This window comes from the organism of the source record quoted next, unplaced genomic scaffold (assembly GCF_019419815.1).
Source record: "Pyrus x bretschneideri cultivar Hongxiangsu unplaced genomic scaffold, Pyrus_bretschneideri_v1 Contig21, whole genome shotgun sequence".
In the NCBI taxonomy this organism is placed as follows: domain Eukaryota; kingdom Viridiplantae; phylum Streptophyta; class Magnoliopsida; order Rosales; family Rosaceae; genus Pyrus; species Pyrus x bretschneideri.
The window spans coordinates 5,611,354-5,683,011 of NW_025999513.1; the positions used below are offsets into that span (position 1 = coordinate 5,611,354).

General features: G+C 37.5%; 5 protein-coding genes across 6 annotated transcripts; all 5 read right to left on the reverse strand.

Annotated features, from left to right (window-relative positions):
* Window positions 1-14,211: 14,211 nt before the first annotated feature.
* Window positions 14,212-19,135, reverse strand: LOC103942338 (condensin-2 complex subunit H2-like). The gene is made up of 11 exons (XM_048584335.1): window positions 18,624-19,135; window positions 18,440-18,539; window positions 17,441-17,550; window positions 17,215-17,357; window positions 16,688-17,123; window positions 16,419-16,594; window positions 16,183-16,347; window positions 16,002-16,097; window positions 15,321-15,422; window positions 15,015-15,173; window positions 14,212-14,869 (listed from the first exon to the last, which is right to left on the reverse strand). Exons 1-11 carry the CDS (start codon window positions 18,823-18,825, stop codon window positions 14,486-14,488), a joined length of 2,073 nt encoding a protein of 690 aa, XP_048440292.1. The 5' UTR covers window positions 18,826-19,135; the 3' UTR covers window positions 14,212-14,485.
* A 5,169-nt stretch (window positions 19,136-24,304) lies between these two features.
* LOC103943728 (putative pectinesterase/pectinesterase inhibitor 28) lies at window positions 24,305-26,691 on the reverse strand. The gene is made up of 2 exons (XM_009354067.3): window positions 25,511-26,691; window positions 24,305-25,267 (listed from the first exon to the last, which is right to left on the reverse strand). The coding sequence occupies exons 1-2, from the start codon at window positions 26,535-26,537 to the stop codon at window positions 24,573-24,575; spliced, it is 1,722 nt and encodes a 573-aa protein (XP_009352342.2). The 5' UTR covers window positions 26,538-26,691; the 3' UTR covers window positions 24,305-24,572.
* Window positions 26,692-35,600: 8,909 nt separating this feature from the next.
* LOC103943729 (putative pectinesterase/pectinesterase inhibitor 28) lies at window positions 35,601-38,618 on the reverse strand. Its single transcript, XM_009354068.3, has 2 exons — window positions 37,367-38,618; window positions 35,601-36,457 (listed from the first exon to the last, which is right to left on the reverse strand). Exons 1-2 carry the CDS (start codon window positions 38,379-38,381, stop codon window positions 35,760-35,762), a joined length of 1,713 nt encoding a protein of 570 aa, XP_009352343.2. The 5' UTR covers window positions 38,382-38,618; the 3' UTR covers window positions 35,601-35,759.
* Window positions 38,619-39,242: 624 nt separating this feature from the next.
* Window positions 39,243-46,047, reverse strand: LOC103943694 (probable acyl-CoA dehydrogenase IBR3). Of its 2 annotated transcripts, none has more exons than XM_048584559.1 (17): window positions 45,655-46,047; window positions 45,393-45,527; window positions 43,935-44,075; window positions 43,661-43,792; window positions 43,315-43,500; window positions 42,993-43,097; window positions 42,797-42,907; window positions 42,486-42,584; window positions 42,261-42,378; window positions 41,864-42,132; window positions 41,557-41,751; window positions 41,123-41,265; window positions 40,807-40,891; window positions 40,518-40,727; window positions 40,157-40,309; window positions 39,836-39,940; window positions 39,243-39,702 (listed from the first exon to the last, which is right to left on the reverse strand). In XM_048584559.1, the coding sequence occupies exons 1-17, from the start codon at window positions 45,763-45,765 to the stop codon at window positions 39,511-39,513; spliced, it is 2,490 nt and encodes an 829-aa protein (XP_048440516.1). In that variant the 5' UTR covers window positions 45,766-46,047; the 3' UTR covers window positions 39,243-39,510. The 2 variants fall into 2 exon arrangements, with proteins under 2 accessions (XP_048440516.1, XP_048440517.1); XM_048584560.1 differs by having other exon boundaries at window positions 43,020-43,097; window positions 45,655-46,045.
* An 842-nt stretch (window positions 46,048-46,889) lies between these two features.
* LOC125477361 (sucrose synthase 2-like) lies at window positions 46,890-52,219 on the reverse strand. The gene is given in 16 exon segments (XM_048584374.1): window positions 46,890-47,152; window positions 47,407-47,545; window positions 47,625-47,869; window positions 47,948-48,269; window positions 48,426-48,543; window positions 48,546-48,649; window positions 48,929-49,095; window positions 49,202-49,318; window positions 49,505-49,678; window positions 49,775-49,870; window positions 50,029-50,245; window positions 50,348-50,466; window positions 50,712-50,904; window positions 51,079-51,230; window positions 51,574-51,706; window positions 51,841-52,219. Coding segments are annotated over 16 exon segments (2,400 nt in total). The 5' UTR covers window positions 51,906-52,219; the 3' UTR covers window positions 46,890-47,113.
* Window positions 52,220-71,658: the final 19,439 nt, after the last annotated feature.

A 71,658-nucleotide genomic window follows, 5' to 3' on the forward strand; every position in this document is an offset into this window, starting at 1 on the left:
TTAATTGAATTAATATGGTTACTTAAATCAAACTACCTCAATAATTTTACGTGATGGATTGTCAATAATTTTACGTCTTAGATTTCGAGTGCCACGTGTCGATGTGTGAGTAATTTTACATCTTGGATATTCTTTAATGTTGTTTAATATTATTTAATGTTGTTTCATGTTACTTATTGTTATTTAATGTTGTTTAATGGCCTAGGTGTAACATCCCACATCACCCAGGGGAGGGAATCCTGTAAGCCTTATATGTATATTCTCATCTCTACCTAGCACGAGACCTTTTGGAAGCTTACTGGCTTCGGAGTTCATTAAGCGAGTTCGCGCGAGAGCAATCCCATGATGGGTGACCAGGAAGTTCTTGTGTGAGTTCCCAAAAACAAAACCGTAAGGGCATGGTCGGGATCCAAAGCGGACAATATCGTTCTACGGTGGAGTCGAACTCAAGTTGTGGTGAGAGCTAGGGTCGCGATGTGACATTAAGAAGTTATAGGAAAAAAAATAGAAATAAAAAAAATTTAAAAGAATTTTGAAAAATAAAAATTCAAATATAATGCTTAGTTGACGTTAGCAAATAGCCCTTGGAACTAATCTCTAAAAGGGCTAAAAGCATTTAATCGATTATCCAACCCCAATCAATCTTAGTTATTACTATTAGCGGGGTTTCAATTCGTTAGCTGGTATTTGTTACCCATTCGAATGGTAGCTGGCATCTTTTCAAATATGCATCACATTTTTAACAACCAAAAATGTTTTTTAATGCGTTAGAAAAACACGTTTTTAATAACAGCTATTCCAGCGAAAACTTTTGTACATTAATGTTTTATATAAAAATTAAGGTACATTATACAAAACTATCTCAATGATACGTCGAATGATAATCTCATACCTCATGTTTTAAAAATAACAAAATTATATTTCAATTTATGAATTCGCCTCAATATTAAACTTTTGTTAAATTTTATGTCAAATTAACTGTTAAATACTGACTTAGCAGAAACGGAGCCCACTTTTTCGCCAACTAGAGTAAGAAACTAATTAAATATTAATAAATTAAGAATTTCTAATTTAACAATTAAAAATGTATTGAATAGTGTCCTAGCTTAGCAACTCATCCCCCATCACCATCGTGCATTCTCCTTAACTGTCCCCGAGAACCAGTGATTCCAGCCCCCTCTGCTCCCACACCACCCTCACCTTCATAACTTAGGTGAAGACCGCTTCTTCTTCGGTCATTGGATTGTCCCCGCTGACGATGGCTCGCTTGATTATTTCTTTTTTTTTTTTTTCTGGGTTGGTTTATTCTGCTCCTTGTACTAATTATTTCAAGGAATTTTTTATTTGAAAATTTTCTTCTGCCTCTACTGACGAAGATGAGTTGAGGGAAGTGAAGATGATTCCAAGGATTTCGTCCGGAAAAAAAAAAAAAAAAAAACATCTGAGAAAGTGTACAACAAAACCTAATCTCTCTTGCGGATCTGGATTTGGTCCTGGCGCCGATTCGTTGGGATTTCGTCCATCCCGCCGTCAACTCGCTGGGATTCATGTTCCCACCACCCCAACACTCCCCCCCAATTCCCAGATGCAAGTTTGTGATTGGTTGCAACTTGCAAACCGAGATGCGGGTGCGACGGAGAGGATTTGATGAGTTTGATTGCTGCTTTGTTGCTCGAATTGAAAAAGCCCCGGAGGAAGGGAAGAAGGGAAGAAAGAGAAGGAGAGAGTGGGCACAACAGTCCCTTTCTCCACCGAGTCTGTTTCTGCAGATGTTGAGCTTCTCCTGGGAAAAATCAAGTTTCACTGCAAGTGGAGGAAGAAGAGTGCATATGAGTTGAGGGAAGAAAGTACGATGAGTTGAAGGAAAAAAAGCAGAGAACTGAGTGAAGATGAGTTGGAGGAAGGAGAAGTGTTAGGGTAAAATTGGCAATCCCTGACATAATGACTGAGTCTGTAATAGTTTAGACTTGTTATACATTTTCAATTGTAATAGTTTAAGTCTAGGAAGGGTTCTCACACTTTCGATGCAAAGATGTTACCTACACGCGATAAATATTCAGGTACGTTTGCATGCATACATCCAACTACATTCATCTATATCTCATGTTATTGTTTTTGATATAGGACTCTTAACCATTGTGTGATTTATCTCTTTAAAATATCTTATTCCTTTATATTCGAGATTTTAAAGCATGCAAAATAGTCTAATTGCATTGGGACTTATCTGTTGGATGTTGATAAGAGCCATCTGGTTATATGGCTTGGATTCTTATCGGTTTGAGTCGGTTAGGCATTAAGCTCATATAAGAGTTGTCAAACCCTTGGAAAAAGGGGGCGGCATATATGCATGTTTTTATTAAAAGATTCAAGGGCAGCAGCTTTGTGTTTTGAAAAGCATATAACATTATTTTTTTAAGTGGCTGCCAGATAGTGGTTTTGATTAGAATGTGTTTTTAAAGGAAGCCGCATATGCATGTTTTTGTGGGGAACAAGATTGGCAGCAACTTTGGTTTTTAAAAGAGAAAACATTACCTTCAGTGCATGAATCTAAAATTAACTTTTCAGTGGCTGCCATCTTGTGGTTTGAATAACATGTGTTTTTAACGGGAAAATATTATTTTTCATGCTGATTTTCATTTGGTTTTTGTTGAATATCAATTATGAAAATGTGCCTTGTGATTTTCGTAATTGATTGATTTTTCAACCACACACTTCATCATATAAACATTCTGCATGATCGAGTTAGCATCATGCAAAGTTTGAGGGAAAGGTGATTGACGGTTGCGTTAGTACCGTGCCACTTCAACTCGAGGACTGAAGAAAGATCGAGTAGCAAAGCGCGAAGACAAAGCTGCCAACTGGTATGAGTGTCTAGTTGATGAGGTTTGTAAGTCTTTATGTATTCTTTCTTTCTTAGTGCTTCCTGGCTTGGTAGCCCGAGGATTTTCCCAGTGGTGGGTTTTGCCTCGTTAAATCCTACATCATGTGTGTGCTTTTTATATTCATGTTGAATATTTGTGTAGGATTAATTTTGCATAACTGATTAATTGAAACCATAATTTGCTTTAGCGTTAAGTTGTCATTTATAGATTAAGTTAGTACCCATCCTAGGACTTTCAATTGGCACCAGAGCAGGTCACTAAACATATCTAGTGAGATCCGTGGGTAGTCTAGGATGAATCGGTCTATGGGTTCAGTTTCTCATCCGCCACATTTTGATGGCGACAACTACGCTGCATGGAAGGCAAAGATGAAATCATTTCTCTGGGCGCTTGACGATAGAGTGTGGCTTGCGGTTGAAGAAGGCTGGGAACCTCCAACAGTTGAAGAAACCAAAGGTGAAGGACAGTCTTCTGTCACTATTTCTATGCTTAAGCCTAGAAAGGTATGGAGTGAAGATGAACGCAACTCTAGCACATTCAATCAAAGAGCATTGAATGCGTTGTTCACTGCCGTTTCGCCTGAGCAATTTAACTACATCAGTAAATGCTCAACGGCGAAAGAAGCTTGGGATATTCTTGAAGTTACTCATGAAGGTAACTCCACTGTCAAAGAATCCAAGCTTCAAAATCTCATCACACAATTTGAAAATATCAAAATGCTAGATGATGAGAGTTTTTCTGACTTTTATGCTAAACTTAGTGTAATTGTCAATGGTTGTCACAATCTTGGTGACAGCATCCCAGAACATAGAGTTGTTAAGAAAATTCTAAGGTCTCTTCCTTCTAGGTTTCATGCGAAAAGGACAGCTATAGAAGAATCGAAAGATTTAAACACCTACAAGTTGGAACAATTGATTGGGTCATTACAAACATATGAGTCTGACTTTACTGAAGTCAAGAAAGGAAAAAATGTAGCCTTCAAAGTCAATAATGAAAAAGTGAATGAGGATTCATTTGAAAACCTGACTCAAGATGAATTTGCTCTTCTCACCAAACAAGCTAGAAAATTTTTGAAACTTAGAAGTTCTAGAGGACGTGAAAATCGAAATAATTTTGATTCAAATTCCAAAGTTCCTCGTTCTCGAGATTTGTCTCATGGAAATTCTTCTAAGTTTGTCAAACTTGGTGAAAAGAAAAGTTCAAATGACAGAGACAAGTGTTTTGAATGTCAAGGGTATGGACATCATGCTCATGAATGTGCCAATACTCTTAAAAAGCTGAAGGATGAAAAGAACAAGGCGTTAACCTCCACTTGGAGTGACAGCGATTCAGAGAAGGACACGGCATCTGAAGATGATGATGAAGTGGTTGCGTTTGTTGGAATCTTGGATGGATATGAGACTGATGACTCGGTAGTTGAAGAACCTGATTCTATAGAAGTCTTACAAAAGTATACTGCACTTTATGATATCACCATGAAAGTGAAGAAAGAAAATGATGAACTGAAAAATAAACTTGTGCAGCTTGAAAGCGAGAAGAAGGAAGTAGAGATTGAGCATCAATCTCAAATGGAGCATGCAGAGAAGCTACGAGAGTCAATGTTGGAAAAACTACATATGCTCGTATCTGACAATGAAATTCTTGAAAATGAATTAAGAGACATGAAAAAGAAGGTCGAAGAGTTTAGTATTGGATCAAGAAAAATTGACAAAATGTTAAGCTATGGAAAAAATTCAGGTGATAGAAGTGGTTTAGGTTTTGATGTGACTGGAAGTTCTTCCTCCTCTGTTACTAAATTTGTCAAAGCTTTACAAGAACCAAGCAGAAAAGAAAGTAGTGATGAACCCTTTGGAAATTCGTGTACCACTACAAATAAGCCAAATTCTGTGAGCACTTTTGTTGATCCAAGAAATTTCATTAGGTCAAAAACCTTCATTCCTACTTGCCACTTCTGTGGAAAAATAGGACATATCAGACCTAGATGTAACAAACTTCGAAAGGAAGATCGAACTAAGCACACCACCCATTGGATGTCTAGAAAATCAAATCTCAAAATGAGATTTGTTGCTAATCCGAAGCGAATGAATAGGATTTCAAAAAGAATGCTAAATTCCATCACTCCAAACTTAAAACAAGTATGGAGAAGAAAGGAGACTCAAGTTTGCCTATTGGATAAGATGTCACCATCATCTGATGAAGACAATCTTACATGTTTGGTGGCTTTTATTGCCCTCTCAACTTGTCAGTCTGATACTTGGTATCTCGACAGTGGCTGCTCGAGGCATATGACTGGAGACAAAAGATGGTTCACAACCTTCACCGAGGATTGTAAAAATGGAGCAGTCACTTTCGGAGATGGAAAAAGAGCAAGGATTGTTGGAAAAGGAGAAATCAAAACTCTAGGAATTCCATGCTTAAAAGATGTCATGTTAGTTGATGGACTTAAAGCTAACCTAATTAGCATCAGTCAAATTTGTGATGATGATGATGCTGAAGTATTGTTCAATAAATTGAAATGTTGTGTGAAAGTTGCTAGCGGGATAGACATTTTTGAAGGAAAAAGGTCTAAAGACAATTGTTATTGTGTGAATGCAAATGAATCACATGTGCCAAATATATGCAACAAAGCAACTGATGATGTTCTAGATTTATGGCACAAAAGATTAGGCCATATGAATTGTAAGGATATGATCAAGCTTTCCAAGAAGGAATATGTGAGAGGATTACCAATGTTGGCTGGAGAACTTGGAATTTGTGGAGAATGTCAAGTGGGAAAGCAAACAAAGAGTTCACACAAGTCAACAAACTACATCTCAACCTCACGACCTTTGGAGCTGATGCACATGGACTTGGTTGGACCGGTACAAACCGAAAGTATTGGGGGAAAGAAATATATTCTTGTCTTGGTGGATGATTTCTCACGTTTTACTTGGGTTGCATTCTTGCGTGAGAAATCTGATGCGTTCAAAGCATTTTGTGGCTTGTTGAATAGAATTCAAAATGATAGAGTTGCTTCAAATGATCGTGTGATAAAACTCAGAACCGATCACGGAACTGAATTTGAAAACACATCATTTTCTGAGTTTTGTGATGAAAAAGGAATTGCTCATAATTTTTCTGCTCCAATCACTCCTCAACAAAACGGAGTTGTTGAACGGAAAAATTGTGTGTTGCTTGACATGAGTCGTGTCATGCTGACTAGCGCTCGTTTGACAAGTCATTTTTGGGCTGAAGCAGTCAGCACCGCTTGCTATACTGCAAATAGAGTCTATCTTCGACCTGGTACAAAGTGCACACCATATGAGATTTGGAAAGGAAAGAAACCAAACGTGAAGCATTTGAGAGTGTTTGGAAGTATATGCTACATTTATAGAGATAGAGAAATGTTAGCAAAATTCGATTCACGAAGTGATATTGGAATTTTTCTAGGATACTCTCTCACTAGTAGAGCATATAGAGTGTTCAACAAAAGAACTAAAAATGTCATGGAGTCCATTAATGTTGTTGTGAATGACTCCTCCTTAAGTATTGAACAACCTGCTTCAGATGAAGAATTTCTTCAAAGTAAATTAATCGATGAGCCATCCACTACTCAGGTTGAAGTGCACCAAAATGTTGACTCAACAAAATCGTTGAGAAAAGGACACAAGCAAGTGCAAAAAGATCACTCCAAGTCCGACATTATTGGCAACGTGGAAGATACCATACTAACAAGAAGCAAAACTACTGCTGTAGTAAACTTCACGTGCTACATATCAAAGATTGAGCCAAAAAATGCCAAGGAAGCTCTTTTAGATGATGACTGGATTATGGCCATGCAAGAGGAACTCAATCAATTTGTTCGCAATGATGTATGGTATCTTGTTCCCCGACCCCAAGAAACAAATGTTATAGGAACAAAGTGGGTGTTTCGGAACAAAACTGATGAACATGGCATCATCACGAGAAATAAAGCTCGTCTCGTGGCTCAAGGATACACTCAGGTAGAAGGTTTGGATTTTGATGAGACGTTTGCACCCGTTGCGAGATTGGAGTCCATTCAGTTGTTACTGGCTTTTGCATGTCATCTGCGTTTTAAATTATATCAAATGGATGTCAAGAGTGCCTTTTTAAACGGAGTACTTCAAGAAGAAGTATACGTGGAACAACCAAAGGGGTTTGTTGATCCAAAACATCCTGATCATGTGTATCGATTGAAGAAAGCTTTGTACGGTTTAAAACAAGCTCCAAGAGCATGGTACGACAAACTCTCATCGTACTTGTTAAGAAAAGGTTATACACGTGGAGCTGTTGACAAGACTTTGTTTGTCAAAAGAATCAAGAAGGACGTGGTGATAGCACAAGTATATGTGGATGATATAGTATTTGGGTCCACATCTGCCACACTTGTAAAAGAATTTACTGAGGTCATGCAGAGTGAATTCGAAATGAGCATGTGTGGAGAACTAAATTTTTTCTTGGGATTACAAGTCAAACAAAGTGAAGATGGTATTTTTGTCTTTCAGACAAAATATGCTAGTGAACTAGTTAAAAAATTTGGCTTGCATTCAGCAAAACCCGTCTCAAATCCCATGGCAACAACCACAAAACTTCACAAGGATCCAAATGGAAAAAGTGTTGATCAAACACTTTACAGGAGCATGATTGGAAGCTTGTTGTATCTTACTGCTAGTAGGCCTGATATCTCTTTCAGCGTTGGTGCTTGTGCACGTTATCAAGCTGATCCAAAAGAATCGCATCTGGAAACTGTCAAAAGAATCATCAGGTATGTGAGTGGTACAATTGATTATGGTCTTCATTATTCCTTTGAAACTAATTATGAAATTGCTGGATTTTCCGATGCCGATTGGGCAGGAAATGTTGATGACCGGAAAAGTACTTCTGGAGGTTGTTTCTATGTTGGAAATAATCTTGTTGCTTGGCATAGTAAGAAACAAAACTGTGTTTCTTTATCCACTGCCGAAGCCGAATATATAGCTGCTGGTAGTTGTTGTACGCAATTGCTTTGGATGAAGCAAATGCTTAATGATTATGGCATTCATCAAAGTTCCTTTTCTGTTTTCTGTGACAACACTAGTGCCATAAACATTTCCAAGAATCCTGTTCAACATTCTCGTACCAAACATATTGACATTCGTCATCACTTTATTCGTGTTTTGGTAGAAGAGAAGGTTTTAGTACTGGAATATATTGCCACTGAACATCAACTTGCAGACTTGTTTACTAAGCCTTTAGACACTCATCGTTTTGAAACCCTTCGCAAGGCTTTAGGAATATGTCGTGTGTCTTAACTTCTGTTTGTTTTCATTTTTTACTCCTTGTTTCTATCTTTTCATTTTTCTAGCTTCATAAAAAAAAAAAAAATAAAATAAAAAATAAACAAAAAAAAAAAGGGATTTTCCATATCTTTTTATGCACAACTTTTGTCCACAAAATTCTTTGCTTTGTGCTCAACATGATATATTTTGCCTTGGTGGTTGATACTATACGTATGTTTTCTGATTAAACATGACTACTTGCCAGAAACTCTGCACCCTGTGAGCTTTTGAGCCTCCATTAGTGTATGCTTTTTTCATACACTCTTAATTGTTTCTGTGTGCTATATCTTATGTGATTTGACTTTCTAGAACTTGCTTTGAGATCTCTCAAGGCTTTGTATCACTTCTTACTCTCCTTTTGAGATGAAATTAGGACTTACGTTCTACATCATTATCCTATAAAGCCAGTGCCTTATCATTTTTCCTATCTGCATTATTGAGCCTCTCCGTAAGTGTATCTTACCCTCTTCCATTTTTATACACTGATTCTCACCTCCGTTGCAACATCAAAGACAGTTGCATCAAATATTTTTTTAGAAAGGTCCACGGTTGGTTCACTACTGAAGACCACAATATTGTGATGATAGCACCCTCCCCAGTTAAGAAAAGATTCGAAAGAAAGAAAGAAGAAAACAAAAAAAAAAAAAAAAAAAAAAAAAAAAAAAAAAAAAAAAAAAAAAAAAAAAAAAAAAAAAAAAAAAAAAAAAAAAACGAAAAAGGGAATAAAAAAGGTGTATGTCTGACATACGCATAACAAGGGAATCAAAAGGTGTTTTTCTCTGAAAATCCTCAAAGGTCTAGTTATACTTGAAGACCACGCATATATCCACTGTGCATACCACTTTACATTGCTCTAGTGTTTCTCTCTGCATCAAACTCTCTCCAGTTTTGAGTCTCACGGACTCTATAGCTTCTCAAACTTCTGTTCCCCTTATTCCTTTCTAACTTCATCCAGTGCCTAAGCCCTATTCCAATCCTTCGTAAGAACTTACTTCATCTCTTGAGGGTAGGTTGTTGATGTGTGGAGATGAGATTGATCTGCAAGCCTATGGTAAAGCATTCACATAATGATTCTTTTTGAGTGTAAACACTTCACCCCAAACACTTTGAGTGATATTTCATAATATTCCCTGTAAGTTTCGGAGTTGATGTTGAGATGGCTTGTTTAATCATATTGCATGTATATGGTTTCGACTATTTTAGCAATCTCCTGGTTGTATTACGTTTCTGTGGCCATTACATTGATTATTTTGTTTTATTTCTTATCTTTTTGGTATTTTTATTTCTTATCTTTTTGGTATTTTATTTCTTATCTTTTTGGGTGTTTTAGTTGCTTTGCAATTGGAGTCAATTGGGTTTCTTTCTTATTTATAGTCGTCGTTTTTTTTTCATTGCATGTTGATCACAAAACCATTTTTTTTTCATGGCATCCTCACGCAAGTCTGCATGTCCTCCTGTTCTGAAAGGCAAGACTCCTGCTATTACTCCTTCCTTCTCTCCTCCCCGTACACGTTCTGCGAAACGTAAATTGTTTTCTTCCCCATCTGATTGTTCAGCTTCGCCTGATATTAATTTTTCCCAAGCGGTCTTCCAGCAAATGCTTGATCTGAACAAAAAATTTTCTTTGCTCGAACGTTTCATTAAGTCCTCCACAAATGATCTCAGTCATCGTATTTCTAATTTGGAGCAATGTTTTCATCGCCTTCCCAACCACTTGTTTGCTCCTCTCATTCATCTTTCTTCCTCTGATGATGAGGATGACTTCCACCCTGATTGTGTTCCATCGTCTCCTCGTCCTCCTTGCCCACCTATTCCGGACCACTCACCGCTGCCTACTCTTACTCCAGAAGATGATCCAGAAGAGGATCCCGAAGACGATCAGGACTATGATCTCTACTGGGTTTCGGCTGACGATGGTGTTGCCAAGCATGATTGAGTATTGGCTTTGGCGTTTCCCTGTGACAAAAAGGGGGAGAGACTAGAGTTAGGGGGAGAGATTTTAGCTAGAAGAGTTCTTTTTGTTTTTAGCTAGGAGAGTATTTTCGTTTGTGAGTTTTTTGGTTAGACGAGCTTGTTTGATGTTACATGATGTCTGGATGATTATTTCTTAATAAAGTTTTTTTAATTGCTGCACGATGAAAGATGTTGATATGCTTGAATCATCTTTAAGTCTTAAGTTTCTTGCAACATCTATTTTTTGTACGTCACGGGTGTTTTGTTTAATGTGTGCAGATTACAGACTTCAGTACATTAGTTTAAGGTTTCTACAATGTTGTTAATTGAGGGTTTTGTCAAGGAAATGCCAAAGGGGGAGATTGTTAGGGTAAAATTGGCAATCCCTGACATAATGACTGAGTCTGTAATAGTTTAGACTTGTTATACATTTTCAATTGTAATAGTTTAAGTCTAGGAAGGGTTCTCACACTTTCGATGCAAAGATGTTACCTACACGCGATAAATATTCAGGTACGTTTGCATGCATACATCCAACTACATTCATCTATATCTCATGTTATTGTTTTTGATATAGGACTCTTAACCATTGTGTGATTTATCTCTTTAAAATATCTTATTCCTTTATATTCGAGATTTTAAAGCATGCAAAATAGTCTAATTGCATTGGGACTTATCTGTTGGATGTTGATAAGAGCCATCTGGTTATATGGCTTGGATTCTTATCGGTTTGAGTCGGTTAGGCATTAAGCTCATATAAGAGTTGTCAAACCCTTGGAAAAAGGGGGCGGCATATATGCATGTTTTTATTAAAAGATTCAAGGGCAGCAGCTTTGTGTTTTGAAAAGCATATAACATTATTTTTTTAAGTGGCTGCCAGATAGTGGTTTTGATTAGAATGTGTTTTTAAAGGAAGCCGCATATGCATGTTTTTGTGGGGAACAAGATTGGCAGCAACTTTGGTTTTTAAAAGAGAAAACATTACCTTCAGTGCATGAATCTAAAATTAACTTTTCAGTGGCTGCCATCTTGTGGTTTGAATAACATGTGTTTTTAACGGGAAAATATTATTTTTCATGCTGATTTTCATTTGGTTTTTGTTGAATATCAATTATGAAAATGTGCCTTGTGATTTTCGTAATTGATTGATTTTTCAACCACACACTTCATCATATAAACATTCTGCATGATCGAGTTAGCATCATGCAAAGTTTGAGGGAAAGGTGATTGACGGTTGCGTTAGTACCGTGCCACTTCAACTCGAGGACTGAAGAAAGATCGAGTAGCAAAGCGCGAAGACAAAGCTGCCAACTGGTATGAGTGTCTAGTTGATGAGGTTTGTAAGTCTTTATGTATTCTTTCTTTCTTAGTGCTTCCTGGCTTGGTAGCCCGAGGATTTTCCCAGTGGTGGGTTTTGCCTCGTTAAATCCTACATCATGTGTGTGCTTTTTATATTCATGTTGAATATTTGTGTAGGATTAATTTTGCATAACTGATTAATTGAAACCATAATTTGCTTTAGCGTTAAGTTGTCATTTATAGATTAAGTTAGTACCCATCCTAGGACTTTCAAGAAGACGAGGAAAGTTGGTGGCGGCGGGATGAGGGAGATGGGATTCTGGGAATAGGGGGAGGGAGATAGGATTATGGGGTTAGGCAACGGGGGTGAAGTGGAGGACTGATGAGTTTTTTTTATTTTTTATTTTTTATATTTAAAATAATTTATTAATTGTTAAATAAAAATTTCTCAATTGTTAAATAAAAATTTCTTAATTAATTAATTTTTTATTTCAATTGGCAAAAAAGTGAACCTGCTCTTGCTACGTTATCATTTAACATCTAATTTAACAAAAAATTTAATGGAAGTCTAATATTGAAACGAATTTGTAAATTGAGGTATTACATTGTAATTTTTAAAATATAAATTATGAGATTGTAGTTTAACCTATTTAAGTTTCTCGTAGAAACGAGGCAAAGTACAATATACCCTAATCTGTAACAATAGAATTGGCTTCCGTATTGGAGATATTTTCGACCAACGAAAAATATAAAATGTCTGACATTTTGCATCTTTCATTACAAACTTTCCATCATTTAAAGAAATGAAAAATAATGAAAATGATTTAAAAAATTTTAGTTTTAATAAAAAAAATCACGTTATAAGTTTTGTTTAATGATTAGTACTAAAGTAGTCCAACTAAAAATGACCCAACTATAATAAATTATGATTTGTTGATTTTACCCATAACTTTTTTAGGTTGAGGAAGTTCATCATTGTTTTGCAGACCTTCTTCTTTTTCTTTGAAACAAAAATATAGATCCTCATGCTATTTAATTTATATTTTGTATTATTTCGTTGAAATGTGATCGTCGTTATTATTCATAGTGTATTTGAGGTACTGTTTTTCAATTTTTCATCGTCAGTGGGGTTCATCGTTTGTTTCTCTAGAAAATAAATTTGAGATCTGCATGCTATTCAATAATAACGACGGGTCACTGTTTTTGGACTGTAAAAATAAAATGTTTTTGGATTTTAAGTAACACTGTTTCTAAAATTTAATTCACTGTTTTTGGATCCAAATGAAATAGACACACTGTTTCTTAAATGTAAGCTAGAAAAGAAATAGTGAAATTCACTGTATTTGGATTCAAAGAAAAATAAGCATCATGTTTCTTAAATATAATCAACTGATGCATGAAAGAAAAAAAAAGTCAAAGGTTAAAACATAGATTGTTTTTGAAACTAAGTCATTGTTTTTGGATTTTGGTTCTTTTCTTTCCAAATATAGTGTTTGTTTGTGCACATCTGTATCTGATTTTTTTTTTTTTTTCCAGAAACAGTGTTATGGTTTGGGTTATCTAGAAACAGTTTTATGTTTTGATTTTTTTTTTTTTCCAGACACTTTTTTGTTGGTTTCTGCCATTTAACTTCTTTGAACTTGTTTTGGCGGTTTTATTCCGATGAATGCTTCATTTTTGAACTTTGATTTGAACTTTGATTCGGTTGTTTTTGAAATGGGGGAATTCGATTTGATAGGAAGATAGGGAGTTATTATAGGGGGTTTCGTGCTAGGTTAAGGTTGGTGAAGAGTCAAGACAATATCAAATCATTTAGGGGTATTTACGGAACTGTAGATTTGTAGTGGGTTGGGCTTGTAAGTTTGACCCGTGGACAATAATTTTGGATGGTTTTTTTATTAAACTTTGAGTCATTTTGGTTAAATAACATTTTGGGATGGTTTTTGGTTAAATATTTGTTGTCCCAAGCCCTTTTCATTAAAGCTCCCTTGCATATTACATTTTAATCTTCAAGTACAAGATTTCGGTTAATATTCTAAGACCATCTCTAGAGGAGATGTTAAAAATGTCACATAGACATATAACAGTAATAAATGATATACCATTTTCTCCAAACCGAGATGTCAAAGTTGACATGAAAAAAAGGCTAAGTTGACATGGACATAGGGATGTCAAATATGAAGCTGCCTTCAAATATGATTTTTGCTATTTCCAAAGGCATTCCATTTGCCTTATCTTAAATGCTAGCATATTTAAGTATTATTTTTAAACCAATAACAATCCAATTTTTATTATTTTTGTTTAAAAATAAATAAACGAAGCAATCAATTTTGACATATCGGGTGAAACGAAAATATTGACAATATGTCAAATTACCAGGTCAACCATCGAATTGAAATTTGATGTTTTGAATTTAACATCTCATTCGGAGATACTCTAAGGGATGTTTTGACAAAGTAATGTAAAAGCAAGTCCTTTTAAGAGATGTTTTGACATAGTAATGTGAAAACAAGTCCTTTTAAGGGATTTTTTGACAAAGGAATGTGAAAACAAGTCCTTTTATTTAGTCACGTGTTTTCAGTCCCAAAAAAGCTATGTTAAAACACCCGAAAAAGCTATGTTCTTTTGACTTTGGTTTCAAATGAAGCAATGCAGGGTGGACTTAGAGAAATGACTTCCACACTCATCTTTCTCCTAGTCACCCTCCGTTTATTCTATCCAAAAGTTAGAAATAATCACAAGTGTGTAGCAGGTGAAAATGGATGCACAAAAATCACATCCCACTCAAGGAACTAGATCGAGTCTTCCTTTTGGATAATGATACATGGTGTTAGAGGGTCTCAATACTAATGTGTACACTGAATAATAACATTAACTAGATATTACAGGTTGCTACCATTCACTGTTGGTACACTACAAGTGCATCTATTAGGGTCGATTCTAAGTTAATTTCAACCGTCCAGCAATGCGTTGAATGGCCTCTGTGATAGGGTTTAGGGTCCATTCACTGTTAATTGCCAATGACATTTTGTGTCACCCAGCGGAATGTAGGTCAACTGGTTCAACAAATCGTGACTTTCTTCTCCGCTTTGCTTCAGGAGTGCACCGTTTGCCACCAACATTTCCAACTTTCACAGGTAACTTGCCGTTTATTTGAGGAGATGTCTCTGTTGATTTATGTGCCTTAGAAGATGACTTGACTGAAGGAGATTTCTCAGTCCCTGTGTTGCTGTTGTCAACATTTTGAGATGCTTTCCTCAAGGGAGACTTAACTCTCTTTCTGGACAACCGAAATCCAGTTTGCTCTCTTCTCTTGTCATGCCTAAGGAGCCGAACATGGAAGGGATTTGCGGCTGCGTAACAAACAGACTCACCATCAACCCCACTCCTATTCAACTCAACGTCTCCATTGTTAACCTGAAAATTATAATATTACATCACAACTCAATTGTTAAATCAACACCCAGAAAGCTACAAATAAAATCTGAGCTAATACAGATTGGGTTTTAGCAACACCAACTAAATCAAAGAAAACATGTGCTTATATGTACAAAAGAAATACCAGTTGCAGGAGCGCAGAAAAACTCCGAGCGACATCATACTTTTCCTGACCCTTTACAACATCAGCAAACGACAAGACATTCTCATTGTCTGGTTCGAAGGATAGTCTATCAAGAATTCTTTCTCCGTAGTCATGAATATCAAAAGCAGGGTGTGATTCCTAAGAAAAACATAGCACACTCCTTTACTGAATCAGTAGAGGAAAAACAAGAAGAAAACATGTAACACAGCTAGAGGCTATTCTGATTTACTTTTCTGTAAGGAAAGTGTTGACACACAGAAAGGAAGCACAAGTGATGGAACCTACTTGCTCTTCCAGGTTGTACTCAATTTTCTGTTTCCATGTTGAAACACGAGCAGCTAGTTCAGTCTGTTTCTCGGTTTCAGCTATGCTAGCAAGGAGAGTGTCCTATGAGGAGGAACATAGGTAGCCATCCAAAAAGTTGCAGTTAATTACCAAAGTATAACATAAGGAAAAAGACTATAATTTTGCCCAAAGGTAAAAGAAAAAAGAGGCAAAAGAAAAATAAATCAGACAAGACATATAATTGCCAGCAAAAAAATATGAAGCGGGCTCTTTCTTCCAAGATCTAGTCACCTGAAATGCCTTAAAAACTATTTCCGTGACTTCTACAAGATACTTTTCAGAGTACACAAACAAAACCATCCTAATGAGAATGTGCATCCTTCTTGACACGCTGAAATAAAAAATCCATCCTAATAAGCCTATAAAGTAAGACTGCCTTTTCAAAAAACACTTTGCTTCAGACTCTTGGCCTCAATTACAAAGTACTCTTTGTAGAGTAAAGTATCGAATGATGCTGCAGATCAAACTATCAAGTTTCTGTTGCAAACTAAAATAATCCATTGACTAAACATGCCCCACCTCAGATAGAGTTTCTGAAATCCAGTTAACAGGATAATATATTGCAGCTCAACAATTCACTACTGCCAAAACCTAGAAACAAAGTTAGAAATGTATACTTACCAAGTGAGAGCGACACAAATCTTCCAGGCTTGCATGAGGATTTGGATCATCGTCAAATGGTTCAACATTACCAAATTGAGGACCACTGTCCTCATTCTGTATAATATCAATAGATTAGCAATCTAAAACATTCCCAGTTCATTTTAATTCATGCAATAATCAATTCTCTGTGCAGTCTAACCATATCACTGTGCCGAGGTACGCCATCCATGAATTCTAGCAAGTCAGCATCTGGTTGCCCAAAATCAGGGATCTCATTATCATATTCAGTATCCTCATTTCCATCCAGAGGATTGCAAAAGGCATCAAAGGATTCTTCTCTTCCATTAACAAGGGATTCCCGTAGCTGCAAATGAGAAAGCAAGTTCACCAACCAACCAAAAAACAAACATCTACACAAATTTCTGTAAAACAAACCTTTTCAAATAATGGAGGAGATTGGGACCCCTTTTGTCTCTCCTCGGCATGATGTCGAATCTGCCACATTTCTATGAGCTCTGGACTAATAGTACCATGCAATTTTGCAGGTGGAAACAGTGTAATAATAGAGACATGCTTAGTAGAATTGAATCCTTTCCTTTTAGAAACTTTGACTGCTTGCGGAAAACATAATGAAAGAGAAGCATGGTGTTAGGTACATAATAATTTATAAGTGCAATTTCAAAAAACTAACATTTGAAAACAACCTTTCCTAAATGGTTTCACTTTCAAGTTCCCGGGTTCATGGGGATTCAGTGGCTTCCATGGATCATCACCATCATCATCTGAATCATCCAAGTCCCTGGGCTCTGAATATCTATCATCCATATCAAATCCCTGAGTACCATCATCAAAATCATTGCAGGCAGGAGGATCAGGTTCAATATTACAATTATTTGCCTCAAAACTGCAACCGATGATAGGAGATTGATTAATATTAGGATCCCGCCCCTTATGAAGAGATGACCTATGTGCAGTTCCACCTGATCGTCTGGGAGTCTGATGACTTTTTCGTGCTGAGGTGACCCTATAAGCACTATTTTGTCCTTTAACAACTCCATCCACACTCAAATAATCATTTACTGCTACAGCATCACATGGATCTAATAAAATGAAATCCTGATATAGATCGTTGGTGGCCAGCTGCAGATATAATTTTTGTGACCAAACAACTTTAGATACATATGTTGAGTAAACGATCCAAAAAATTAACAGATGGAAGAAACTATGGTACCAGATATCCCTCTAATTCTCCGAAATCACCAGTAGTATCTAGGCAATCACCTTCAAGCACAACTAGGTTTGCTGGGGGCTTCACAAAGGGATTCAGAGGAGCATCTCTTCCCGATGGACTATCTAAGCAATTCTTTGCTTCCACTGCAAGGAAAATTGATTTCAGTGGATGAAGATTGCACAATTATATCTCCATAGTCCATGAAGAGTTAGAAAGTAATGGGTACCTGCAATGTCATCTAAGCTCCAAAAAATATCATTTTCTTCATCGGAAACAGCATGGGAACTCCCACCTTCTTCAGGCCGAACAGATGTTCCTTCGGATTGTTCATACTGCCTATATAAAAGATACAGTAAAATAAGAAAACTAACGAGAGAGAGAGAGAGAGAGAGAGAGAGAGAGAGAGAGAGAGAGAGAGAGAGAGAGAGAGAGAGAAGCAATTCAAAGCACAGTTTCGTGCAACACAAAGCTTGTGCCCAAAAGTGATGATAGGATCATGATCACTATCTTTTCCTAGGAGCAGAAATTTTAGACACATCAGAAACTCTACACGCTACTGACTTACCTTGATTATTCCAAGACATAACACAACGTGATCATTATATGGATCTCTTCAATTCTTTTTTCTTATCCAGTATCTCTTGTTACATTTATTATCTTTATTTAGATTTATAGTTTTGTAATGCTTCTTCCCATGTTAATTCAGCCTCTTGTTCACGTTTACCTTCTACTTCTAAGTATCTTCTTGGGTTATAGGTGAAATATGAAGCACCGATTTCCAGTTCACGCTCCAGGTCAGGAAAGTAGCTGCAAACTTTTTATTCACCTATGAAAAGCCCATTATTATGCTCATACCGCCTAAACCTACTTTCTCTAATCTTATCACAGGTAGGTGTGACTCCCAATGCTTCTCTAGTAACTGCATTATTTAGAAAGTAGATGAGATACGATAATCAACCATTTTGAACACATTAGCCCAGTTAAAGTATAGACTGCAGAACCTTGGGACAATTAATTTTCTAAACACTCAAAAGCCAGTTAGAAACCTAATCACACACACAAATGCACATATCTGGGTGCATATCGACAAAGAACAAATCTTTACTGAAATAATATCATAAAATTTAGAAAAAATACCAACACCACGAAGCAAAATATTCAAATTATATAAATTTACAATAAAATCGAAAAAAAGAATTAAAATGTAGGGGAAAGAAACACCAACCCCTTTTGGGAAAGGAACTCCAAAGCACGCAAAACCAACGAGTACAGATACTCCACCTTCCGGCTATACACTTGGACCGAACCTTGAAGAAGCAGCGCAGCTACACCCAACAAAAATCATCACAAACAATTCCGAAAGTAAAAAAATTTAAAAGAAAAATAGTAGTCTGGAGTAAAAGGAACACCTTCTGCGAAATTAATAGCGACATGGCCTTCTGCTTCAGTGGGTATTTCACCGGAGCAAATCTTGAGCAAATACTCTTCGAGTTTTTGTGCGAGATCGAGTTCCCAATTGGATTCCAGGTCACGCTCTGCTTGCACCCTATGAAATCCGCCTCCACCGCCGCCGCCGTTGCTTCCACCCGGCTCGTCTTTGGCGCTAGTCATCTCCTGTGAGAAGAACTGGGCATTGGCGCATTGTGGAGGTACTGGATTCACATTTCGTGGATACTAGGGTTTTCCAAGTTGGGGGTTTCGGAAAGCGATAAATTTTTTGAGTCGAAATTGGAAAACAGTGTGACAGACGGAAAGTCAAAGATTTCCTCTGAGACTGCAATTCGTGAGCTTGGTTTCGGCAGGAAGATGGATAGAGCGAGCAGAGAGAGAGAGAGAGAGAGTGTGTCTGCGCGTGTGAGAGTTTCAAAAAGTTTCGATGGCCGTTTCCCGCTCCTTTGTAATTGTACCCCTTTTGTATTTTCATTTTTGCATATCTGATTCGAGTATTCGCCCTTTTATGTTTTGAACTTGTAATCGGTTGTTAATTAACTCTATAAAATTTTGTTTTAGTCAATTGTCACCCTAAACTTTTGTTAAGAGCCAATCACCACCTGTCGCTAGATCCCCAAGTTTTCATTCGTTTTTCTATTAAAATTTTATCACGTACCACACACATGCTCTACAAATTACGATAAAACGGTCAAATCTTTACCCATCACTTTTTGTCATCTCCGTCTGTGGGAGGAGAGAATTTAACACAAGAGAAACTAGAATAGCTCTTTTGTACCCACTCTTTGTGTGAGTGCTGTTAAATCCACCCATCGTCCTATTTTCCATTCACATTTTAATAAAAATATTATTGACATATTTATTCTTTTTCTAAAAGACTTTTAAACCCTACCCTGTTCCCTCCTCCCACTGTCTCTCTCTTCGTCTTCCGTGCTTCTTTCTTCCATTTCATCTCTCTTTTCGGCTTCTCCACCGACCGGACCAGAAGAACATGGTGAACCGCTTTTTCAATTTTGTGGCCTAGGAGTGGGATGGGTTCGGGAAGACGGGTCTTGTTCTTCATCTAACTCTACTCCATCGATCAAGACTGATTCCAGACTTCAGCAGGTGGAGGAGGATTCGGTGTGCCAAAGGGAATTAGTGCGCTAGTACTTCATTGTCGTATCCCATAACTTGTCAGCTTTTGGCATTACTATTCCCACGTCGTCGTCCGAGCTTGTGGTGCCATTCTAGGAGGCCCCCTAACACTCGTCCTAGGAGTCCCCCAACACCCATCCTAGGAGTCGCCCCAGCAATCACCAGACCCCTCAGCATAGTAGTATACAATTTTTTTCTCACTATAATTGGACGAACAATTTTTCTAGGTTGTAAATATTATTTTTTATTTTTACAATATTTACTTTTTAAAATGTTCAAATTTAATAGTTTTATTTTTCTATTTGTTGTAATTATTATTGTTGTAACAACCCGTCCTTAATTTACGATTTTATTAATTTTAAATGTGTGAATTGACCAAAATGCCCTAAAGGCAAAAACATTGACTTTCATTGACCCTTAATTCGTGACATGTATAAATTATTATTTTTGCCGTATTCTCGAAGTACTCAACGATACGAACACGTAAGCACAAACGGAATTGAAATCGAAGGTTTTACTAAACTACGAATCCGAAAAATACTTTTGTAAAAATTATTATTTTATATTTTATATATTTCTCATAATTATATTATTATTATTATTATTATGATTACTACTACTTTTATATTAATTTTTGGTGGGATATTTTAAATTATTTCAATAATTTTCTGTCTATAGGGCCCACACCCACACCAAACTTACCTCTCTGTCTCTTACACGTGGCATTTTTGTTCCACACACTTTGGGAACTATTTCTCGTCCTTTCCAGCTCTCTCTCACTCACTCTAACACTCTGTCACTTTAACTCTCCCCTTCTCTACTTCACCACGCTGAAGCATCACCACCAGCACCACCATTTCGCCATTTTTCACTGTGAACAACTCAGGCCACCCCAATTTAGGAAAACCTTGACACAAACCCAAGCTCGAACCTAGGCCAAGCTTATCTTTCCCTCTATGCCATTGTTCACAATTTTCCCGAAATATTCCGGCGAGTTCTCGCCATCTCCGACAAAGGTAACATTAAAAAACTCTTCTAATCTTTGTAAATCATGTTGAGGAGTACAATTAGCATGTTTTTGAAACGTTTTGGCATTGTTTGAATGTAGAAACACCGAGGGGAAAAGTTCCCTAGTTTTCAGGCAGACATCTAATGGCTTTCGAGCCATTTGCCACGACCGAGGAACCCAATGGTATATTTCGATTCCTTGTTTCTTGGGCTTCAATTTGATATATTGGATTGCTAGTTTTAGTTGAGATTTGGGGTTAAACGTAGTTCTAAACTTGGTTTGCGGTTTTCGGTATGTATTATCTATGTAAATGTTGATGCGTGCAAACTATGCATTGGATTTTTTGGTTGTTAGAATTGCATGTTAGGAAAAAGAGTTTTGATTTTTCTAGCATGTGATTTATGTTATTTTATATTGTATTGACGATCCGAGAATTAGGGGGGATGCGTGACTACCTTGGGCTTTAGTCCCCTAAACCTTTGGAGAGTCCTATACAAACGGACTCGTACCATTAACCGTAAGGGGAGGGTACTTGTGTATATGTGGTATAGGTTGTAAGTGGACACTCTCATTACCCTATCTTTTGTTGGTATTATTTGAGAATATTTTTTTAGGTATGGGTGGTTGGCTGCGTGTTTGGTTGTCAGGACAAAAAGAATTAGGGATCCCGCTATAGTTAACTTGTATGAGCATGAAATAAATTTTAACTCAAGCCAAAGGTTTTTGTTGTGCAAATTGTTTCCTTTATACGTAGTACAAAGGTATATCTAGTTTCAAACCTAGCTAGGGTGCCTTTCGAGGGGGTGCAATTGATTGAATATGATGCTCACCCCTACAGTTTCAGGTGTTATGCGATATTTAATGGAAGAGTTGGACTAAGGTGTGCGGTTGTCGCTTGTCAACCTTAAAGCTTTCAAGTCAGAAAATCATATTTTGAAATGTAAATATTGATTTTCTAGTTTTAGTAAAAAATGTCTATGTGTAGCCTCTTTTGCTTATGTATATATTTATCTAAAACTTATTACTCCCTTGGCTTTTGTAAACTAAACTTTGAGGATTTCTTTTGTAAAAAGGTTGCTTATGAAATGGTTTGAATGTTATGGCTTTTGCTTGAACTTTGATATTTATTTTGTTAATAGTATTAGAGGCTTTGCGTATCTTAAAGATACAAGAGAATTGTCGTGTTCTGAGGCAGAGTATGCAACTCTCATGCGTTTTTAAGATTAGCGGCACTGTCACGATACATTTTTGGATCGTGACAGTTTCGAATCGGAATGAGATAATAGTTAATGATACATTTACATACATAATAGCTACTAGTATTATGTTGAGCAAAGACATTGAACTGTGTTCCGTTGATAAATGATGACGTAGAATAGATTGGTCAAACTAGAAAGAAGCAATCGGGGGTTGAACTAGATTCACTTGCAAAACACAAGGTGTTTGAGCCCGTAGTTCCTATACCTTCACATGTGAAACCCATTGGCTATAATTGGGTTTTCGTAAGGATGCATAATGAGAAGAATGAGATAGTGAGATATAAGGCACGCTTCATGGCGCAAGGTTTCTCTCAACATTTTTAGATTGATTACAAGGATACGTATTCCCTCATAATGGATGTTATAACGTTCTATTACCTTATTAGTTTAATAGTTTATGAAATACTAAATATGTATCTTATAGACGCAGCAAGCGCGTATCTCTATGGAAAGCTTGATATAGAAATATATATGAAATTTCTTGAATGACTCACATTGACTGGATCAAATAATACTAGAACATGGAACAATCTCTCAATTAGATTGAGGTGTTCACTCAATGGATTGAAACAATTTGAGTAGATGTGGTATAACCGTCTTAGTGAGTATTTGATAGTCATGGATACATAAATAATGAATTATGCCCATGCATGTTTAATAAGTAGTCACATTATAGGGTTGCAATAGTTACAGTTTATGTCCATAATATAAATCTCATTGTGACTTCTGAAGAGCTTGACAAAACAGCTGCACTCCTGAAATCAGAATTTGAGATGAAAGATCTTAAGAAAACTCGATATTGTCTCGGCTTAGAGCTAGAGCATTGTTCAAATGGTATTCTGGTTCATCAATCTAACTACACCCATAAGGTATTGAGACACTTTAATGAGAATAAAGCAAAACCTTTGAGTACTCCTATAGTTATTTGTACACTAGATGCAAAACGAGATCCTTTCCATCCTAAAGATGACAAGGAAGAGGTTTTGGAGCTTGAAGTTCCATACTTGAGTGCAATTGTTGATTTATTGTACTTAACTCAATGTATTAGACCAAACATCTTCTTTGCTGTTAATCTTTTGACAAGATAGCAACGCGTCTACATGTAGATACTGGATTGGTGTTAAAAGACATCTTTCGTTAACTCAAAGGTACTACATATTTGGGCTTGTTCTATCCCTATGTATCCTCGATTGGAGCCACTCCCCTCGGTTCTCGAGTTGATTTTCACCTTGTTGGTTATGTTGATGTAGGTTATCTATCTGACCCGCACAAGGCACGTTCTCAAATGGATCAATCTTTATGGTTGGACTTGGAGGCATTGCAATATCTTGGAGGTTAACTAAGAAAACCTTAGTTGTGGCTTCTTTAAATCATGCTGAAATTATCACCATACATGAATCTACGCGTGAATGTTTCTAGCTGAGAGCCATTATGGAGCATATTTATTTGAAGCATTGGTGGGCTTTCTTTTATTGTTGACGTCTCTACAACTTTATGAAGACAACACCGTCTGTATCGACCATATAAATAAAGGGTACATCAAAGGAGACAACATCAAACATATTCTAACAAAATTCTTCACATTAGGAACAAAGAACATCCAAAGATTAGAGTCGAGCAAATTTTCCTAGGACAACCTTGTTGACCTCTTTAAGAAGTCACTGCCAAAGTCTACTTTTCAGAAGCTTCTTCAATGAATTGGTATGCGTAAATTATTTGATTTGAATTGTTTGCAGTTCTCATTTGCAAGTTTTGTCAAATTCAAAAGGAGTATCCAAAAGTATACTCACTTGATCCTAATATACCCTTTTTCTCTACGATTATGAGCATTTTTCCTTTGGTTTTTTCCTACCTGACGAGTTTTTTTTATCAGGCATCCATCCTGAGCTCGTCATGCCCTTGTGTGCGTTCTACTTCCTGAGGACGTTTTAGTTTTGACTTAATGCAAGTTCTCATTTTTCTTCTTAGACTATTAGTTTTTATCTTACATGTGTTTAACATAGCGAGGTTTTGTGAGTTATAGTCTTTATGCATAAATTCTTCAGTTTGTTTTGAGACTTGCATTCGCTCATTGTTGAGATCTGATGCAATATTTATTTAAGTGTTTACACACTCAATGGAGAGTGTTCTAGTCCTAAATTAGTTATGAGTGTGATTTTATAAATCCTTATGGGATTCCATAGTATCTTTAGATAGTTTTCTAGTTATAATGTATTACTTGAAAGGTAAGGGGTCTCCCTTGTTTACTAATATAAATAAAGGCACAATGAGAAATCATCACTACAAAATGACCAAATTCTCTCTTCTTTCTCTCCTTGCTGCCAGCCACCATCTCTCTTTCTTTTCCCTCAATAAAATAGGCCTACAACATAGTAAGGTATATACGTTATAATTAATTTAATTTTTTATTTGTCTGATTGCAATATGTAACTTAATTTAATACATATAAGAATAGTACATTTTGTTCTTTATTTAGAAGTATAAGCTTAATCTAATGTCTCTATCTACACTCCGGGCATCATGCCAGCGACGTAGGGCACACCGCTAGGCTGAATCCATGTATCACCGAACAAGAACCTCCCTGCGGTGAAGTCCGCGGCGTGCTGAGCGGTAAGCTTCTTGATTCCACGCCATGTCGCCCTTCTAGTCTGGTCGGCACCGAGTCCTCTATTGCCAAACTCACCGAACCAGCAAGATTGGTGATTGTTTGATCCAATCCATTCCATCCACCCTTCTGGAGCAATCACGTCATCGATCTGGGACTGTATGACGATGGTCCTTGCGTAGGTCTTCCATGGTCTGCCCAAGTATGCCTTGTTGAGGTCCTTCTCGTAGCCTAGTTCACCAGAGATGGTGCAGTTTTGGATGGTGATACCCGAGGGAGAACGCCTGTCGAGTCTCCCTTGGGCAGTCACCATGCAGGCCTGGTTCTCGAGTGGCTTCCTGACGATCATCTTGCAGTTTTGGAACACGGCGGCAGCATCACCAAAGATGAAGTCGATGGTTCCACTAATGGTGCAGTCGCGGTAGAATTGCCTGTAGGTTTGGGTGTAGAGGGTGTCTTGGTACCCGTCCATCTTGCAGTTGTAGAAGATGGACAAGTCTGACTGGACACGTAGAGCCACGGCTTGGTGTCCAACGGCTCCGGCTGTGTTCTCAAATCCAATGTCCTTGGCAATGAAGTAGTCTCCCACAACACCTGTAAATATATTGTACATACCAATCATATTTTGAATCTAAACTTACATATATATTGTACATACCAATTATATTGTGAATCTAAACTATTGATATAAGTATAATCATGTTTGATGACCTCGTACACAATATGGTAATATACTAAAATAATATGCGCGTTAGATTGAACGTATTGATTCATAGTTTGATAATATCACATATCAGATCAACTTATGTATGATTAGATAGGAAAAGATTGACTTACCAACTGTGGCAGTCTGCATGGTCTTGGTACCCTCTGCAAAGTTCTTTCTACCGGTGATCACGGTCTTAGTGGGGCCATCTCCGATAAGCATGACATTGGTCATGTGCTTATCAAAAATGACCTGCTCCTCATACACTCCCTCCTTGACATAAATCACAAAGACCTTCACTGCGTTGTTCTTTGGGATATCCTTCAACGCTTCGTTGACAGTTTTGTACTTACCACCCCCGTTCTTGGCCACCACCACATCGGGTTTCAGCGTCTGAGGAGTGGCGGTAGCCAATTCAAGCCTTCGGCTATCAATCCAAGCGGGAATGACCTTAGCCTTTTGGAACTTCTTCACAGCAGTTCCAGCTGCAGCCTCAAGAAGTCTGCGGCCGGATTTAACATTAAGAGCCCCGAACATCGTGGAAACTCCATCGGCCATGGCAAGGGCGTTATTGGTGAGCTCTTGAGATGTCTTCAAGAACTGCCTCATCTTCTCACCGGCGTCACCGGTGGTGTTCTCAAACCCATCTAAGCAAGTCTGCTCGTATGTCATGGCGGCGCTGAGCCACACCTTGAGATCCTCCACGTAAAGATCGAGCTTGCTCATGTCAAAGGCCCCGAGCCTTTCGGACGAGTCACTCAAATCATCGATGGCGTACTCCAGGAGCTCCTTGCAGTTCTGGAGTGCATCGCCCGTGCTCGGGTCCTTGGTCAGCTCCTTCAACGTGACGGACTTCTCGATGACACCGCGGAGCTTGTCCATGGCGACTTGGAACCCTACTTTGATAAGCTCTTTGGGATCGGTGACGTTGCCGGCCGCGCCTGAAAGGCTTTCCTCGCAGGTCTTTTTGTAGTCTGTGGGCTGGCAAATGGCCTGGACCGCCTTTGTGGACGTGGAGGTGTGGCCGTCGGACGACCCTCTGTCGCGGCGTGACACTGTGACCCCAACAGTTACAGCAACTACCATTGCCACCAGAATCAGTGCGGAGGCGCCAATGATGGCGACTTTTTTCTTGTTAGATCCGTCTGCTCCGCCCATGTTTGGAATAATATATATAAATAACTAAAATTCTAACTAATATTTATTTTCTGTAGATTCTGGTGGTGAAAATGAAACCAGTAAGATTTCTTATTCAGGTGAGTTGCTGCAGAGCTGTTGGGGTCACTTATTGGGGGTACTGGATAATACTTACTTTTTGTGCCCCCTGCTTCCCAAAGTGGTGTCATGGAGGTATTTATAAAGGCAGGAGCTCCGAATGACGGTTATTTCTGTTAGAAAATGTGAGGTGGGGAGATCATTGGTCTCGACTCATGACAAAACTAGGGGTCGTTCTTGTTCTTACTTTTTTCTTCCAAATTTGGAGCATACAGATGATTGGCAATGCTTAACTGTTGCTCCTTCAAAAGTGGATTACCAGTGCCTGGCTAGAATTAATGTAGCATTTCAAATTATCTTCCATCAACTACCACTAAATTTTCAACATGCCAAATTATCTGACGATGTGACTTGCTAATTGTTATAGGCATGCCGAAGTATCTGACGACATGCGATGCCAAAATTATCTGCCAACTACCAGTAAAGTTTCACGACTTGACAAATTATCTGACGACATGCGCTGCCTATTTTATTTTATTTTATTGTATAGTTACAAATATGTGAGAATTTTTTTTATATTTTAAATTATGGTAAGAATTCAATGACGGAAGGAATGAAAATAATGAATTTGGATGCAACAACAATGAATTTCTTTTATATTTAAGTATTTTCGTGTAAAGATCACAAACCATTATACTTATGTTTGTGAAAATTAAATTGAATAGAACGTTATATATGGGTTGAGAGTTTGACCATTTAACTCGCTTTACATTGATCATATACCTATTTGTCACTGTTCTACACATTTCGGCTTAGCACTGCATATGTCCTGCCTAGACTAGGAGGATGGTCATCTTCTCGATTAATCTCTAAACGTTTGAAAATTAAGAATTGACGCGTAAACCTGCCTAGACACTTGCCTAACCCGCCTAAACCCGCATAGGTCACAACTCCCATTTACACAGAAAAAATAGATAACTTTTATTTTGCATTTTATTTATAAAAAAAAATTGTAAGAAACTTATTGAATGTTTAGCTGAACACTCAATATATGTTTATTCTCCATGTTTTCAACATGTTCTAAACTTTATAAGCTATATGTCACTGATTTTGCAATTATGTATTCCAATATTGATATATATTTTTGAATATAAATAGACATTTATTTATATGTTATATAATAAAATTTTATTAAAATTAAAAAAAAAAAAAAAAACTGCTAGGGCACTATGTCCCAGCTAGGCTCTACTAGCGCCTAACCCAATTTAGAATCTTGCTATTTGTACAAAACATGGTTATGAATTTCATCAGAAGTGTTCCCTTGTCACCAAATAATTAAGGAAAGTATGGTCACTCACCTTTGGATTTGATATCAAGGGATGGGGAACAAGTGAATGTGCTTTTAGTGTTTTTATCTTAACTTTTACCATCAAATTCAAAGATAAGTCATTATGAATCCTTAATCGTCATTAGGTGACCAAAAGAAAGGAACTTTGGACTTCATATACTGCGTGAACCCAATTATGATGGGCTTCTTGGTACTACTTTTATAAAAGCTTGATAAATCTTAAAACTAAAACAAGAGTAAATTACATTTTACTTCTTCGGGTTTAGATGCAATTGTAACCTCATACACAAACTTATATTTTGTTACAATTTAATACGTCAATTAGTTAAGCCATTAATTTGACCATTAAATGATGATGTGATAAATGCATGACCCACATATTTGATGACGTAGCATATGAAAAATAATTGATTATCATAAAACAATTTATACAAATGATTAAATTAAAACTAAATAAAAGGGGGCCCACCTCTCTTCTTCCACCACCCATCCCAAGGGGGTAAAAAGAAAGGATCTTTGGACTTCATATATTGCGTGAACCCAATTATGATGGGACTTCTTGGTACTGCTTTTATAAGAGCTTGATAAATCTTAAAACTAAAAACAACTGTGACAACGTTTAACCCAAAAAAAAAAAAAAAAAAAAAAAAAAACTTGATGCTTATGAAATATAAAAGGGTTAGCTACATTTTACGGCCTTGAGGTTTGGAATAAAGAATATGTTCATGCACTTTTGGGACAAGATTTTTCGTAATTGACATTTGACTCTTTAGTAGGATTATAAATTAGGATATATGGAATATGTATTTTTAATGTTAGCAATTATAAAGCACAGTTTTTTTAGTGCATATATTATTTAACTTTTGATATTAGCACGATTGTGTATAAGATTAAAAATTGTAGTTTAATGTGTGACATCCCACATAGCCTAGGGGATTGATCCTTATATGTATATTTCATACCTACCTAGCACGAGACCTTTTGGGAGCTCACTGGCTTCGGGTTCCGTAGGAACTCCGAAGTTAAGCGAGTAGAGGGCTAGAACACTCCCAGGATGGGTGACCCACTGGGAAGTTGCTCGTGAGTTCCCAAAAACAAAACCGTGAGGGAATAGTAAGCCCAAAGCGGACAATATAGTGCTACGGTGGTGGAGCGGGCCCGGGAAGTGATCCGCCCCGGGTCGGGATGTGACAAATTGGTATCAGAGCCTATCCCTGGTCGGAAATGTGCCGACGAGGACGTCGGGCCTCTAAGGGGGGTGGATTGTGACATCCCACATAGCCCAGGGGACTGATCCTTATATGTATATTCCATCCCTACCTAGCACGAGGCCTTTTGGGAGCTCACTGGCTTCGGGTTCCGTAGGAACTCCGAAGTTAAGCGAGTAGAGGGCTAGAGCACTCCCAGGATGGGTGACCCACTGGGAAGTTGCTCGTGAGTTCCCAAAAACAAAACCGTGAGGGAATGGTAAGCCCAAAGCGGACAATATCGTGCTACGGTGGTGGAGCGGGCTCGGAAAGTGATCCGCCCCGGGTCGGGATGTGACATAATGCTTTCATAGAAAATTTAATTTCCCCAACATGTTTGTATTCCAACAAAACTAAATTGTAGGGTTTAAACATTTACTACGCATCAAACACGTCCTAAATATTTTGTTTAATTCCACATCAAAGCAATTGCGACATTAATTTTGTGTTGCAAAGCCATCACAAAATAACTTTGCGATGCTAACAATGTGTCGCAATAAGAAGGGAAAACTTTTACGACACAAGTTTGTTGCGATGCAAACACAAGCGTCGCATGGCCATCGGTAAAATGCAATTGTGACATTTTCATGGTTTTACATGACGAGATTTTAGCATTGCATTTAACGAGTTTTTTCGTAGTGCCATTAAGATTGATTGTTTGGTCTTTAATTAAGTTGATGACTCATGAGCATGAGATCTTTATATAGGCTAACGTATAAGCCACATTAGTACCACTTTGTAAAAAAAGGTTTGAATCTCGTGAATGCCGAATTTGATACCAAATTAGGTTGCTCATTGTGTGGCTTAGTCAAATACCCCCTCTCCCCTTAGTGTAAAATATATCGTTGTACTAAAAAAATGGAAGATTAGATATTCAAAGAGACAGAAGGTATAAATTAATACAATTTCAAAACTTAAAAGGTGTAATGTAACAAAATTTGAAAATCATGGTCCATTTTGAAAATCACCTCAAACGAGAAGGGTGTAAAATGTAGTTAGACTATTGTAAAATCAAACGAAAGGAGGAGTAATATTAAAAAAGTGGTGTAGACAGAGGGAAAGAAAATCTAAAGAAACCTAGCCATGAAAGGTCTATTTAAAGACAAAGTACCTAAGACCGTCTTCAAAGGAGATGTCAAATTTTAAACAAAAAATTTTAATTTGACAGCTTATGTGGCATTTTAACATATTTTAAAATTTTACTCTCCACCCGATATGTCAAATTAAATTATTATTTTACTTTCCATAATTTCTGTTTTGACACTATCTAGATCCATATTCCACCACTTCTTCGTTGACCTCCCCCATCACATGGTCCCTTCTTGCAATGAATTGCACCATCCTCCTCAAATCCACCAACTCCCTCTCCATCAAGAAAAGCCTCTCCTTTAATGTCAGATTCTCTTCCTCCAATTGAACAATATGGGTATCCTGATCATCCACCCTATTATCCAAAGCATTGTTACAAGAAACCCCACTGTAGTTTGGGTACACCATGTCGAACCGACTCAAATCATGATCCAACCTCCTTTCCACCTCCACATGGTCCTCCACGTCCCTCTCACTTGATCAGCCACCACCTTCCTCATCATCATTTCCAGGTGAAGGAAGACAAATCAACTCTTTCATTGATCCATACCCATCAATACCCACTCTGCTTTCGCCATATCTTGTAAGATCTCCCTTAAAGGTGAAACATGGGCATAGGCAGAATAGTCGGAGCCATCACACAAGGTGAACCCAACAAGGCTAAGATTCAACGGCGGTTGCTTTTTGGAGGCGAATTAAGGCATCAACTGAGGCCAAGCCTTGTAGTTCCGATTCATCATCATCAGTTAAGACTGACTCTTCATCATCATCAACAAGTAATAAATGTTTTAAAACAATAAAATATTAGTAAAAAGCATTTAATAATAAATTAAAATGTATTTGAAGCTGCTGTCAAATTTGACAGCAAGCCCTTTTGTTACCATTCCATGTCATGCCTCATAAGATTTGGCATTTCAGTTGGAAACATTAGTGGCTATCTTTTTTTACTGTTATAGCTTATGTGGACAATTTGACATCTCCTTAGGAGATGCTCTAAGGATCTTGCCGTCGAATATGAAACATTATTTACCTTAAGATTTGTGCATATATAAAGATCGATATCACCCAAAGATATGAATAGCCTCCTCTGGTGGAATATGCCCACACAACACTCATTGTCATTCCAAACTTTATGGCATGACACTCGAGACCACATGTTTGAATCCAAAACGTCAACACTATGCCCCAAGGAATTGGATTATCACACAAAGAAAGAAGACTAAACGATACGTATTCCAACTTACTGCGAAATGCATGGTCTTTGGTTAACTATCTATCCTCAAGGGGAAGAGGTTGCCTTTCAGATAAACATTTAGGGATAATTGTGAACCATTATTTTTTAGGGTCGGAGTAAGGCTGATCGGAATACAATTACCTAGGGGTCGAAAAAATTCCCGAAAATCCCAAACCGAACCGAAAAAATCCCGATCCCAAACCAAAAATTTCCCAAACCGAAAATCCTGAAATTTTCGGGATGCTATCCCGAACCGATCCCGAAATTTTGGTATGGGATTTGGGATTGGCTTCTCAATATTTCGAGAATCCCATACCAAACCGAAATTATATATTATTAATTTATACATATATATTATATATTATTCTTTTATAATTGATGCTAGTAGTTTCTAATTCATGCTCTGGAACCTGGAATGCCTTACACCTTGCATATTTTTCATGTTCTGTTTGATATTCATTTGGATTTTATTATTGCTGCTGTCATGGCTAATGATTTCAGAATGTTTGATTCTTTTGTCTCTTAACAGATTGTCAAAAGGGTTTAATTAATTTGAATTTTGACTCTGATAAAAACAATCAAGCATGCCAATATTTGATTAAATGGTAGTGTGAATGAAATGACATTCCTAGTTCATGAATGTTTTCTTAAATTATATATTTGAAGAATAATTCATAATTTCATATTTTAATTTGGGATTCCCGATTTGTCTCGAAATCCAGAAAATATTTCAGGATTCCCGAAATTTTGGTTTGGGATTGGTCTTCAAATTCCCATCCCAAAAGATTTCGGTTTGGGATTCGGGATATTACTTTCGGTTCGGTATCCTATACCGAACCACCCCTACAATTACCTCAGAAGTCTAGTCATGGACTCAATAGTTCCAAGCAGAGTTGGATCAGACGGAGTAGTGATGCCACCATTATCCTGTTCCAGGACTATAAGTTGAAGTCCAAACGATTTTGCTAGAATGACCATGCTTGCTCAGCAAGACACAATATCTGTAAAATTTGTGAAAAATGTTATGAGTCTTGGAGTTCCTATAATCTTGGAGTTGACGTGTGCGACAAGTAATCACAATTTCTAAAAGGGTGCAATATTTACTTCTAAATATCTTATAGGATTCTCCCAGCTTAGAACGAGAATTCTGTCCTAAAAAAGTTTCTCTTAAATACGCTTATCTAGGGTTGCTCTTTGGTAATGCAATCTCTGTACTGTAATTCTTTTGTCCATTGTTTGAGTCTTAAAACTTGCTTTCTAACTTGACTGTCGAATAGTCTTTGGTCGGCACATCCTCATCCCCTAGTCTTAGGCTTGCTCACAATTATTCACTATTTTGCAAGTTGCTAGGATTTGTGCCTCCACCATCTGCGGCAATGCGCAAATTTGGTTTCAATAATATTGTTGGAGCACCAAGGAATGGAATAACTTCTGACAGCTTGTGGACACAATGAAGGCATATTGTCTGCCCTCCTGTTTGGGTGCCTTTCTCATCCCCTCCTATTTTGTACGGTCACGGTTAAGCCACGTCAACATTTTATATTGATTTTTTTTATAGAGATAATAAGACAAAAAGCAATAGGAATATAAAATGTTGATGTGGCTTAACCGTGACTGCACAAATAGGAGAGGATGGGAAGGGCACCCGAATAGGTGGGCAGACAGTCTGCCTCCAGACACAATACCCCAAGAGAAGGAAGGACCAGTCTACTTAGGCGACAACCTTAATATGTGTGATGGCCAAATGAGGGAACAAGAATCAATGAAAGGTTAGAAAAATTGATAGATGAGACACTTGGGTGCGGACTCTCACCAACTTGCAAACCAAGCATGGTACTCGGCCATGTCATAACGCAAGTAGGTTTACGGAAGCCACCTCATTGCCACATGTCACCCCAATGGAGGGACAACTAGTAAGTCCAATCTGCATTTTGACGCATTAAATGCAAGGACAATGACAGATTCAGAAGGGAAGACTCCAAAGGTCACCTCATTGAGGGTTAGTTATGAAGGAAGATTTGTGAAAAACAAGTTCATTTGAGCAACATCAACAACATGCAATTAACAATTAAAAGGCGGAATCATGTTTATATGCACTCAAAAACAAAACTTAACCCATGAACTTCAAAGCCTAGTAGATAGGTGAACCAAGACTCAACTCAAAACAAAGTGAGTTGAGAAATCAATACCTTTGTAGATTCCTCTTTGCATAAGCAAAGGCTAATCACCCAAAGAGAGGGCCTTCATTCCTTGCATCTTAGATCCATGGATTTGGATGGATGAAAAGGTTTCTCCAAGTTCCCAAAATTGAGAACCTCTAATGATTCATCACCAAGGCATAATGAAGAAGAAATGAGTGACCTTGAAGGAGTTTGATTGCTAGATGATCCCTCCAAGGTGGCCGAAATTTTAGAGAGAAAAGAGAGCTTGTGTTCTCATCCTTTCCCCAAAAATTACCATATGTCAATTTTAGGCTATAAAGTCCTTTATATAGTCCCTTCAAATAAGTGACCTAATGGACTAAAAGCCCTATTCTTCTAACATGGCCGGCCTATAGGGTTTATTGGGCTTTCAAGCCCTTTGTTTATTCAAGTTGTCATACAACTTGAGTTAATGGGCTTGACATTCAAATCTCATTGGGCATTGCGGCCCAAAACTAACCCGAGGTCTTTAACGAACTTATTCGTTTGATTAATTAACATATTAATTAATCCTAGCCTTAGATAAATAATTAAACCATTTAATTATTCTTACTCATCTCTGTTGTTTCTTCAAACTCTACCTTACTCGGTGAACGATCCATTAGGTTCCTTTTAGCGAGGCAGTGGGCGATTAAAAAACTCTTTCTAATCGATTGTGAATTGAAACTTACTTTCAATTCTCCCGTTAGTGATTATACACGTTTAGGGCTTCCACAAACCATGGTTGACGCCTAGCAGCATGTCATGGTTACCCAAGCTAATCAGAAGAGGTGGAGAACCTATTCAGTTTTAGGATTACAAATGCAATACGGTCTTTCTCTAATACAATACTCTTGACCATATTGTTTGGTTTGATAGTTTATTCATGTCTTCTATCCAATGTGAATCTTGTACTTATATGATTACCTTGAATGTGATCTGAAACGCATTCCAACATCTCATTCATACTCTGCCCAGAGATTCTAAATCATATCATAGAATATTCTCCCTCAAACAGTTTGAAGGTTAGAGATCCCTTGTTGCGCATTCACTTGCCTCCATGGCTAAGTGGCTTAACCCCGACGATGTCGTGGACACCCTGATAGAGTGACTTTGACATAATCAAAGATCAAGTACCTAACCACAAGACAACTGTGATGCCTCAGGTCAAAAGACTACTTTGCATTATCCCAACCATGAGTTCTCATGTGACATGAATATGAGAACTCCTCGTTGATCGTGTTCAGTGAACTCATTCTCTATTGAGCACCTACATGCTTGTCTTGGTGTCACTCACACCAATGACTCGAGACTAGTCACTCTCCCTGAGAGAAGACACAGCACGTACTGATCTTAACGGACTGTCAATGCCCAATTGGCAATCCTATGATCAGGAACGTTTAGGATGTGTCTACGAAAGAATGGTCTCATGAATCTAACTTCTTTAGATCGCATTCTCCCAATCACATATTCCTTGGACTTATCGTTTAAGCATATAACATTTATATGAGATGGCTCAAACAATAATGTTTGCCCTTAATATTAAACTAGATTAGTTTAACATGTGAAATGTCCATAAAGTATCATCATATGATTGGTTTTAGGGCACATTTCCAACAAGTTATTTGATGCTGGTGTTTAGTTTGAAGTTCTTTTGGTTGTTACTTGTTATCTAATGATATTTTGCAAAAGTGATGATAAGTTTTGTTGATTGATAATCAATGTGTTTTAAAATTTGCTTCAATTGTTGTTATATGTTTTGCTTTATGGCATTAATACTTATCCAAAAATAAATTTCTTGATTTTTTTTTTGAATACTTTGAAAAAGGATCTTATATATAATTCTTCATAAGATCTCTAGAATCTTAAAGATGGTCCTATCCATCATCTCTATAAAAAAAGTTAATTTCATAACTCGGTTCGTATGTGTAATTGGAATGAAAAAGGTATTCCACAAAATCACAAGACAATATCACTAATTTGTATTTTTTTTCTTCTTATACATGAAACATTGGCCTTGTAACATTATATGAAAAAAATTGGTGTCCCAAGCTTTTCATTTGGGATCTACACGGGCATCATGCCAGGAACATATGGAACCCCACTGGGCTTCAGCCAATCAACACCTAGAAACAACTTAGCAGGGGTGAAAGCCGCGACTTTATCAGAAGTAAGCGCCTTGACGGTCGGCCATTTGACCCTTTTGGTCATGTCAGCCCTAGGACCCCGGTTGCCGTACTCACCATAGAAGCATTTTTGGTTGGTTTTTTTACCAACCCATTCTGACCACCCTTCAGGTACAATGGCTTCGTCAATGGATGACTGCATCACAATCACCCTTGCAAAGTCTTTCCATGGCCTCCCCAAATATGCCTTGCTCTTTTCCTTCACATTCATATAGTCCGGCTCACCGGTGATAGTGCAGTTTTGGAGGAACATGCCGGTGATCTCGTTGTGGTCGGTCCTGCCTTGTGCTGTCACCATGCAAGACTGTCCTTCCGCTGGCTTTCTCACCATCATCTTGCAGTTTTGGAAAACAGCCACTCCATCGCCGAAGATGAAGTCTATGGTGCCAGTGATGGTGCAGTCGCGGTAGAATTGGCGGTACGCTTCGGTGCAGAGGGTGTCTTGGAATCCGTCCATGTGGCAGTTGTAGAAGATGGAGAAGTCGGATTGCACACGCAATGCCAAAGCTTGGTGCTTTATGTGTCCTGCTGTGTTCTCGAACCCTATTCCCTTGGCAATGAAATAGTTTCCAAGTGCGGCTGTAGGAACGAAGTGAAAAAAGAGGGTGAGAAAATGAGGTAGAGTTAGAATGCATAGCTAATCACAATTCAACCCCTTCGACTCTAAAGTAACCAATATAAATTAATTAATGTGACAACTAGGCCGGTTACTAAATACCTGTTTGGTATACTATTAAAATATTTTCATCATTTTTCAAAACATTTCTTAAGAACGTCTCTTAAAGATAATTTTTTTTAACACTCAAAAACTGGTTTGGTATGAGAATTTTCTTAAATCTTAAAATTTAAACTGGACAAAGAAATCTAAAGAGAAGGGGTCATAGAAGAGGGAGAAAGAGGAGAGAGGTGGAAAGAAAGAAAGAAAGGATCAGAGAAGAGAGATGATCGGAGAAGAAAAAGATTAGGAGGGGAGAGAAAGAAGAGAGAAGAGAAGAAGAGAGAGAATGAAGTGAGAAGGAAGGAAAGAGAATGAAGAAGAAGAGCGAAAGAATGAGAAGATAGAGAAGAAAAAGAGAGGAGAGGAAGAATGAAAAAGAGAGAAATCGATTTGGAGTGAGAGATGAGGGATGAGAGAGAAAACAAAGGATTGGGTTTTAAGTTTAAAAACTCTAAAACTTACTTTTTGTGTTTTTAGATAATAGTCTATTTTCTTAAGTTGATCTTGAGTTCAATTCTTGAAAATAGTCTAACCAAACAAGTTTTTAAGACTTGAACTTAAAAAACGTTTTTGAGTTTAAAAAGTTAAATTCAAGTAGAGTACCAAACAAGTCTAATTATCTTTGTAATTTTGTCCCACTGCTGTATGCTATTGGCTATTGTCTGAATTTTTTTTATTTTTTTGGTACTGCAACATCGTTTGTGAACAATTTTGTGCATGAATTTTCCCCCAAAAAAATTCGGTGCATGAATATGTTAAGCGTTACGTACCAAAGGTTGCGGTGTTCTCTGTAGAGACACCATCCGCCTTGTTCAAGCCTCCGCTGATCCTGGTCTTGGTTGGGCCGTCACCAATCATCACAACATTGGTCATTTGCTTGTTAACGACGACAATCTCTTTGTACACTCCCCCCTTAATATAAATCACAAAGGTCTTCTTGCTATTCGGTGGGACCTCCTTCAAGGCCTCGTTGATGGTCTTGTACTTGCCAGTCCCATCTTGAGCCACAACCAGGTCGGGCTTCAGGCTCTCCGGAGTGGCAGTCAAGAGATCAAGCTTGCGATCACTCATCCACCCTGGCACTGTCTTATCATGCCACTTTTTCGGGCCGCCATTTGACGACGACAGGAGGCGGCGGTGAGAGTTCAAGTGAAGGGATCCGACGAGACCAGAGATTTCGGAGACCATGGCAAGTCCATTGCTGGTGAGTTCTTGCGCTGTCTTCAAAAAGCCCTTCATTTTCTCACCGGCCTCACCCTTGGTGTCCTTAAACGCGTCAAGGCAGGTTGCCTGGTGATTGACGGCGGCGCTCAGCCACACCTTGAGATCTTCAAGGTAGTCATTGGTCTTGTTAGGATCGAATGACCCCATCTTATCCACCGCACCGTGGAGATCCTCAACTGCGGTGTCCAACAGTTGCTTGCACAAGTCCAAAGCCTGGCTGGCCATTGGATCCTTGGCAAGCTCTTTCAAGGTGTCCGAGTTCTTGATCGCCTCGTTAACTTCGTCTGCTGCCACCTGGAAGCCGGCCTTGATCAGGTCCTTGGCGTCCGTGCTGTCACCAGCCACCTTCTCGAGGCTGCTCTGGCAGGTTTCTTTGTAGGTGGTGGGCTGGCATATGGTCTCGATGGCCTTTTTCGACTTGCCAACCTTTGGAGCCTTCTTGTTGCCGCCTTTTTTGGCCATTTTGACACCCACTATCACCGCCACTAGCATCGCCACCAGAAGTACAACCGATACGATGATGACGGCTATCTTCTTCTTCTTTGCTTGACTAGCTGCCATCTTGAGTGATTTAAATTAAAATAATACAAAAAAAAAAAAAAAAAGAGAAAAGAAAACAGCGCTAGTAACAGGTGTGATCGAGAAAGAAAAATAATCAATTGAAGCAGAAAGGTGTGTGTTTCTTTCTTTTTTGATGAATTTTTCTTCTTTCTCCGGTGAGCTACAGAGCGCTGCCGGGGCTTCTCTTGTTGGAGGGTCTGGTGCCCCTTTGGCTCTGGTCTGGTTTGGAATGGTGGGATGGTGATGGAATTTATAGGGAGCCCTAGACCACAAATTTCTGAGCGCAAGTTATTTCTGTTAGGAAATGTTAAGGTGCATGGGAGGTCGCTGATCAGTCTCCAGTCCAGACAAAATTAATGGTCGTTAATCATGCTTTCTAATATTGGATTATGCCCAAATTAGGGTAACTTAACTTTGTAATGACTAATTGGTGTCTAACTATGTAGTCTGAGTTCGTGATCCACTTTTTTCTCAGATTAATGAGTGGTAATATTTAACTCCGCATCTCCATTAATCGTGCACTGCCGTAGTGTTACCAGAAAATTTCATTTAGCTAGCTAGTTAATACATAAAGTTGGGACATGTAATTCGATAAAATTAACACGTACGCGTTTTGTTCAGGTATTTGAGATTTTGATTAACTTGCGTAATTAAGTTTAGCAAATACTCTAGCTACCTTTTGTACGTATAATTTATCTTCCAAAGATGAGTATCGACTTGAAAAGGAATACCAAAGACCTCTCACTTACCATTAATAAATTGTGTTTACCTTTACCTTTCTTGATATACAGATGATTCTTTTACATGCTTTGCGAAAAATGGAAATGATCTTGTAGGTGTAGATGATGCTGTTTTATCGACTGGTGAAAGTAAATTCATAACATTTACTTCAATAGGAGAAATAGTACTCGTTATTGGACGACATACAAAAAGTGAATAAGTAGCTGGATGAAGATTATTACTCCTAAACATGTAAAAAGGAGTACATTATTGATAATATTTATCAACTGTAAGTTTGAACAGTATGCCTATTGGGGAAAAGCGTTTTCGGGCGAAGCACGCGACTTGCACGCACTCGACTATGAAAGGAGAAAGGTTCTTGTTTTGTTGAAAGTTTGGTCTGAAAGATTCAGAGTTTGGCTCTCCGTAGTTCTAACTTGGCGATAGTACCCAAGTGGACTTCATCTGGACCATCTGCGATTCTCAATGTTCTTGCCGTGGCCCAAAGATGTGCCAGACAAGTGTCGGAAGACAAGCCAGCGCCACCGTGCACTTGCATTGCCATGTCGAGCACCATTAGCGCCATGTTTGGGGCTGCTACCTGCTCCAAATGACACAAATTTAGAAAGAAGTACATATTCGGTGTATATACACGCATTCTGATTGAGAGTTAAAAGAACACTACACCAAACTCTTGCCCCACACCCTGTTAAGATTCTACAAACTGTACGTACCTTTGCCATTGCTATAGTTCCTCGGGCCTTTTTGTTTCCAAGTCTATCAAGCTGGTCAGCTGCCTCCAGAACCAACAATCTGGCCTTCTCTAGCTCAATTCGACACTGAAAGACAGAAAGCGGATTAAGAACGAGTGCCAACATTCTTATAACAAGTGTCCAAGAGATGAATCTAAAAATTCAAATTGGATCACTTCTTAAATCATTTAAATGGCTGGAAAGACTTGAAGTCTGATTTGATCTGTGTTGCATGATTAGTCTCTCTTTGTAGAAACAAAAGTTTCTCAGGTACGCTATTAAAGGGGGCAAAATCATCATTACCTTTGCAATATCTGAAAGAAATGAGCCTTGTTCAGCAATCAACTTCCCGAAAACTTTTCTACTAAGAGCCCTTTGAGCCATTAGCTGCATGCCACGCTCGGCAGCTCCTATCAGCCTCATGCAATGGTGTAACCTTCCTGGGCCTAGTCTACCCTGCAAGAATTTTAATTTATCATCAATAACTAAAGCAATTCGAAGATTCTGCAGAGTGAACCTAGGATACGTTCAGTCACAAAACCAACAAGCTCTGGCCACATACGATTTGAAACTAATTCACGGTCACATCAGCATGTGGTGCTACAAATGCCATAAGATCCTAACAGGACACTGGAGCTGATCAAAGAGCAATGAAGAACAATACCTGTGCGATTTCAAACCCGCGTCCTTCTCCAAGTAGAATATTTTTTGCCGGGACACGTACATTCTCAAATAATACTTCTGCATGCCCATGAGGTGCATCATCAAAGCCAAAAACCGTAAGTGGTCTCTTTATGTGTACACCTGGAGTCTGGATATCCACTAAGATCATAGATTGCTGCTTATGCATGGAAGCATTGAAGTCGGTTTTCCCCTACATAGTATTCGATAACCTTTATTAATAAAATTAACAATGAATTGAACGAGTAATTAAATGGCATACAAGAACTAACCATGACTATAAGAACTCTACACCTCGGATCCATAGCGCCACTTGTCCACCATTTCTTTCCGTTGATGATGTACGAATCTCCTTCTCTGTACATGCAATTCAGAGCCAATATAAAATATTAAATATATATCTAGCGGAAACTTGAAGGAAATGGAATATAACACATCCAGTGATTGCAAATATCTGTGAAGAAGCTTGGATGAAATGTTGTGATTCGAGATGCATTTCCTGTATAATTTCATAAAAGCTGCTGTGTTGAATTCAATGATTTTGAGAAAGAGGACACTGCCATCACCATAGATGCTGCATAAACTCACCTTTTAATAGAACACTCGATATTGGTTGCATCAGAGGATGCAACTTGGGGTTCCGTCATTGCGAATCCTGACCGAATCTTCCCCTCAAGCAGAGGAACAAGCCATTCAAGTAGCTGCTCCTTGCTGCCATAGCGCAACAATACCTAATGCAAAAGTTAAGTGTAGAACAGATCAATATATATATATATATGCAAAAGGCCAGACATGTTTCACAAGAGAGTATATAAAGTTTAACCATTGCACTATTAAAATATGTTCATCTGCATATCATTAGACAAAGCAATCCCAAAAAAGAAAGCACTTATTAATCTTTCCCCAAATCATCCTCTAGACAATGACCTCATGAGGATCACGAGATGCTTTTCCAGATAGAAAAATGGCGGTACCGCTGGTTCATCATTCGTAAGCAGTTGGTAATCTAAAAACTTTCATACCTCCATATTTCCCGTGTCAGGTGCACCACAATTGAACACTTGTGGAGCCCAAACTGAACGACCCATGATCTCACAAAGATATCCATATTCAAGGTTTGAAAGACCTGCGCCAAATAAGCGATTGGAGGAATTCTCTGATAAAAGATGATTGCTTCCATCAAAAATTAATTTTCTGGCCCTGGCAGCACTGTCAAACTTCACACAAGTACAAGGATAGAAACCAATTATGTCCACTGGAAAGAAAATTATTCTGCATTATACAATAAACTAGTCTCCAAACTCAGAAAAATGAACAACAAACACATACAGGTATAAATAAGTTCCAGAGGCCTTCTTTCTTTGCTAGCTCCTTTAACCTCTCCTCCCCTGGATGAACCGTCCAACGTGAGCTAGACTCGGCAAGTTTGTTGAATTCTTGTTCCATGGGATAAATGTGATCTTCCATGAACTTTATCAACCTGTTTCTCAATTCTGAAACCCCTTTACTGGGGACAAACCTCCCTCCCCCTTTTGAAAATCCTTGATCATCACTCTCTTGTCCAAATCTTTTCAAGTAGTCTTGAGCAAGGGAAGCACCTTAGGCCACAATTTGGTATGTCAATACTCTTGCAAGTCATTATGTTTGAAAATTGAGAAAAATAATTGATCCATATACAGAAAACATGCATTTCAAGGAACACAAAATTGTTAGATGGCATAGCTACCTGACGGAGGATTCTTGGGAAGCACAGATTCTCGTCGAATAAATTTCCATGCATAGTCTATAATAAAATTAGCTCTGTCCCCAGCATGCTGGGCACTCTCTCCTCCAGAAGCATTACCCTGCATTGTAATGAACCTACCACTTAATCCTTTTTTCCATCATCCCTTGATGAAAGTGTTTTGCACTGAACTAAAATTCAATGTCAAACAATTGCTTCAGAAGTTACCATAATCCATCTACTATATATCCCTGCAAAAATTGATGCTCCTCGAAATAAGGAGAAGGCAACATAGAACTTCCACTCAGCAAAAGGCCATGGCTTTCCCTGCATTGCCGCATTTGCATTGTAACTGAATAGAATTCATCAAAAACAGAAAATAAACTACCCAAAAGAGCTATCTATCGGGCAAGTATCTGCATTAACACCCATCTATATTATTCTTAACGCCTTTGACAACTACTTATGCAGGCTAAAATTCTCATGGACATAAATTACCATAAAAAGAAAGTGTAAATTAGACTACGAAAATGACTTACTGATGAAGAACAGTATTCTGCTACATACTCTGCCTGATAAGGAATCCCTTCTGGAACCCCTGTGTGTTCCAAACCTTCACCAACTTCAGCCCCGATGTCCACGATGTAAGGCTGCAAAGGATTTAAAGTGGTAATTAAATTATTAAAGCGGAAAATGCCCATGATAATACATTATTCAACTATCCAGAAGCCAGACGGTTAAGTTTGAAACTTGGTCAACTACCAAACAGCTATAAGCAACGTCACACATTTGATTTCCAAGAGTAGATAATTCCCAGTCAAGAATGCCAATCACTCGATCCTGCACAGTAAGAGTTATTCAGAGAGAGTTTGTATTTTGTCACTGAACACAACTTTTGATGACTGAAATGCATAATCCTCAAAAGATTTGAGTCCAGATAAGAAGCAGACTGATTAGGAAAAGTTCTCTATATTTGACTTCAAGAACACAAACAAGCATGTATATGGGTATCTCCACTTAAGCACTCAAATGAATAAGGTCTCTCGAAGTACCAAACCTCAATAGGATGAAACACAAGATTATCAATGCGAAAGTCCCCATGAACTAAGCCTGCTGCTGCCCCAGAAGAATCTTCAAGAGGAATGTTCTGCTGTAACCAATCAATCAGCTCAAACATCTTCGGATTTCTCTTGGGCTTGCCCTCACCAGTTGAGGCAATATATTGCTTTGCCCACCTCTCTACCTAAGAAAAGCAAAAGCATAGGGTTCATAAGCCCCGCTAAGTTATAAGAAAAACTAATATTGACGTACAGCTCCTTTAGGCATATATTAGGTTCCAATACAACTATACAAGCATATTAAGTAAATTTTCGTCTATGATTCAGAAAACAACATTTATGCACCTGTCGTTTGCAATAGTTGTCACGACGCCCATATTTTCCTAGACTGATGGCATCAACATCAGCAGAATGTAGGGATGCTAGAGCTCTTGCAGTTGCTTGGTAAAGTACCCTCCTCCTCTCAGGTGCTACACCCTGATCAAAAGCAAATTTAACAAATTGTACTCAAATAGAAAAATTTAAATAGAGTAAAAAAAAAAAAAAACCAACCGGCACCAAATCTATAACACCAATTTAATACGAACAATAACCATAACTTGACAGAGTAAATTGGTACCGGAAGCTTGGGGTCGAGAAAAATGCGCCCTTCCAGAAACTCCATGATGTAAAAGGGGGTTCCGATGACACTTGAATCGGTACATAAACAGTAAACTTTTGGAACCGGAACCAATGTATGATTACCCAATGCCTGAAGAACCTGTAATTCCAAACAGAAAAGATAAAAAATCGAACCTTTGTCAGCGAACAGAAAATCATCTTAATAAATTGAGGGTGTAGTCAAATTAGGATTTCGTAGGATTTTAATAGAGTTTAAAATCTAGGGATAGTCAATCATGATTTTGAAAGAGGATTTTAAAAGACTTTGAAATTATGGTGTGGTCAAATTAGGATTTAAGAGGATTTTAAAGAATACATCCAAATCTAAGGGTAGTTGATTAGGATTTTAAAAAAGTCCACACAATTATAGGGGTAGTGAGAATACCAAAGATTTGCTAGGATTTTAATGGGAGAGGGATTTTGATGGATTTGAGGGTGGTGGTATAAATACCAAATGCCATCAAGAATCCAACCATTACCCCACTGATTTCTTTTCGTGGTATTGTCTTCCACCAGAGACACAACAGGGTTTGCCTTCTCCTTCTTTCTTCTGTTTGCAGACCAATCTTTCACCGAATTAGGGTTTGTTTTCTTCAGAGTTCGTTTTGGGATGTATTTTTTCTGAAAGTTTTTTAGAGGAGGAAGGTTGCATATATTCACAACCTGGGCGTGTTCTTACCCTCTTGATTTTTCAGTTCACTCTTTCTTCACAGTTTCTACTTTGATTATTCTTTTGGAATATGTCTGTTTTGTTTACCAAGACAATGTTTTTCTTTAATAAGAGAGAAAACTTGAATTTTTTGGGGTGAAGAAAAAATTTGAATTTACCAAACAATTTTTGGGTGGGTTAGACGCATGCAATTGAAAAAATATTGGGTTTTTTTATTTGGATTTGATTCAATTCGTGTATTTTGCCAATTATGTTTGTTTCTGTTTGATTAGAAAATGGAAAGACATTGTTTGTAATGTTGTGGCAATTTTTGACATGAATTTGATGTTGCTTAGATTTTGGGTTGATATGTGTAACTTATAATTTGAAATGGTGGAAGAACAAATTGGGAAGAAACCTATTAGCCACTTGTAACTTTGATGAAAATTCATGAAAGAAGTCTACACAAATCTTAAGAAATCCATAAAAAAATCCATACAAATCCATACAAATCTATAATAGAAATCCATATAAATTTACCAAAATCTGTATAGACTTGTAGAATCTATTAAAATCCTTTGAAATTTGTCACTTAAAAATGTCTATTAAAATCCTCTGAGATCCAAATTGACTACACCCGTTTAAATTTTGATAACAAAGGAACATCAGCCACACAAAATAAAGTATCTTCTTTTCCTACACTTTATCGGCAACCAAACAGAGCAGATAGAATTGCGAGTCAGAAAATAAACAAGAGGGAGAGCTGACCTGGAACTCTCTCTCGACGGCATGAGCAGACTGGAGCAACTTCCCTGGCGGCTTCTTCCTCAAAACGTAGCGTTTCAGCGATGCCCCCGACCCTGCCTCTATCTTATACGTCGGATTCGATTGCCCATGCCCGAACTATCATGTCGTAATTCGCAATCCCAAATCAAAATCCAGAAGGTACATACACAAACATATATATATATATATATAGATAGATAGAGAGAGAGAGAGAGAGAGAGAGAGAGAGAGAGAGATGGAGAACCTTAGAGACTGTGAAATCGGAGGGAGAGGGAGGGAAGCCAAGAACGTTGGCGGAGGCGTAGGATAGCAAGGAGTTGAGGTCGAAATCGAGAGGCGCACGACGATGATCCATTTCGAACGAAGTTCAGGCCTTCGAATTAAACGGTGTCGTCTCGTTCTTCTTCTTCTTCTTCTTCTTCTTCTGCAGCTTCTGCTCTTAATCGTTTGAGCAGGTGTCATTTACCTCGAAAACATCACCCATAATTACATCAGAGGATCAAGCATACGCTCTCGAGTAGGGAAACAAAGGTACTCGCGTGGGTTTTCGAGGATTTCTGCGATTTTACAGGACGTCTCGATTTTAGGCTTTAGCGGTCTCGTTAGCGCGTAGGGAAGAAACCCGAGGGAGAAGAGGATGTACCGATTCGGTACTTTACGTTGGAGACTGGACATGATGGCTACTTTTTGGGCTGTTCCGTCTGTCCCTGTCCACTTCATGTTTTGTCATAACAGGCAATACATTTAGAATCAACAAATTTTTCTTATTTTAGTTCTAAAATTAGGAGCATTATTATTACTGGTCAATAAAGATATCTATCAATAAAAAAATATCTTAAAATAAAAAAGATGGGGAGGGGAAAATACAATTATTATTTGGTCGAGATGATATAATATTTACACGTATTTTGTACAATTATTATTTGATTGTTGAAATGATAATTGTATTAAAAACATGCATTATAACAAAATACTAATTTTTTAATTAGAAATATGTTTCTACTCTCTTTCTAGGTCGTTTGAGATTGTTTTTATAAATAGCACTTCAAACAGTTTTAACAATGTAACCACTTTCGCGATCTAGAAGCATCTATTCAAAAAGCACTTTCATGACCTGGAAGCATTTTAAATTCTTAGCTTTAAGCAACACATTCAAGAAAGTGAAATATGTGATTAAGATTCACAGTCTCACAAAATAAGCATTTTATATTATTGGAAACAATGTTTTCCATACACACAATTTTTTATCCTTTAATCAATCCCGGAACAACTTCGTTTTAGACACAAACATGAATGCATATCACCAGCTATTTTCCCAACTCTCTCACCCTTTCACATAGAGTGAGGCCTCAATGAGGGAGTTTCGAAATCTCATGAGTCCTCCATCATCTGTGAGTCGGAAAAAGAGTAATGCTCGGATATTAAATGTGTCAAACTACGTGAGGGAATGAAACTTCAGAGGTCCATAAACTCAAGAGATTCAGTACCATAATATCAACTTATTAAAGGTAGAGCACGAAGCTTGGGGATTTAACACACACTACAAAGGTCCACGGGAAATTACAACATCTTAAACCAAACGAGAAGAAATAACAACATGGTCCTGTCCATAGCAGTTAGACAGGATCGCCAACACCAGAAATTCAAGTGCATACTTAAGCGGTAACAAGCTGACTGACAGCTTCATCGGCATGTATAACAGTTCAATGCTGCTCGTCAACAGCCAGCGGAATGGACTTCACCTGAAAGATGATCACAATGCACGGTCAGCAGCATTTCAAGGAGAGAGACCTCTACCATTTCAATTCAATCAACTCTCTTCAACTATATAAGGGTTGAATGTGCAAGGTGCAGTCACTAACCAATTCATAATACGATTAGTTTTTTCCGTTCTATTATTAAATAAAACCAATTCATGAACTATACGGAATCTATGGAATGCAAGTGCCATTTGTGCATGAAGTAATACGAGGAAGGATATTATATGATTACTAACCAGATTCCGGTACTTGAGAGTGTAAAACATCTCCAGATATCGCCTTGTCCCTCGCCTCTCAAGCTTAGACACATGCTTCCAGAAGCCATAAACCCCAGCTAATGTGAGCAGCCTCTCTGAATATATCTTCCATGTGTACCTACAGAATTGAGCTTGAGTTTAGTGCACTGAGGTTGACAAAGATTGAATTTTCAAAAGTCTGCCAGAAAGTATGAAACCTTTGATAAATTCGTTTAAGCCCAGCTTGAGATATCTTTTCCCAGTAGCCAGGATCCTTCTGGCACTGATCAAAGAAGTCAATCAGGAGTTCAGCCACTTGATCAGGGTTATAGGGATCAACATGGAACCCTGAGGTACCGTGCTCAATGATCGCAGCTGGGCCACCATGACAAGTTGCAAAAGTAGGAAGGCCACAAGTCATGGCTTCCACAACGGTGAGGCCAAAAGCTTCATAGAAAGCAGGCTGCAGTGAATAAGAAGATAGGGTAAAACATGGAATTTTGATACTAAAATAAAACCATTATATATCTACTTCACATACCTGCACAAAGACGCCTTTTGTGTCTGCAATGTAGTGGTAGAGCTCACCATTACGAGCACGGTTCATCTGTGCTGCTATCCATCGGAACTGGCCACTCAAGTTGTATTTCTTAATGAGGTCATGCATCTTTTCAATCTCTGTAATTTCTTCTCTATCCCTAGAGTTCTTGACATCCATGTAACCACCAACCACAACAAGGTTTACCTTTTCTCTTAACTTGGTGCTCTTAGCATAGCACTCAACAAGTCCAGTTAAATTTTTCACTCTATCAAGTCTTGCCATGGAAAAGACAATAGGCTTTGATCGATCACTCAACAGCCCACTGCATCACCATCAAACGAGTATCAGACAATTGAGTGATGAAAATGAAGTACATGTAAGTTGCAACCCTAATACCTATAAAATCTCAATGCCACTCGAAAAGGTTTTAATTGTTTTACAGAAGTTCTTTTCTTACTTAACATTAGAAGATACTCACATATGCTCGTCATTCTGCCCAGCACCATATAAGAGTTCTTCAATGGACCCATGTAGAGCAGTAAGCCTTTTGTCCTTGTCAGAATATGGAAAGTATATACACATATCTGCTCCTGGGAGACGATATTAAACTTGGGATCAAAAACATCAATCCCGTGAACTACTCGATACAGCCCTGGAAGAGTGAAGGCAGTGTGGCTCTCATACTGTCCAACGTTATTCTTGCTGAGATAAAGAACAAGAATATTAATCTTTTAATGCAACAAGAAAAAGTGACTAGAATCCAGGGAGAAGGATAATGGGCCACATGCTGCAAATGATGCAATCCACTTTATTGTGACAGACAAGTCTTTGAACTTGTTAACCACAAACATAACTCATATCATATTACTACATTTCAAGTTAAACTTCAGGTAATAGATTAAAAATTTGGAGATTAGACAGAACTAGACGAAAAAAATATGGTCAATTCATGTTCCAAAAGAACTAGACTGAAATTCTAACCTTCCGGCAGTCTCTTGGTATGTACTGGTTATTATGAAATCTGCATTGTTCATTGCAATGAGATCGGCTGTGAATTGACTTGAAAAATGGTACTTATCTTCATGCTTCTTCCAAAATATATCAGAATCTGGGTACTTTGTTTTCTCCAATGCATGAGCAATGTTGCACTACATGGAGAATTCAGTTTTGAAAAGTTAACTCCAATATATGCCACTGTTTTTCCACCAATCTTTGTGTTGCATCTGAAATAATGAATAAAAAATTAAAGTTCACCTGTGTGATTCCCAGTTTATAAGATAGCAGAGTTGCAACAAGATTTCCATCACTGTAGTTTCCAATGATTAGATCTGGAACACCCTGCAACTCAGCAGCAATTTCATTCGAGGCATCCTAAAAATAGCACAGTAAGAGGAAACGGTAAGTATGTTATAAACCGCAAGTAGTTATTATGAACCCACAGCGTGCATCATAAAGTTATGGCTATTCAGTATTCAAGCAGTGAAAAAGGGTACGGAAAAGGAATAAGGTAGATCCACACCAAAAATGAAAATGAAAAGTCCTATCCTTTTGACTTACCTCTGCAAAGTTCTCCAAGTAAGGCCACACATCAAATCTTGAAATCCATTTCCGCAGAATTCCATTCTCAGTCCTGAAAGGTACCCGCAAGATATGTGTGTGTTCTGTACCACTGACTCTTTCCAATCTTTGATTGCATGTTGTCCCTTTTGCATCAGGTATCAGTCGGGTAACCTGCCATCATCAAGTAAAAGGACATGACGTAGTATAAAATGGTACACACCACCTAATGTCGACTAACGTCGCATGAACTTCCATTCAAGAACTTACAATCAGAATTTTTGGAATAACATCCAATCCTTGGTTTTGTATTCTAAGAAGCGTCTCACTCTCCAAGGCACGCACTTGGTCCAGTATATAAACAACCTGCCATCAGTAAGAAAAGATATAACCTTTTCATGGTTTTATGACAAAAAGATTCGTAAAACTACTGGATCTGTTAATAGTTTATATAAAAATATAGGAAAGGAAAGACCCACAACAAACAAGTGGATATGAAATAGTCAAAAGTACATCAGCAATACCTGCCCTCCAGTGTCAGGCAAACCCAAGACGTTAGCTTGGCCAAAGTAGCTGTGTGGAGACACTATGACAACATTGAACACCATAGGGATCCTCCCAAGAAAGTTTTCCAGGGTAGAGGGATCAGGAGCCTGAAGAATTTCCAGGAGAAGATGCACCATCTCTGACACCCGTTGTGCTGTGTCACCCCACCCTCTCTCAAATCCCATTCCTTGTAAGCTGCACATTGTGTAAAGATGATTAAATGTGCCATCTAAAGCAATCAAATTATCCCTTTAAAGGAGTGGAGATCGAAGTGTTGAAATTAGATGATTTGCTTACTCAAATTCAAACTCAGAATATGGTGTAGTTGACGGGAACTTAGAAAGATATTCCTCTGCCTTTGCTAAAGCAGACTGAAGTCTGGGTATGCTCTGAATCCGATCGTTTAGCATCATTGCCTACAAAATTTTAGAACTAATATCATTCAGTCCAAAGGTACGAGTGCTTCACAACCTCATTGTCATATTACTTCAAATATGGCTTTATGTGGCTTTAGGTTAAGGAAAATATAAAAACCAAAAACTTACACTAAACCTGAATGCAAGAGAAAAGACGACTGGTAAATTAAACTAAAGGGAAATGCATGATAACTGAAAAAGTGGAATGCTCATTCATGCAAAGCCCACAGCTTACTCAAACTTACATGGCCATCATGTTTGTGTGTACGAAGAAAGTCAAGAAGAGGCTCCAAACTTTCTTTGTTACGGAACATAATTGAAGATAAATGACGGTTAAGGAATTGAACCCCATTTCCAATTGATGAAGAACGGGTTGGTCGAGGGAATGATGCATTAAATGGCTCCAGATCAAGTTCAAGCACATACTTATCGTTGCACCTAGGACAATGATTTCAGATTGAGAATGCATTCATGTATAATGGAATTCAAAGAACAATAAAAACTGTCTAGGCCGCTCTATGTAATGCTACTCCAGAATCCAGATAAGAAAGTAGAAAGACTCGACACAAATTACAAATTCAGTAGCAAAGATTAACACAGGAGATCCCTTACTCTCCGTCCATAAGCTCTTCCTTGAACCGAAGATATTCTGCAACACTCAAATGATCCACACTGAGTTCATACACATTAACTCGAACATACTCCCAAACACCAGGTCTTGGACGAAGTGCAAGAGCCACGAAAGGAGCAAGAACAATTGCTTCCTAAATAACAAGCAAAGACCAAAATCAGAAAACCAAAACAAATACAATTTTCACAAGCCATGAAGAGCAAAGATTTCTGCTTTCTTGGGTCACAAATATTGCAAAATTGCAACTTCATGTTTTCAAAATTTACTTATCATTTTCTCAGCAAACAAAGAGATACTTGAGCAACATCCAAAAATCTCCAAAACTAAGCTGAACAAAGAAATCATAAAGAGTAAAACTCTCCGAAATAGCCTAAAATCCTCATTCAAACACCATGTAAAACATAAAGAGGGACCTACAAAAATCTAAAAAAAAAAAAAAAAAAGAGCACATTGTACATTAGTTGTGAGAAACTGACCTGGGCAGACTGTAAGACCTTGCTGAAGGAGCTATTTTGGAGCTTCAGCATGCCTTCATCGTCCATGATCACGTTTTCGAGCTCGTTTATCATTTGATGGGGCTGCAGAATCCCATTTCCTCGAGCAACATACCTTCCAAACATAACAAAAAATCTCAACTTTCTCAGAAACCCACATCAATTCCAATCTCAAAAACGAAACCCACATCAAATTCTTAAGTTTTAGAAAGAACCCTCCATTTGAAATGCAATGTGAGAGAGATGCACCTAGAGAAAAGAGAAACAAGCTCATTCCTGTGAGCAGCGAGGGTGTCCTGAATGGTATTCCGCATGACTGATAATGGAGGCTCCGGCGAGATGAAAGCAGGGGACGGTGGAGCAAATAAAAAAAGGGCGAGAGCGGACGGCTAAGGTGGGGAGGAGAGGAGGGGCGCAGAGCAAATATATATAGCCAAAGGGGAAAACGAGAGGGGAGGAAGAAGACAAAAGCGGCCACTGTTTTGCTGTGATCAGAGAGAGAGAGAGACTGAGGGACAGAAAGGGTGATAAATGTGAAGCCGCACCTGGCGGTGTTTCAGCGGCTGCATGCCTCTGGAAAAAGGGCAGGTTCTGCTGAGGAGTCCTGACGCTTCTTCCCTCGCGATTTGAAATCAGAACAGAAGTTTTCGGCACCCAGGCGGAGATCTCTATGGCCGTGAACTGGGCTGCATTGGGCCTAAGCAAGTTTTTGGGTTGAAGGGTGGGTACAACAAACCAGCAAAAACATTTAATTTGCATGTAGGCCCAATTTAGTGAAGTTTTATTTATTATTATTTTTTTAACAGGTGACTCTCTATCACAGTAGTGGAGATGAGTGTTGCCCTTGCATCACGGCGTGAGTGTGAATCTCTAATCTAACAAATTTATCATTTGACAAAAAACAAATTTAGAGAGGTTTTTGAGTTTAAAGGCGGGTAAAACCACTTAAAACAAGCGATATTATTATTTTAAGCTACACTAAGAAAATGAGTGAGAACTTAAACCAATTTGAGTCAATTAATTTATTCAAACTAAACTAATCTGAGTAGTTTTGTTAGTTTTTCACACTAAAAAGTGAAGACCAAATTGAATTACAATTAGCTTGATACTTTTCATCGAGAATAAGAATTTGGACACGAATTGCTGACATTTGGCTGATTATTCACATGTATTAATTTTTTTGAGGTGATCCTTATTATGGGAGAGATTCTTTAATGCATTTGGTAACTGATAACTATTTAAAGAATAAATGATTTACTATTTAAATACATGACATTCATTTACGTCAATGTTAGTGCTATTGAGACAATACATTAGTATGATTAGACTCTTTCTTAATCCGGTGTGACAAAAAGGAGATTGCATATATTGAAAATACATGACAAAATAATCGAAATTTAACTACAATGCATCAGATAACAAATTTGATAAAATAAAAGACAGAACAAAAGATTCAAATATGGACGTTTTAATTACCTACCTTTTCATAGTCGAGCATTCAAAGGTTCTATGTGCGATATAGAGCATTTCCAATAACGTTGTATACAATGGAAGTAGTTGTTTTAAATGTATGGTTATGTTCAGTAAAAAAATGTAGCTTGTGCTTAGAGCTAGTTCGGGTTGGGATCCTGAACCGAATTCTAAACCAATAAATTTCAAGATAGGATTTTAAAATTCAATACCGAACCGAAATTTTGGGATTTCCAATTTTTTTTTAGAATTTTGGTACGGTTCGAGATCTCAGTCTCTCACCAAGATAGATTACAAATTAGCCACAATAGATTACATATTTGTTCCATGATTAACTAGTTTAAACGATCACAAGGCAGAATACATCCAAAAAATTGAAACAAGAAAAATGAGCAACTTTGCATCTACAACCCAATTGAAAAGAAAGGTAAATTGCCTGCTCTTCTCTGGGAGAGGGAAAATTACTACCCACGAAGATCCATACGCTTTTGTTCTGACTAGTTAGCAATCTTTCGTGTTCATTCATAACTTTATCAGTTGCCAACAAGCTAAGCAGTCTATGAATTCCATAAACTCATAAGCGCATAACACCTGGGCCCTTGCCCATGAATTTCTAAACAAATGCACACTTTTGCTATGACCAATTAGCAATTTTTGTATTTAACAAATCTTTATTATGTTGTGATGTAGGCCACACAACTCAAAGGATCAATGACCGTGGACCAGCCAAGCAGCAACACATGGTCATGGAGCAGCAACTCATGATGAACTTTGCAGCTCAACGCCCCAACAAGCCAAAACCCATGACCTAGACAAGCTTACTAGGATTGCCTGCTTTTATAAAAAAAAAATGTGTGAATAGTTTGCAACTCTATGGCTAAAAGCTTTGCAAGGCGGTTTAAGCAGACAAAGTTTCAAGAACATTTAAGGCAATTAAGTAACCAAGATGGAGTTGAAGCGAAGAAAGCAACTCACAAAATTTATGGTAATTGATAAATTGACACGAAGGCCACCAAAATCTGACACGAGTTAAACAACATTTTGGCTAGCCTACTAAATATGGAATTTTTATACCTTTCTACCCTTTCTTGTACACAGCACATCAAGTGTGGAGGCAATTGCAGAGCCAAAAATAATTCAAAAAATTCCAGAGCTAATACATGAAATTTTACCGAAGATCAGTGTTTAAAATATGGGTGGTGGAAATATCAATAGGCAAATTTGTGAAAATATTGATGGATATATCGTATATCAATATCGATATCAATTGCCTTCGATGGAAATGATGGAAATTTGCTCAAAAACATGAAAAATTTTAATTTTTTTTTTTAGGGAATGTCATATGAAGCCACAATACACGTATGAATCAAGAATTAGTGACTAGATACTGTGTAAATAATAAGTATGTGATATGTGAGAAGAAAAACTTCCTTATAATGTCAAGTAATAAAATACAGTATTTCACTAGAAAGAATAAATTATACATAACTTAATTGAAATTTTCATCATGAAAGTAGCACAAGTTTTATTGAAGTAAACTAATACCATAAAGAAAGAAATTAAAAAAAATAAAGAACGTATAGGCTCATGGATATTTCCTGCAAACTTTTTGCAAATTATCTGCAAACACTGGATATTTTCTGAAAATATCAAAAATATCGAGGAAATTGACTGATTTCTGGAAATATCGTGTATATAGGGTGAAGTCTAACTTCACCCCCTCTTTCCATATTGTTCCCTGAATTTTTGGATATTTCTATGGAAATATCGAGCATATCCAGGATATTTCAAACACTGCCGAAGATTGACAAGAATACATGTGGGACCATATTTAACACCTCTCCAGAACAGTGATTCATATGTTTGTCTGAGTCCTTATCTCAGTCAAGGTCCTCATCTTAGTCTGGGTGGCATAATATGGATGGCATTCATCCATGGATGAGTGGTAAAACACCAAAGGATGAATGGTGTAAACATTAGTAAAGTGTCTTATTTACTTTATATGTCTCTACAAACATGTCATTGACTTCACACCCATAGCAAGGAGAAAAGTCAAAGATACAAATTCGTTAATATTGAAGACGAAAGATTTTTGTTACCACATAAACTATTGGTTTACAAGAAATCCCCTTTTGCTCTCAACTCTAGGTCTAGGTCTTAATATCTCTCATTCCTTGTCAAAATGTCTCCATTTATGTTACCATTCTGAAGCTTAACTAGTTGGAGTTTGGACCTTGGGAATACTCATAAGTTTAACGAAATTCATGCTTTATTTGATCTACTTCACAATAGATTAGACGAAGTTGGAGGAGACGACAACGGATAAACACACAGGAAGTGGTCTTGGAGGATACACGGCTAGCTGTGGAAAACCAACATTATTTCACTTGATATGCTCTGTTGAAGGTAGTTCGTTGAAGAAGGTGCGGAACCATATTATACGGAGATTAATTAGTCATCTCAAAAACGAAGTAAAAGTCTCGAGAGTAAATAAGACCGGAAAAAATGGCAATTACATTAAGGGGAATGAGTATTAAGGAGAGATGTATGATGATGGAGAGAGCTTTATATGCTGAAGAGGAACTAATGGAGATTCCGGAAGATTATCAGGAGTTATGGGAGTATTTGGAAGAAATATCGAAGACTGAGAAGTCTGAACTTATAGCACGAAAAAAGGAGAAGCAATCCCAAGGTAGTGGTGACTGGCCTGAAACAACCGCACGATTGCAATGACATCCTTATTTTGGAGCTGCCGTGGTCTTGGGTTGAACATGGTAGTTCATGCCTTATATGGGCTTATTAGAAAATATTGACCCACTATGATCTTTTTTATCAAAGACTAAGATGAAGAATCATAGAATTGAAGGGCTTCGAAGAAGATTGGGTTTCTCTGGTGGATTTAATGTATCTCCTGTTGGTAGGGCAGATATTCTTAGTCTATGGTGGGACGACTTAGTGGAGGTGGATATCATTTTTTCATCATCACATATCATAGATGCTCGAGCTTGGAAAGTAGCAGATACTAGGTGCGTAAGGGTAACTAGAGTTTATGGCACACCTTATCGGGAAGAAAAGGAAGAATTTTGAAACTGGATGCATTCTCATTTTCAGCCTTCAAAAATTCCATGGTTATGCGGAGGTGACTTTAAATTTGGGAGTTTGAGAAATCTGGAGGGGTAGCGGTTCTTTATAATTAGCCTCAATATTTAGCTAATTTTATGGAAATGACATAACTTATGGACCTTGAGTTTAGTGGCCCACGATTCACTTGGAGAGGGTATAGAAAAAGGGAGCTGGTGGATGAGAGGATTGATAGGGGGCTTTGTAATCAATTATAGTTGGCTAATTGGCCCAATACCGCAATTATCCATGCTTCTATTGTGGGTTCAGATCATTGCCCGATAATTATTCGTAGAGAACCAAGTCAAAGAAAAAGGAGGCAAATGTTCCAATTTGAAGCCTTTTGGACTAAAGAAGAGGAATGTCGGAAGGTAGTCGGAAGGTAGTTGAATATTGCTGGCGTTGCGCATGCACGGGAAATCCTATGAGTAAATGGTAACGGCTCAGCGTCTGTAGATCTCAGCTCATACAATGGAGTAAAGGAAAGTTTCATATGTGACTTAGAGAGATTGATAATCTATTGTAGCAACTAGGGGTGCTGGAAATGAACTGGGAACCAAATGTGGAAGTAATCCAAGAGAAAACCATACTGCTTGATAGGCTTTGGGAACAGGAGGAAACCTTTTGGAAACAACGATCTCGAGTTCAATGGCTCCGTGAAGGTGATGGCAACACGACTTTGTTCCATCAATCTACATTGCAAAGGCAAAGTAAGAATAAAATTGTGACCATCAGGCTGGATGACGGAGGTTGGGAAGATAGCTTATATCATGTGAAGCAATTGTTTGATGAGTATTTTATCCAGTTATTTACGTCGTCTAGGCAAAGGGATTGAGGGCAGGTTTTGGAATGTGTAACTCTGGTGGTCACTGATGGTATGAATCAAGCATTGATGATGGAGATCACGGAGGACGAAATTAGAGAGGCTACTAAGCAAATGGGTGGCTTAAAGGCCCCGAGTTCGGATGGTATTTCAGGTGTTTTCTACCACTCTTTTTGGGATTACCTGGTCACAAATGTTAATGAATTGATCAGATTTTTTTGTGACTAGTGATGTGTGACCTAGGCAGATCAATGACACTCATATTGTGTTAATTCCAAGTTCTGAACTTGGAGTCTGTCTCTCAATTTAGGCCTATTAGTTTGTGCAACTTTTCTTATAAAGTTCTATCTAAAGTTTTAACTAATAGATTAAAGCCCATTCTTCCAAGTCTTATTTCTCCCATGTAGAATGCATTCGATGGTGGATGACAAATCCAGGACAACATTGGGATTGCACCTGAGCTCTTCCATTTTCTCAAGCTTAGAAAATCAAAGAGTAAGTTTGATCTTGGCATTAAGCTTGATATGCACAAAGCCTATGATCGTGTGGAATGAGACTTTTTAGATGCCGTCATGGATAAGATGGGATTTCACCTAGGTTGGTGTAAACTTATCATGGGGTGTGTGAGTGTGCGAGTTCGATTAACTTTGCAGTGATATTGAATGGTCAATCAGGAAATAAATTTGCTTTTTCGCGTGGCTTAAGGCAAGGTTACCCGCTTTCTCCATATTTATTTTTGCTAGTTAATGATGTGTTATCAAAGATGATTAGTCGTGTTACGGATACAGAACAATTGCAAGGGGTAAGGATAAATGCTTATGGCCCATCTATCTCTCACCTTTTCTTTGCTGATGATACATTAATCTTTTTAAAGGCTGATACGGAAAATTGCACAAATTTGGGACGTTTACTTCAGTTTTATTGCTCAGTTGTGGGATAGGCGGTAAATCTTTAGAAATCGTGTGTTTTTTTTAGTGCTAATACCCCACAGGTTGTAATAGAGAAGTTGGGGAATGTTCTTGGCATCCCTGTGGTCTTTGATCTTAGGATGTACTTGGGAGTTCCAGCTATATGGGGCTGTTCAAAATGTTGTAGTCTTGCGTATGTGATAGGTCAAGTGATGGGGAAAATTCAAGGGTGGAGTCAGTGCACTATTTCACAGGCTGGCAGAGAGGTGTTGGTTAAGGCTATTGCTTAAGCTATTCCGCAGTACCCGATGAATCTTTTCAAGTTTACAGATGCAATTTATGATGAGTTAGACTCCATGATTGCTGCATTTTGGTGGCGGTAAAGATCAGGAAAGCGGAAAACTCATTAGGTTACTAAACACATATTGGGACTTCCAAAATGCGAGGGAGGTTTGGGTTTCAGGAACTTCAAAACCTTTAATGATGCTCTGTTTTCCAAGCAATGTTGGAGATTGCTCTCCGACCCGACTTTGCTATGGGCTTCAGTTCTTAAGGCCAGGTATTTCCCACACTGTTCTTTTCTGGATGCTATGGCATCTTGGGCTTGGAGAAATTTATTAGCTGGATGAGATATTCTGTTGAAAGGGGCACATTGGCAAATCATGGATGAATATAATGTACGGCTTTAGGTTGACCGGTGAATCCTGTCTCTACCTTCGGGCCATCCTCTTCTTGATGGTGCGGTGCAGTTCACTATGAATAGCCGGGTGAAATCTCTTTTGAGTTTTTCATCCAGATCATGGGATCTCACTTCACTTCAACACTTTGTCTCGGTGGAGGTTTTTCATGCTATTCGTGATACGCCCATCGATGATGCTAGAACTGATAATAGGTTTATTTGGCTGGCTACCAAGAACAGTCAATACTCTGTGAAAACTGGATACCACTGGGCTCAATTTTAATTGCGTCCCCCGCCTTGGCAATTTCCTGTTTCATCCTGACTTATACTAAGGCGATTGTGGAAGCTTATCTGGAAGTTACAAGTCCCGTCAAAGATTTGGCATTTTATGTGGAGGATCCTTCATGGAGCTTTGGCTACGATGGAGGCTTTGTATCAGCGGCATTCCTCCCTGAATTCGAGTTGCCTAATATGCCATAACCAGGTGGAGTCAATTTAGCATTTAATATTACAATGCCCCTGGGTAAAGACCATATGGTTTGGTGGGATTCTTAACCTTCGGATTTCTAGGTATGAAGTCTCGAATTGGGTGGAGTGGTTATATTCATTATTAAATTTGCCTACTGGTTCGAATGGAGATCGACAATATTTACTCTCCTATGGTGCTTTCACATGTTGGTATACTGGAAAACTTGGTGTAACTTTTTGCATGATCACAAACCTATCAATCTTCTTCTTCCTTAGCTGAATTCTCCCTTTTTTGCTTTCTCTTTTTCCCATACACCAACAATTTCTTGATTAAGGACCTGACTGCAACTACTTGGTCATTCCTTCTTTGTTTTGACGTTACTGGTGTTGGGGAGTTAGGACGATATGGGGCCTGTCCCATTTTCCCTAGTGAGGAGCAATCATTTTTCTACGAGCTTTTGGGCCGTCACCTTAGTCGGGCAGCTGTTCTTATTAGTTCTCAGGCACTAGAGAATCCCAATACTAGGATTGTAGAAACTAGCTTCTGCAACATTAGTTATAGGAACGAATGACCGTGACTCGGCCTCCACCATTTCCCAAAATCCTGGTCCCATAGTTCATTCTTTATGGTAAACAGCTATCCGTTGATGCAAAAGGATGGTATAAAGAGACTCTGACGAATCCAAGTCAACCTCCAAAGGTAATATTCCATGAGTTCTGGTAATGGCTATAGAAAAGCTAGAGACTGTTAAGTCAGTAGAAATACGATCTTCTTCACTTCTTCCTAACTTCTTCATCTGTTTTAATGGTATTACATTGACCGCAGCTCCTCCATCAATCAAGATCCTCTTGAAGGGTACTCCCTCCAAATGAGTAATTACATATATAGGCTTGAGATGGTTAGCTAGGGCTAGACTCAGGCGGCTGAAGACCATTTTATCTGAATATGCCCTCTCGGTTCTTTCTTTGTAAACTCGGGCAAACCTGTTCTGCCTGACTTTTATTTTCCTGCTTACTAACATGTGCTATCATAAGTTCTGTTGCTAAGTAATCACCTTCCATCGTGGCAGGTTGATCAGGCTCGACGCAAAACATAGTAGATAGAACATATGTCATGTTTATGTGGAAGTTGCTAGGTTCAGGTAAATCCTCATTTTCCCCCCAATGTGGTCCATGAATTCATCTAACTAGGCCTGTGCCTCTTTTGGCAACATTAGCTCAGGCAACTTTTCTTCTCGAGTTATACCAAAGTCCTGCACTTGCTCTGGGACTTCACAAAGAGTATCAACCAACAAAGGTAAGGGCATTCTCCTTTCAGATGAGACAGTTCCAAAACATATTGGTTCTGAACTCCATCTTGGGGTTGGCATCATTACCATAGCCTTGTGAGCTCTCTTCAAGATTCTATATTTTCCCAGACGAGGGCTTTGTAGCACATGATCTCCTTCTCCTTCAGTTTTGCTATTAACTCTTTCGACCTCTTTTTTGCTCTTCCATTAAAGTTGATTTCTTCCCCTATGAGGTACTTTCTCAAACTTCACATTTTCAGAGGTTTCTGATGTAGTAGGAACTCTGAGGGAATTCATATGAGCTTTATGCTGCCTCTAGACTCTTCTAATCATAGAAGCTCCTATTTCCTTGATAGGTCTCCTATCCTTTCCAACTACATACCATTTTCTCCCAAGTCAGGTAGAATCTTTCTTGGTGACTAGGGATACTAGGTTCATTGTTTTTCCCTTCATTATGACATTATCACCTTCATAACTTGGCTAGAGAGGCCTAACCTCCACCCATCTTGGTATTTTGGCTTCTTTATCTTCCACTTCTTCCTAGGCTTCATGGTTTCTGAATACCTTAGACAAGTTTTTTGGTTTAGAATCTCCTCCTAATCTTTAGAAAACATTCTTGGAGGTCTCTTTCTCAGTTGCCCGCATGATGTTTCTGCGAGTTTGTTGCTCTTCTTTCTCTTTTCTTCTGATCAATTCTTGATCAATGATAGTTCCTGATGTTGGTATTTCTAGCTCACATTCACATTGGCACCTATTACACAACACAAACCCTTTAACTATAGCTGCTTTGGGTTTCTCGGGCAACTTGATAGCTCATTCTGTAGACCTGTCAACTTGCTTTCTTTTTGCTTTTATCTCCCATGTGGCTTTTCTTTTCCCTTTCTCTGCCCAAGTTAAGTTGATCATGTTTATTGGGGCTTCTGGGAAGGGATCCATGTCAATCATCATATTAGCCTGGGGTTTCTCCAAGAGCAAATTCCCATTGCCTATGACGTATTGTATCCAGTCCCTGAACTGGACACAGTTAGCTATAGAGTGTAGCTTGCAATATTTATTTCCTATTAATTCTTTTGGCTTAGGCATCTTCTTGGTATTGTCGGGCACAATTACTTTTGCCCGTACCAATTCTTCATAGATTTCTGAGGCCTTGTTTAGATCAAAAGAATAACTTTGATACTTGGGGGGTTTCATAGGTACAAATTCGCCATCATTCATTACCATCTTCCTTTGATTGACTAGACCAATCTCTTCACTGTTAGAGGTTTGAAGGGAGTGGTCATTTCTGCTGAACACATCTCTATTTCGTCTCTTCCATGACCATCACTTTCCTCTAACTTTATTCCTTCAAACTCTACTTGGTGAATTGTAGCTTTATTTTTGTAGAAAGAAGGCACATTGGATGAATACTTCACTTGCTGTTCTTCAATCAACAACTTCTCATACTTTGTGGCAGCAATCTCCAACTTTTGCAGTTTATTGAATTGTACATCATAAAACTTTTTCCTCAAAGGCAACCTTAAAGCCTTCTGAGCAATAGATATAAGTTGGGCATGATTGATAGGGAATTGGCACCTCATCTTTGTCTTTCTAAACCTCATCATGAAGTCTTCTGTAGACTCATACTCATCTTATTTTACCTTCACTAGATCGTTGATAGTCATTTCGGGCACCATCCTATAAAACTGTTCATGAAAAGCCATCTTTATTTGCCTCCAGTTAGTAATGGAATTGGGCGGGCAACAGTGAATACCACTGAGATGCTAGGTCGATCAACAAATTCCCAAACAATCTTAACTTCTAATTAGGATTGCCTTCAAATGCTACACAATGGTTAGAGAACTTGAAAATGTGATCTCTAGAGGATACACTGCCATATTCTCCACTAAAAGTGGGGAACACGGGCATCTTGAAGTTGAGGGGAAAAGGATTTTGCTTATCAATATACTCAGGATATAGCTTCTTGTAGGTGATCCTAAACAGCGGGCGAGCTTGAGGTTGAGAATTATGGATTATCATCCTTCTTAACTCAGCTAACTCATCTCTGAGTTGTTAATTGACTGTATTATTATGTAGGGTATGAGGAAGTTCCAACTTCAGGCTACGATTGCCTGAGAAAGTTTCCTTTTTTGATTCGGGCTTTCTCCATCTGGTTCTTCCTTCCTTATTAGCCAATAGTGGTGGTCTATAAGGGGGAGGATTGTCCACAGTTGTGAGCTCACCTTTCCCGCTGGATTCTCTGATTAACTAGGACATCCCATACTTCTTTTTTTCTTGCCCGTTTTGCCCCCACTATCTAGTGAAAATAATAGAGGGTCGGGCAACTCTGTTTCCCAAATTTCATCTAATACTGGCTGACTAATTCCAGATCCCTCATTGTTTTTTCCCTTATCCTTTTTTTTCCTCGAGCAAAGGAAATAGGGGGATAACTAGTTCTTTCTCTGGCCTTGCTTCTCTCATCATTTCTCTGGCATAACCATTTTTTTGGAGTAGAGTACTCCAAATCTAATCTTCTTTGTAGACTCCCTATTAAGGAAAATAGCCTACTCACTTCTCCTCTAGTTTCCAAAGTAATATTTTCCATAGTTTTCAATACTTGCATCATGGTAGCTTCCAAGTCTTCATTGGTCACCTTTCCTCCTAACTTCTTAGATGAAGTCTGACTCTCCATAATAGTTGGTCTTCATAAGGAAGGGAAATCTTCCGGTTGATCTGTCATGCTTGATCTTGGTAGATACTTGGGCGGCCCATATTCTATGTTCCACTTGAAGGGTTTCTCCTTCCTCTTCCTTCTTGGCATACAAAACTAAATGGTCCCACAGGTTGTGCCAAAACTATGTTAGGGCAAAGATTTCTTTGGAGAATGATCTTCAGACCTCAGCACAGCTCCCAAAGGGATTGGCAATTTGGATGTGTAGTCGGGCTCTTGCTTGTTGATATGCTACAAGAAGAGGACAAACTCTGAAAGGTGCCTTTGTGGGGCCTTAGGTGTAGGCCTTAAGGCTCATAATCAAAACAAACTTAGTGCTAGTCATGCCACTGCTATCTCAGTATAGCAAATGTAGAACAAGTGTGTTTTAAGTTGATTACTTGCACCCGAAGTTTCTTGAACTTCTTTCTATCAAAGGATTGTCATGGATGGGTTAAGTCTACATTAAGTTCTTTTTCTTGCCTTGTAAACAAGGACTTTTAATTCATAGTCTTGTATGTTCAAATGAAGGGAGTCCAGAGCCTCTTAAATTACTAGTTTGGTTCCAGAATACAGTTAACGAAAACATATCCATCAAGCTAACCAGATCCAGATGTAAGTGGAGCTCTTAAAGTAGAAAAACAAGCGGAAATAAACTTGAATACATGCTAAAGAATGCATTAAGTAATAGATCTACTAATTTAGAAAACAAACAAAGAGCCTCGGGCAATTTCACCTTGTCTGGCAAGGTTGAAGTTCTTGCAGTCACTTCTTTTTGAATTTACAAGGGTTATATGCTAAAAAGGGACGGATGGTAAACAAGTCTACACGAGGGAATCGATACTACACCTTTAAAGGAGATAGCAGAGCTTTTAAACTAGACAAAAGATAGCTTTTTAGAGAACTATCACTGGAAAGAACGAATCTGGGTTGATTTCAGCTTTTGGATGCAAATCTGGCTTGAGAGCAAAGTTTGTATGTTTGTTTATTTGATTGGTTGAGTGTCCTTGTCCCTGTTGTCTCTTCTTCCTTTTATAGGCAGTTTGGCTCGCCTGTTGTAGCCTTTGCTCTTGCCGAAAACACTCAGAGGGTAGTGAGTCATCAACTTTTTACTTGTAATGCCACTGGAAAGTGCTCTTTGGCTGGTAGTAGGTTAGTGTCTATCACTTGTCATTTCAATTATAGCCACGTGACTTATATCTTGGCTGAAAAAGGCTTCAATTTGCTTCTGGACTCAACGGGCTTCAGGCAAGTCTTCCTTTAATTTGGCATCTTTGAGCTTTCTTTTATTTAAGCCCAATATTCAAATATTAACCCAAACACCAAGGTTGTGTATTATAAGATGTCTCACAAATGCCTAACAATAATATTGATTTTTAGTAAACCAACCAATGACAGAATTATAATACAACCCTTTCTTGCAAACCCACCTATTTCTAACATGCGAACTCAATCCATACAACCAACTTATAACAACCAAATGAATTAGATATTGCCACATGTACATTATGGTTATTATAAGCTGATTTCGAGACCATCCTGGACAGCGTTTATAAGCCACGTCGGACCTTCTTCAATCCAAAATGAAAAATCCATAACTGTAGCGAGCAATATTGTGAATTACACCATTGGTCTGTCTCTTGACATAGTTGAAAGTAATCTGGGAAGACGACGAACTTCATCCACCAATACCCCTTCCACCGCAAAGCATTCATCTGGCCTACAGACCGATTGTATCGCCATTGATGAGTCAGATTCCACATGGAGAGGGACCCCGCATCCAGTGCAAACGATACTCCCACATTATGAGCATAAGGTTTGATGTATACCTAATCTTTCTTTCAGTTATTCCCTTCCTGTAATCTACTAGATACCAAATATCTTTGACAATTGATTGAATTTTCCAAGGCGCATTGATCTCTATTTAAGAACTGGTATCAAAATTTTAAAGTCTCTTTCAATCTCTACTCTTGATAACTGGAGCCTATCCATGTGATGTTCATTTCTACAGAATCAGGGAAATTATTTAACCAAAACAGCGTGTTCGAATGTTTTGCATTCAAGTTTTACCCCACGTCTATATATTAAAATATTTTTACGACATATATACTTACTAGGAGTTAGGGATGAGTGAAAAATTCTCATTCAATCTGAAAATGAAAGATGTTCTTTCTAGTGTTTAAACTACAGAAAATAGGATATTTTGGAATGATCATTTAATATGCATTTCAGTGTTAAATCATAAGGAATGTATGAGAGTTTGAATCCGAAACTTAGTAGGTTGAAGATTACCCTAGTGGAGAATAAGATCCAAATGTGTTTAATTTTTTTTTAATAATATTCTTATTCTCATTATTTTAAGAAAACTAAAAGAATACCTAGCTCCTCAATAAGATTCTTAACATTATATTTACTTGTACACGTCTACTGAACTTTTTAATTTATTCTAGTCTTAATTATTTTGAGCTACACCCTCTAGAATTCAATTGCAATCTCAATTTACTCTCTATAACTCAAAAATCACTACTTGACTCTCTTAAACTCAAAGTTCGCTTCATTTTGCCCCTAGAAATCAATTTCGATCTCACCTTGCCCCCTGAAACTTGAAAGTCGTCTTTATAAAACTCAAAATTTGCTCCATATTGCCTTAAATATGTTAATTTCTAATGTGATTTTGACTTGGGTGTGTCAAGCCAATCAATTTCTTTTTTATTTTTTTTTCTATCCCTTTAATTTCTTTTAAACTTAATATTCTCTTATTATAAAATGTAAACGCATAATGAAAATTTATAGTCAAATTTATTGCATATGTGACATAGTCTTATTGGGTGTCACATATGTTTTAGGTAGGGCTGGTTCAGTATGGGATATCGAATCGAAATGTAAGTCCCGATTCCCGAACCGAAGTTTTCGGGAATCCTAAATTTAATACTGATCCCAAAACAAATTTTCGGGATTCCTGAAATAGTTTCGGGATTTCGGGACAATCGGTAATCCCAAAATAGTTTTGGGCTTTTGGGCTATTGGACTAAAAATTGAAGAGAGAAATACTGCTTAAAGAAAGAAACATGTACAAATACATAAGCGAAATGGGAACCCTAAATTTAGCAACAGTATTCATAGCAAGCTCAGTAGCTTCTTTGTACTTTGTTTGGGCAAAAAGTTCTTGAAAACGTTAGACAACCTGTAAAAATCATGTAGGAACATCAGAAATTAAAGTAGATAGGACCAAAGACATTCAATGTCATATAACCAACAGGACCAAAGAAGTTATAGTCAATTCGATTATGGCAACATATTTAAAATGTTGATCATTCTTCATTTGAAAAGGCATGAATCATGATACAATTGATCTTGTAATTTTTATATTCTTCAACATAAATTGCAGGCCGTTCTAATATGTAATGTCACATTCATAATATAGTGGGATAAAATCATAAAATGGTGACCTTCATCTAGGCCTGGCAATTTCTGACACGACCCGATAACCCGACACGACACGACACGAAATTAACAGGTGTTTGGGTCGACACGATAACGAATCGGGTCGTTATCGGGTAACCCGATAAGCACCTTTTAAGATAACGGGTTGGTTCGGGTATACACGTGGGTAACACGATACACGATAAGCAAAATATTATTTTTATAATTTTATAACCCTAAAAAAAATACTATAATAATTATATACATTAATTTTACAATTTTATACCCCTAAAAATTATAATAAATATATATATATATATATTAAATTAACTATAAAATTTATAATAATTATAATAATTATATATACTATAATAATTATACCCTCAAAATATTAAGTATATCTATAATAATTATATATATATATATATTAAATTTTATAAAAACTATAATAATTATTAATTAATAATTTAATATGCATGATGCATTGCATGATTTTGCATCCATTGAAATTTGATGTGATTTCTTTCCATTCAAATTTCAATAATCAATTTCTTACCGTTGCCAATTTGCCGCCCTTTTTGAAAAAAAAAAATGGAGGGAAAATGAAAATGTTAAGAAAAGTTGAAAATGAAACAAAAAAAGTGAGGGAATTAGGGAAAGATGTTGGAGGGAAAAGTGAAAATGATAAGAAAAAGTTGAAAAGGAAACAAAAAAGAGATGGAAAAATGAAAATTAATAGAAGTGGTGAGAAAATTTTTTTTTTTTAAGTTATTAACTTTTTATCACACACATGACTGTCATGACATATCTCACTATTTTTATAATGACACACGTGACACGTGATGTATGTACTATTCCGTGTACCAGTCAATTATAATTTATACGTACAAAATAAATAGATTTAAATCTACTTAATAAATATATATACACACACACACACGGAACTTGATTGATGGCATACGAATTCTCCAAAACTAATTTCAACGATCCAAACTGTCAAAATTGTTTGTATATGCTTGGAGATCACATCAGCAAAAAATCACAAAAAAAAAACATTCAGAGACCAAGTAACGGGACAAAGCTTTTCAACGGTTATAAACGAAAAATCACGATTTAACGGTTATTTTAACTCCAATTTTGATGATTTTTTATAACTACACTCATTGACCCTATATGAATACAATGAATGAATTCGATCTTCAATTTAAAATATTTACACAAGTGGATACCACAAAATCTTATGTTATACTTAATAAAAGTATAAATAAACTCTAAGTGTTAGTCAATCTATCGTTTTACGAATTCTCCAAAACTAATTTCAACGATCCAAACCGTCAAAATTGTTTGTATATGCTTGGAGATCACATCAACAAAAAATCACAAAAAAAAAAAAACATTCAGAGATCAAGTAACAGGACAAAGCTTTTCAACGGTTATAAACGAAAAATCACGATTTAACGGTTATTTTAACTCCGATTTTAATGATTTTTTATAACTACACTCCTTGACCCTATATGAATACAATGAATGAATTCGATCTTCAATTTAAAATATTTACACAAGTGGATACCACAAAATCTTATGTTATACTTAATGAAAGTATAAATAAACTCTAAGTGTTAGTCAATCTATCGTTTTACGAATTCTCCAAAACTAATTTCAACGATCCAAACCTTCAAAATTGTTTGTATATGCTTGGAGATCACATCAGCAAAAAATCACAAAAAAAAAAAAAAATTCAGAGATCAAGTAACGAGACAAAGCTTTTCAACGGTTATAAACGAAAAATCACGATTTAACGGTTATTTTAACTCCGATTTTGATGATTTTTTTATAACTACACTCCTTGACCCTATATGAATACAATGAATGAATTCGATCTTCAATTTAAAATATTTACACAAGTAGATACCACAAAATCTTATGTTATACTTAATAAAAGTATAAATAAACTCTAAGTGTTAGTCAATCTATCATTTTACGAATTCTCCAAAACTAATTTCAACGATCCAAACCGTCAAAATTATTTGTATATGCTTGGAGATCACATCAGCAAAAAATCACAAAAAAAAAACATTCAGAGATCAAGTAACGGGACAAAGCTTTTCAACGGTTATAAACGAAAAATCACGATTTAACGGTTATTTTAACTCCGATTTTGATGATTTTTTATAATTACACTCCTTGACCCTATATGAATACAATGAATGAATTCGATCTTAACTTTAAAATATTTACACAAGTGGATACCACAAAATCTTATGTGATACTTAATGAAAGTAAAAATAAACTCTAAGTGTGAGTCAATCTATCGTTTTACGAATTCTCCAAAACTAATTTCAACGATCCAAAACGTCAAAATTGTTTGTATATGCTTGGAGATCACATCAGCAAAAAATCACAAAAAAAAAACATTCAGAGATCAAGTAACGGGATAAAGCTTTTCATCGGTTATAAACGAAAAATCACGATTTAACGGTTATTTTAACTCCAATTTTGATGATTTTTTTTATAACTACACTCCTTGACCCTATATGAATACAATGAATGAATTCAATCTTCAATTTAAAATATTTACACAAGTGGATACCATAAAATCTTATGTTATACTTAATGAAAGTATAAATAAACTCTAAGTGTTAGTCAATCTATCGTTTTACGAATTCTCCAAAACTAATTTCAACGATCCAAACTTTCAAAATTGTTTGTATATGCTTGGAGATCACATCAGCAAAAAATCACAAAAAAAAAAAAACATTAAGAGATCAAGTAACGGGACAAAACTTTTCGACAGTTATAAACGAAAAATCAAGATTTAACGGTTATTTTAACTCTGATTTTGATGAATTTTTACAGCTACACTCCTTGACCCTATATGAATACAAAGAATGAATTTGATCTTCAATTTAAAATATTTATACTAGTGGATGTGGATATCACAAAATCTTATGTTATAATTTATATACTTAATAAAAGTATGAATCAACTATAATATTAATAATTATATACATTAATTTAATAATTTTATATCCCTAAAAAGTAAAAACTATAATAATTATATAGATGTAGGTGTAAATTGAATACAATTTCATGATGATCGATGTAAATTGAAGATTTTGTAAATGGAAGTGTAAACTTTTGAAAAAGACTTACAATCTTAAAACAAAAACACTTTATCCTTGCACATTTAATATTTGTAATATATTAGTAGTGTATGTATTATTTTTTTTATTAGGCTTTTATTTTCGAGTGTAGATATAGTACTTGAACGAGAAATGTTTTAATGTTTTGAAGTAATATTTATGTGGCAACAGTATGTGCAAATTTAAAAAAAATATATTTTTTTCTTAACGGGTCATAATGGGTCATAACGGGTCGGGTCACTTTACCCGTTGGGTAAAGTGACACGACCTGTTAAGGACCCGTTAAGATAACGAGTGTGACAAGACACGACCCGTTAAGATAACAGGTGTTACACGAAAACGACACGAACACGATAGACACGACCCGTTTGCCAGGCCTACCTTCATCCAGAAACATTCAACATAATAATCACTATCTCATTAATAAGTACACAGGTTGCAATAGTTTTTTGCAACTATTCTTACGAAAAAAAAAAGGAAACAAGCTTTTCGTAGATAATTGGTAGCATAAAAACATAACAAGGAGAGCGACCATGGCTAATGCCTAATACTAGCTACAGTCATATGCATCAGATCAGATTCAAAATGAAGAGAGAGAGAGAGAGAGCATAAAAGATATAAGAAAAGGTCCTCACGTTTCGTTGTCAGCAATAATGCAGGTAAATGTTGAGTTCAAAAAAATGATAGCAATATTCAGATTGCACAGCAGTCAAGTCCTATTTGTTCAACTCCATTAGCATACAAATGCAAATGCAAATTAACATATTGACTGTATTGCCACAATACCTCTAGTTCTTGCTTGCGTGCTTCCTCCTTTCTCACTTCTGACCAAATGCAAACAGTAAATACATTTATGGTGCTGCATTACAAACATCCCAAAATCCCACGGTTAATTCTAAACTCCATTCATCAATTTACACAAACTTTCGAAATTCATTTCAGCAACTGCAATTATTGCTACAACTGTGAACTACGAACTATCAACCCTTAACAAATTTATGCTTCAATTGTGAGTCTGTGACAGAAGAGAAACCCTAATCTCGAATTCTAACCACCAATTCAACCCTTAAACCCTCAGTATGCAGTATACTCTATCTTCTAAGTGCTAAATTTCACAAACCCTAAACTCGAATTCCAACCCTAAATTAAAATTCAAACCCTAAATTAGCTTGTGAACTTTACCTGATTTGGGGGAGAATTGCACAGTGCACTGCATGACTGGAAGTTGGAACTGAGAGAGATTGAGAAGGAGAATGGCGCCGGTGGCCATGATTCGTGAAGGAAGGCTCCTCCATTGTGACTCTATGTGGGATGAGAAGTCGAGAGAGACTGAGAGAGAGATCAGAGAGGTGATAGTCGAGAGAGATGTGACTTAGGTAATTGTGTGGCCAGATTCGAAAACGGAGAGACAAATCGGTGACGAGGGTGGTGAGGTGAGGGTTTGAGTCTAAGGTGAGCCGTGAGAGAGAGTGAGTGAACTGAGTGTCGAGAGAGACGGAAGAGACAGAATGTAAGTGTAGGGTTTGCTTTATATTCAACGGTTGAGATTAAATCTCAATCGAATCCGACGGTTGTTACAATTTCAAATATATATTTAAAAATTAAATAATATATATTTTTTATTTCGGTTCGGATTGGGAATACTGAAAAAATGAAAACTTGAAACCAATTCCCATATTGAAATTTTCGATTTGGTTCGGTATTGGGTACTGAACGTTTCGGGATTTTTGGTCTGGTATTTTTTTGGTTTGGTTTGGGAAATTCAATATCTTTTCCACCCCTAGTTTGGGAGCGACCTATAAGATTCAGAGTGAAGAAAGAGTCCACAAGTCAAAGTGGAATGAATTTTAAGTTTCAATTGGTAAAATGATGATTTTTGAGTTATAGGGACAAAGATCAAAATGGAATTTCAAGGGGCGTAGTGCAAAGGAATCCTGCTCCTTATGGCTTTATGGTTTGTGGTGTTCATACAAGGGGTTTCCTTAATGAAAGTAATCATCCAATTTTATACATTCTACATGGTATCTTAGCCCTAGCCTAAAATCCTTTCATGCGTTG

Bases quoted from the DNA above. Each gene is read 5' to 3' on its own strand.
- LOC103943729 (XM_009354068.3), bottom strand. From the start codon at position 38,381: ATGGCAGCTAGTCAAGCAAAGAAGAAGAAGATAGCCGTCATCATCGTA. The intron at 36,458-37,366 runs GTACGTAACGCT...TCGTTCCTACAG, and splicing joins AGAGAACACCGCAACCTTTG to CCGCACTTGGAAACTATTTC.
- LOC103943694 (XM_048584559.1), bottom strand. From the start codon at position 45,765: ATGGATCATCGTCGTGCGCCTCTCGATTTCGACCTCAACTCCTTGCTA. The intron at 45,528-45,654 runs GTTCTCCATCTC...ACGACATGATAG, and splicing joins CCGATTTCACAGTCTCTAAG to TTCGGGCATGGGCAATCGAA. The intron at 44,076-45,392 runs GTCAGCTCTCCC...TTGGAATTACAG, and splicing joins CCGTCGAGAGAGAGTTCCAG to GTTCTTCAGGCATTGGGTAA.
- LOC103943728 (XM_009354067.3), bottom strand. From the start codon at position 26,537: ATGGGCGGAGCAGACGGATCTAACAAGAAAAAAGTCGCCATCATTGGC. The intron at 25,268-25,510 runs GTAAGTCAATCT...ATATATTTACAG, and splicing joins CATGCAGACTGCCACAGTTG to GTGTTGTGGGAGACTACTTC.
- LOC103942338 (XM_048584335.1), bottom strand. From the start codon at position 18,825: ATGACTAGCGCCAAAGACGAGCCGGGTGGAAGCAACGGCGGCGGCGGT. The intron at 16,348-16,418 runs GTTTGTTTTACA...TCTCATTTGCAG, and splicing joins CTCCTCCATTATTTGAAAAG to CTACGGGAATCCCTTGTTAA. The intron at 15,174-15,320 runs GTAGGTTCCATC...TGTTTTTCTTAG, and splicing joins AGTACAACCTGGAAGAGCAA to GAATCACACCCTGCTTTTGA.